The sequence below is a fragment of the Mytilus galloprovincialis genome, chromosome 12 (genome assembly GCF_965363235.1).
Source record: "Mytilus galloprovincialis chromosome 12, xbMytGall1.hap1.1, whole genome shotgun sequence".
Classification (NCBI taxonomy): Eukaryota; Metazoa; Mollusca; class Bivalvia; order Mytilida; family Mytilidae; genus Mytilus; species Mytilus galloprovincialis.
This window is the reverse complement of record NC_134849.1, coordinates 30,059,110-30,131,198: the sequence shown is the minus strand read 5'-3', so window position 1 is coordinate 30,131,198 and position 72,089 is coordinate 30,059,110. Positions and strand designations below refer to the sequence as shown.

Genomic DNA, 72,089 nt, shown 5'->3' with positions numbered 1-72,089 from the left:
TTAATTTATCAGTTGGTAGTAAAAAGTGAATATGCATTGTATATTGTATATAACAAAGATTTAAGTTGATTCTGGACAAAGAAAGATAACTCCAATTAAAAAAAAATCTTGCTATTGCACAATATTTTGCAATTAGATATTTCTTGCTTACTATTCTGGACAAAGAAAGATAACTCTAATTAAAAAAAAAATTGCTATTTCACAATATTGTGCAATTAGATATTTCTTGCCATTGCGCAATACTGTGCAATTGAAAAGACTTGCTATTGCACAATACTTAATATAATAATTTTAGATCCTGATTTGGACCAACTTGAAAACTGGGCCCATAATAAAAAATCTAAGTACATTTTTGGATTCAGCATATCAAAGAACCCCAAGATTTCAATTTTTGTTAAAATCAGACTAAGTTTAATTTTGGACCCTTTGGACTTTAGTGTAGACCAATTTGAAAACAGGACCAAAAATGAAGAATCTACATACACAGTTAGATTTGGTATATCAAAGAACCCCATTTATTCAATTTTTGATGAAATCAAACAAAGTTTAATTTTGGACCCCGATTTGGACCAACTTGAAAACTGGGCCAATAATCAAGAATCTAAGTACATTTTTAGATTCAGCATATCAAAGAACCTAACTGATTCATTTTTTGTCAAAATCAAACTAAGTTTAATTTTGGACTCTTTGGACCTTAATGTAGACCAATTTGAAAACGGGACCAAAAGTTAAGAATCTACATACACAGTCATGACAGTTAGATTCGGCATATCAAAGAACCCCAATTATTCAATTTTGATGAAATCAAACAAAGTTTAATTTTGGACCCTTTGGGCCCCTTATTCTGTTGGGACCAAAACTCCCAAAATCAATACCAACCTTCCTTTTATGGTCATAAACCTTGTGTTTAAATTTCATAGATTTCTATTTACTTATACTAACGTTATTGTGCGAAAATCAAAAAAAATGCTTATTTGGGTCCCTTTTTGGCAACCTTCCTTTTATGGTCATAAACCTTGTGTTTAAATTTCATAGATTTCTATTTACTTATACTAACGTTATGGTGCGAAAACCAAGAAAAATGCTTATTTGGGTCCCTTTTTGGTCCCTAATTCCTAAACTGTTGGGACCTAAACTCCCAAAATCAATACCAACCTTCCTTTTGTAGTCATTAACATTGTGTTTAAATTTCATTGATTTCTATTTACTTAAACTAAAGTTATTGTGCGAAAACCAAGAATAATGCTTATTTGGGCCCTTTTTTGGCCCTTAATTCCTAAACTGTTGAAACCAAAACTCCCAAAATCAATCCCAACCGTTCTTTTGTGGTCATAAACCTTGTGTCAAAATTTCATAGATTTCTATTAACTTAAACTAAAGTTATAGTGCGAAAACCAAGAAAATGCTTATTTGGGCCCTTTTTTGCCCTTTAATTCCTAAAATGTTGGGACCAAAACTCCCAAAATCAATACCAACCTTCCTTTTGTGGTCATAAACCTTGTGTTAAAATTTCATAGATTTCCATTCACTTTTACTAAAGTTAGAGTGCGAAAACTAAAAGTATTCGGACGACGACTAGGACGACAACGCAGACGACGACGCCAACGTGATAGCAATATACGACGAAAATTTTTTCAAATTTTGCGGTCGTATAAAAATGTCTTCGAGTTTATTAAAAGTTCGGGAAGATTTCAAATTGTCTAGTTAGCAAACCATGATCACACACACACATCATCATCTAAGGCCACGGTTTTTTAATTTGTTGGTTTACGGATTTTCCCCATGAAAAAGTCGGGTCGGTCGGTCGGGAAAAAAAAAGAAAAAAAATCATCTTTGAAGACAAAATAATATATGCAAAATCAATATATATTTCACCTTTCTAGCAATATGTTTGTTATGCTATTTTATCATCATTTCTAAAATTTTAGTTCGATGAAATATTATTGCTCAGCTGTTATAAACTACGCATGACATTGTCTAGTAATTTACAGTAAAAAAAAGGGGATGCACGGACAAAGACGAAATTAAATCATCATTTCAGAAACAAGAAAAATAGATTCGCGTAGCTCTTAATCAATTCCAGAAAACTTGGTAAATAATGATCTTCAAGCACGAAAACTGATATAGAAAAAATGCATAAACGTCGTACGAAAATAAGTTTCAACACACGTGTCAAAAACCTAATAGAATCGTCCACTTGAAAAACGATATCGGGTTAATCTGTTGTCTTGCATTCCCGTTTTTTTTATTCAAATGAACGACATTTTTTTTATTACCTATAAAAACAAGAAAATTCCTAATGATTTGTTAATATTCAGTTCTTTAATTTGATGCCTTCACCCTGTCCACATTTGGACAAGTCTATTTCTATGAGATGATGCATCTTACGGACTGATGACAAATAAGGTACACGAACTTATTGTGTAATTGGTTTTAAACACAAGTTTCGTTCTTCAAAATTATTTGCGCAATCGACATTTCAAGGTCAGTTATAATTGATTTGTCTATATTTAGAAACGTAAACTGGAAGGTTTTTTTTTTCACACCAGAAAGTGTTGTCAATTTTGTTAGTGATTAATGCATTTCATTTCAGGAAAAAAAATATTTTAATTATTTTTCAGGGATAATGCATTTGTTAAGGTCGGCGGGAATAAAAAAGCGTGAAAAGTGAATTTTATTTTTATTCTGGAAATCAGCAAAATCGGGTCGGCGGATCCGTAAACCAATAAATTAAAAAATCCTGGCCTAAGTAAAATTATTTTCCCTTTTTTTTGTCCTTTTATTTTTCGTTTTTTAATTTCTTATTTTAATTTTTTTTTTGATGTTTCTGTTTTCTAAATATTCATTTATTTATTTATCTTTTTTTCTGTATTATTATTATTTTCTTTTTTCTTCAATTTTGCGTCTTTTGATCCATTTTTATATATATATATATACTAAATAGATATACCATTCTATACATGCATGCTCATACATATATTTTTGTATTATATTGTTATAAATGTTAAATGGAGAAGACTTCATAAGTCTGTTTGACTTGTGTCTTATCCAATTTGTATTTAAACAAATAAAATATGTTTAAACTAAAACACTGACAATCCAATAATCCTTAAAAAAATATTTGCAAACATGAATAACTATTTGGCATCTACCTCAACAGAGATTCCTCAACCAAAAATAGAATATCAACTGGTGAAGCACTAGTAGAGCATGATTAGTTGTTTGCCTTGTGTCCAGTGGCAAATATTTCATCCATGTTCTGGCCAAAATAGAACATGAAACACCTATCTAGTGCACAATGAAATTGTTGAAAAAATAAAATTGAATATTGTAGAATGATTTGATTTGATGTTTGGTGTTTTGACACCACTTTTAAGCACGGCTTTTGAGCCATTTCTTCGATGCCAGTTTTAATTGTTTGAGAAAGCCTAGTGCCATGAGGAAACCACCGACCTTTAATAGAAAAACTGACAATCCTTGTCAGTGGGGGATCCAGAACTTTTCCTATGGGGGGGGCGCTGACCGACCTAAGGGGGGCCCACTCCAGTCATGCTTCAGTGATTCCCTATATAATCAACCAAATTTTTCCCAGGAAAGGGGGGGGGGGCAGCCCCCCAGGGCCCCCCTGGATTCGCCTATGCTTGTCAATTAAGATTGGAGTCAAGTGCACCCACTCAAGCAGGGTTCGAACTCACAACCTCAGTATTGTAGAATGTATAAGATTTAGTCATTAAAATGACGCTGCAGAAATTTGCCAATAAGCATGTGACCTAGGTATGAATATAGATAGCATATATATAGACATGCATTAGCAAGCATGTGAGATAGTATAATTTCTTATTTGATTTCATATCAATAGATAAAAAGCATCATGTGTATCATTGTCATCATCACCTGTATTTAGTATGGTCAGATCATATGTTTTCATAAGTTATATGAACTTATACTATGCATTTTTTTTTTCAAAACAAATTAGGACATCACAAGGTATTCTCAAATACATGTAGCACAAAGCACCCATGAGACAAGGACACATGTATAAGAATTATTTTTTTGTCAAGAATTTTTGTTGAAAAAGCGAGACAAAGCAATCTTATATTCCTCCGTCGGCGTCCATAAATATTCATTCAAGGCGAAACAAAAATCTTCTGCCAAATATTTACAGAGCACAAACTACTAAGAAAGACAATCTGAATTCTTATAAGATCAAAACATTAAGAAGACAATTTTGAACACAGAGTATTATACAGTTGTCAGTTCTTATAAAAAATGATCCAATGAACCCAACCCAAAATGTGTAAAACACACGAGGACAGATAATCAGGTCCTATTTTTTAAGAGAATAAAATCTTTAAAATCAGCAACTCTTTTTATACAGTATAATTTAAAATATGTGTTTGTACTTGAAACATTCTTTTTTTATACTATCTATAAACTTTGACTAGAGACAATTTTTTGGTTATTTTTTTAAAGTGTCTTTATTGACTTTTATTTGCCACTCCTCAATACTTTTCTCATTTTTATTTTCTCGTTTGCATTTTTTTCATAGCTTGAAATAAATAACTTGAAGCGACAGTAATGAAAACCAACTTGACACTTTTTAATCTCATTGTCTGGAGAGCAGAATCAAGTTAGACAACTCTCTAAGGAACAGTTGGTCATTTTGCAATGCTAACTAATAAGCAGAAGTCAAAATAACAGGTTACAAAACTATATTAGATATGTGTTTGGAGGAAATGATTAGATTAGGATACAGTCAGGTCATATTTTTGTGAAAAACTAATTCCCCATTGAGAAAGATATCTCCACATCATTCAAAACAATAGTCTAATAATGAAATAAAGTGGACAATTATCAAGGCAATGAAGCACTTTGTACAATGTAACAAAATATGATAAAGTTAAAAAGAGGCGGAAGAACCAACGGAACATTTTCACTCATAAGTCGAAGGCAAACTGAAATACAACATAGAAACCCACCAAAAACCAATCTTGAAAATTGGAATAATGTATAGTTGGGTAGCTGCAGTCTGAGGTGTACCTCCCGTTACTAATAACAATTAACAAAAAATATATGATGTCTTGTTATGTGCTCAACCTTCTGTCTTCATTGAACAACTTCAATTTAGAAAATTTTGAGACAAAATTCATATAATTCACACATCATTGGTATATGCATAATAAAACTATTACAATTTCAAAATTAAAACAAAGTATAAGATGGATATATCAGTATGTAAGGCTTCTTCACTGGAACCAATGAATGGACAACAAAGAGGGAAAAAAATGACTATCAACTTATTGCATTGTGTGTAAACAAATTTAATTCTTTTGACAAAAAAATTGTGTAATATTTAAAAGATGTGGTAGGATTGCCAAGGAGATAACTCTCTACAAGAAACCAAATGACACTGAATTTTTTTCACAATTATAGGTCACTGTTTAGCCTTCAACAATGAGCAAGCCCATATTGCATAGTCAGCTTTGAAAGGCCTAGGCCACAAATGTAAAACAATTCTAATAGGAATAAAATTGAGAATGGAAATGGGGAATATGCCAAAGAGACAACAACCCGACCATAGAAAAAAACACAACAGCAGAAGGTCACCAACAGGTCTTCAATGTAGCGAAAAATTCCCGCACCCGGAGGCGTCCTTCAGCTGGCCCCTAAACAAATATATGCTAGTTCAGTGATAATGAAAACTATTATCATAATTAAGCCTGTTTAAGGATTTCTGGCAGCTCTCCAAACATAACTATCTTTTTATATATCATAGTTCTGTTCCAAATTGTAGATCTCCTATACAACTAGATGTACTACATCCTATAAACATGCTTAACATGTATCTATCAGGCCTCTGAAGTAATTGTTACTTAACAATTTTCAAGGCTGCTTTGACTAAAAATAGCTGATGACCAGTGTCCAGTTTTGAGTGGACAACACCAATAATGAAATTTAATGTGTTATCTACATCTGCCAATACACCTTTTATAAACTATATCATAATTGTCTTTTTCATAATCATTCCCAAATGCGTACATATCATCGCCATATTTTTCTCCCTGGTGTCTACACAAACGGTCAATTAAAACTTGATATGCTGAATGTCGTAATGAGGCAAATGTAGGTTATTTCTTTCCATTCAATAAAAGTACAACTTTTGTAATTTCATATGTTTATTTCCATTTGATAAAAAAAAATTGGGGTAATTTTTTTTATTTTCTTTCAGTTTGATAAAATTATGAGTTTCATAATGTGATAAATGTAGGTTATACCCTTGTGATAAATAAAACTATGATTTTTGTAATTTTTCTTTTAATTATAGAGATAAATAGAAAATTGACTACCATATTCGATTATCTACATACAAAGACCTCTCTTTTGTTTTGTTTTGGACACTTGACCTCTAAATTTTAATTCCAATTGGTATTACATGCCAAACATAATCATGAAATTTTCCAAAGATTTTTCCTGTGACTTACTCAAAATTAGAATTTATTTCCTGTCTGATTTGCAACTTTTCTGTGACAACTTTTCTTACATATAGACCAGATATGGAACTTTTTTCCTGCAATTTTTTTTCTATTTACCATAACCAATACTGATGTATAAAGAGTTTGTTTTAAAGGCCATGTTTTTGCTGTACAATACAATTTGCAAAAATAAAGTAGTTTTATAATCACCAAAAAAAAACTTATACAGCGAAATAAAATAAAATAGAATAAAATCATCAGTTTTTACAAAACAAACTGAATAGCTATTTTACATTGATAATTTACAGACTTTTAAAATTGCCTAAAGCATAGACTTGCTACATGTCCCTTCATAAGCACTAACATATGTTTCAAAATTAATTCTATTCAAACAATAAATGGAAAAAGTCTTATAAAAAACTTTTCTTAATCTAAAAATAATAAAAAGAGACATCCTGTACCAAGAATTGAAATTTAATATGAAAATCCCATGAACCATATAAATAATTTTAAAAAAAATTAAAATTTTCTACAAAGACTGTTTTTACTTCTTCAATATACTTTTAAAGCTATCTATTTTCCTTTTTTGAGCCCCCTTTTCCACATAATATTTATAACAAACTATTGGAAGAAAACTTTACATATGATACCATTAATATAAATTTTTTATCAAACGAATTATCTATACTTGGGAATAAAGGACAATTACGATTATTAAAATGTATAATCAACTATATATCTAGTGGTCATCTCATTCCCACTGGACGCTGGTCAGTGGAAAAACAACCAGAGGTAATGTCCACTTTCAAAAGCAATCATAATTTATTTATTTCTGTAATGAGAATTACCAAAAGGAGAAAGAATGGATTTTTAATAATCAGCCATCATTGAAATGTGCTTTTCAATTTCAAAGCAAAAATATGCCTCGAAGTGTGGTCAGAAACTTATTGTCAACAAGTTCAATCTATTATTGAATAATATATTCATTATGCTGGCTACAAACTCATTTTTTATATATTATTTATGATTTGAACTGCCTACGATAGAAATTATCTTTATGCGAATAAACATACGTTTACTTATTTTGGGTTGAAAAATTCCTTTGCAATGTGTAATAAGATTAACGGTACCAATTTTCTTGCACCAGATGCGCATTTCGACAATAGATTTATCTTCAGTGATGCTCGTGGCCAAAAAATTTGAAATCCAAAGCTTATATAAAAGATGAAGAGCTATAATCCAAAAGGTCCAAAAAGTATAGCCAAATCCGTGAAAGGAATCAGAGCTTTGCATGAGGGAGATACATTCCTTAATTTATAATAATTTCTAATATTTTGTAACAGCAAATTTTAATAACACAAAAAAATCTGTATTTTCATGCCACTACCGAAGTACTGGCTACTGGGCTGGTGATACCCTTGGGGACTTATAGTAACTGTTTGAAATTGATTTGATAAAAGAACCACACAAAACAGACCAAAATTTATCTTTTATTTCTAATTTGAATGTTCCAAAATCAATTACTAATTGTTAACACATATTCATATATACGTAAACTTGTATAAGGTCAATTTCTATCCGAAAGCTCATTTTTTCCAAATATATTTTAAATAACCGGTTTGTTGCCTCCCACCTCCTAACGGGGGTGGAAGACATTACAAAAATAGTAATGCCCCTACTCCTTTGTATTTGTAGAAATGACAGTTCAATGCATCGGACAAAACGAAAAAAAAATTTCTTTTTAAAAATAAAAAAAAAGGATGGAGACACTGGTAACCAATTCTAAATTACTGTAGATCAGAAATTATTGCGAAAAATGCAACAGGATATATTAAATTGCTAAAATTCAAACTGGCATTTGATTTTTTTTCTATGAATTTTAAAAACAGCATTTTTTTCAATATCGCTAAAAAAAATAAAAATTTTCATTTTAGTTTAAAATGACAAAATCGCTATAATAAATGCATGCAATAATTTCTGAATTTACAGTATTATGTTAACATCTCGTTTCTAAGTTTTCATTTCAAAATCCTCAAACATCAATGTACTTTTTAGACAGCCTTTACCTTTTACGAAATATAAAATTTGTATTCATCCGGAAATACATTTTTAGACAAGGTCTTGTTAGACACGACATCTATTTTGTCTTTGGAGTGTCGTCCATTCCAATGAAACAAACATCAGACCATTTCTACACTAATTAGTCTTTTATACTAAATAATGAAATTGAACTGATGACAATTCTTTGACAATACTTTCATTTTTGATTAAAACAAATGAATACTAAATACGGTATACACGCGTGGTATGAATTCCGGATGATCTTAATTATGTTTGCAAAATATTGATACTATTAATCATAGTTTGAAAGGTTGTCTTATGGTGTTTCCGGTTAAACTCTTTTCATTACGAAATAATACAGTTTCAAGACAAAGTCTTTTGATAACTTATAACTTGTAACTTAGAGACATTTTCTGATAAAGTCACAATGTCAGTCGCAGATGTTATCTTGAGTAACAAATAAATTTGACCACTGTCCAAAACAGACAATCAGTTAATTAGATATTTCACCCATTCTAAAAACAAACTAAATTATGCAAAATGTTCGTCAACAGCTATTTTCTGTCGTATAAATGTTCCTTCAGAATTTATATAATTTTGAACTATAATACTAAAGGCAGAAAAGTTATTTCTAAAATCATGTAATTAAATATGTGATAATTGTTTTTATTAACATCAATTTATTATTGTGTGGATTTCAGTTTATTCTTGCGTGGAGTTGTTTTTGTTATTCATAGTTATTTATTTCAAACACAAATATCAATTATGAAATATAACTAAATATAAAACAAATACTGTAGATTCAATACGTAACTATTGGTTGACTACCAATTTTAAGTGGGTTGCATGAAAAAAAGTTACCCTCGAATTCAAATGTTCAATGAATTACAAATTTTGTACAGGCTTTGTAAAAAACAGGTTGGCAAAACCACAAAATCAAATATACGACAAAAATGCAAGTTTTTTTCAAACCACGAAAATTGATACCAACAAAAATAACTGAATCCACAGTTTGTTAAATCCACTGTAAACATAACAGGCAAAATAAAAAAAAATAGGACTGGAAAAGGAAAATCTGACCTTACAACAGCACCTGTACCTTTCGGTCATGAAACTTTTTTCAGTTTTTTCTATTAAAAATAATTGTGATTGAAACATCAAATCCAGTATTTTGATTGGTTAATTTTAACGTTTGAGTACAGTTATTGTACTAAAAATTATAAGTTTGCAAGAGATTGGTAAACCTATTTTTTTGTGGCAAAATTTGTGTTTCTTAATCACTGGTTTACAGCAAATTGTTTTGTCGACTGTCTTCTGTTTACTCACCTTTTATATTAATTGGCTGGAACTTAGTGATTCTTTGGATCAGTACTTGATACCCAATCTTCTCAAAATGCATAATTCTGGCTGTTTGTATGATACATCTATCAACTGATGAAACAATACATAAATAATTAGAATCATGCATTACAGAGAAGGAACAATACAACCCATGGGAAGAGGTTGGTTTAAAGTGCTAAAATAAAGTCAAGTGTTTTATAGTTCTTAATAAAATAATGGCAATACATAGATAAAACCAGAGATTTCCGAAAATATCTGACAATAATTCAAAAGGGGAGCGAACATCCTTAATACCATTCTCTTGCACAGAAGCCAAAGTAAACTTAAAAAAAAATTCTACTCAAGGTCATACAGAGTATTTTTTAGAGGAGCGTTTGGAGTACAGAATAACAGACAACGTCCAAAATAAAAATTTAATTTAATGAAACAGGTGTCTTAACGTTTTATATATTTGGTGTAAAATATGACAATAACAACATTTCACACTTATGTTTTGATAAACGCCCTTATTAATAAGCTGAAAATAATCAGCTGCCTCAGCAATTTTTGAAATCCTAAAGTAATTTTTATATATTAAACATTTTTTTTCATTGGCTAAATTTTACAGTCAAATCCACAACTCCAGTGAATCCTATACTTGTGGATTCATTTATATTCAAGGGATACCAATCTTTGTGGATTTCCTGGTTAAGGTGAACTGTGCATTTAAACGTACAACTAAGTACAAATTTTCTAAAGGTTTTAATGCAGAACTTGGCTAAACCACGACATCAAATATCAACAAAATTGCAAATTTTACTGAATCCATGAAGATTGGTACCCACAAAAATATATCAATCCACAAAACCAAAAAATCAAATGTCAACAAAATTGCATATTTTACTGAATCCACGAAGATTGGTACCCACGAAAGTAGATCAATCCACAAAACTACAAAATCAAATGTCAACAAGACTGCAAATTTTACTGAATCCACAAAAGTTGGTACATGTACCCGCAAAAATGAATCAATCCACAGTAACTATTTATCTCTAACTCTTACCTAATTGATACTTTCTGGGAATGGTTGAATTTTCTGTTTTATAATCAATCTGTGGTGGCTTGATCTCAGTTCTTTATTGGTTGAAGTTTCATAATGAAATTACACAAATCTGTTCTTTTTTTTACTGTTTACAGTTTCTATCTATTCTAGAAAATAGACCAAAAAGCAAAAGTTAGCAAAACATTCTCATGTATGGGCAATTGCTCCTTCACATGTATGGGCAATTGTTCCTTCACATGTATGGGTAATTGCTCCTTCACATGTATGGGTAATTGCTCCTTCACATGTATGGGCAATTGCTCCTTCACATGTATGCACAATTGCTCCTTCACATGTATGGACAATTGCTCCTTCACATGTATGGACAATTGCTCCTTCACATGTATGGACAATTGCTCCTTCACATGTATGGACAATAACTCATACACAGATCATCTGATAATTCTGTAGAAATGAAAAACTTGGAATTCAGAGAGTTTTTGATGGAGTTGGATTTTGAAGAGTCATTTGATGATTCTGTAGAAATGGGAGTCGGTATAACTTTTAAATTCTGAGCATTATACTGACGTAGAATGTTCTCTTTCCATTATTGTTTTTGAAATATTGAACAATTTGTGCAAATTTTATTCTATTTTTAGGTATTAATAGGCAGGAACAATAAATACAAAATTCATAACAGATATCCTAAGGATCATTCTCCTTATGTTTGGTTGAGATTTGTCAAGTTGTTTTAGAGGACAAGATTTCTGAAAAGTTTACAACCAAGGATGAAGACAGAGGCCAAAAGATAGCAATACCTTACATGACACAAAGGGCTAGATTAATTAAAGTAAATTAGCAACTGGTGGAAAACTTGGCAACAATAAAATCTTTTACTTTATTTGGAAGAAATTCAAAATTGTGCTAAATAATTAAAATTTCAACAATCCTACACACAATTCTTAAAATGACGAAATTTAATGAAGATATCACACATTTAGACGCCATTTAACTGTACACATGTACTGGTACGTACATGTTACCGGTATATAATAATTTCACAGTAAACAGTGATTTGTTTGTCAATATGTAATATAGAAAATGTCAATGGTCAGACAAAATGCAATTAAGGAGTTTAAAAGAATTAAACAAGTGTTTTTGTTTTCCATTGAAGATTTCCACAGTTTTTGTTAGCAATCTCAGTGCAAAGTCCTCATTGTTCTGGATTACCTTTATCATTTCTGCATAAGACAAAAGTGTAGGAAGTTAATAAGCATAAAAGTGTGCACATGCTGATATGTCTTGCTTGCATTTTTAAATACCTTTTTGTCTAAGACTTTCAATGCAAATTCAATCGTTTTATTAATAAGGCCTAAAAAAAATAATGTTGTGTTTTCGATCACCCCCTTGAAATTTTGAAGGGACAGTAGGTAGGGATTTTTTTTTTTATATAAAAATACCCCGGAAAAAAAAACTTAAGTCCAAACCTAAAAATAATTTGGGCAGCACTTCCCCTAGGAAATTAGCTTTTTAAACCCAATTCCCCTATTTCAGGACCAAAAGTTTTGGGATTGTCAGAGAAAGAAATTGAGAAGATGTGGGGCAGATTCATTTATAGGAACATGAACCAAACATCATCCCAAACCTACAGATAGACAAATATATTATATACACTGCACCTGGCAGGACACCTTCTTTTGTCAAAGCATCTGTGGCTTTTCATCAGAATGTCTAAAGCGTTGATTGGCTGACCAGTTTCAGATGGATTAATATCAGGTTCATTTTGAAGAAGGGTCTGGCATGAAAATTTAATAAATTTAATTCCAAAAGATTGCATTGTTCCAACAGTTGTGTTATGTCATCAATCTCGGTCCAGTCATTTTTGCCGGTGGCCGAGCACAAAATTTGTGTTGTGTATTTTTTTTCATCGATGTTAGACATTGGATGAATTTCATTGCTAATGTCAAAAAAGGTGTTACTTTCTGTAAAATTTAGAAAATATTTTTTTCTCCGCGAAATGGTCACACTTTCCGCGTTGAACATTGAATAGGACGCGTTGTGTTGCCATGTTCAAACACTGACAAACGAAAATAACTACTGCGCATGCTCCCGCATATATAATTAGCCAAGAAGATTCCACTTTCCAGTACATTCTAAAAATAAGCCTCAAGTTTAAAATTAGCTTTGTTTTCTTTTGGGGCGATAAAAAGATCGAGGGACTTAGAATTTTTTATTTTCTTTCAGAAAAAACGGTCGGTAGGTATACAAATTATTTTTTTTCCCACATCAGCTTTAAAAACTTTTGAGTCGGGGGGTCTGAAGGATGGTCGGTCGGGTGACCGGAAACACAACATTTTTTTTTTAGGCCTAATTGAATTTGTGTTGAAAGTCTAAGAGAACAAGAATGTGTCCATAGTACACAGACGCCCCAATCGCACTTTCATTTTCTATGTTCAGTGGACACTGAAATTAGGGTCAAAAGTCTAATTTGGCATTAGAATTAGAAAGATCATATCATAAGGGACATGTGTACTAAGTTTCAAGTTGATAAGACTTCAACTTCATCAAAAGCTACCTGACCAAAAAATTTAACCTGAAGTGGGACAGACGGATGGACGAACGAATGGATTGACGAACGGACGTACAGACCAGAAAACATACTGTCCATAAATGGAGCATAGAAAAGTTATACACATGTATTATACACAATCAACATTATCAATGATCAATGTACATGGGCTAAAGGAACTTATATTCTGTCACAAGATGAACCTGGTACACAACCATGTACGCCATTAAACAATAATTTCAATTTAGTTAGCCTATTGCTTATAGTATCTCAGAAACAAGACCATGAAAACATAGCATAGATAAAATATTGCTTATAGTATCTGAGAAACAGATTTAACCATGAAAACGTAGCATTAACCAATGAACCATGAAAAAGAGGTCAAGGTCAAATGAACACTGCCAGATGCTCTTGTACACCTCAACATCATTCTATACACCAATATAAATATATAATGTTCACCTTTTCCTTATAGTATGAGAAACAAATTAAAACACAAATACTTAACATTGACCAATGAACCAGGAAAGTGAGGTCATCCTGAAATAAACATACCGACAGATATTTGCATCATATTAAATTTCATACACCAAATACAGTTGACCTTTGACTTAATAGTATCTGAGATTGGCTTGATTCTCCTCTTTGAACTCTGTTTAATTCATCCGGGATTAATACAAAAGGTCAAAAAGATATCTATTATATCAAAATGTCTCTTAGGAAGTTATAAACATATGAGAAGATACTATGAAGAAGGGGGGATAAAACATTAGCAAATTTTATTTACAAATGTTGTTCATGTCTTTATTTTATTTGCAATTCAATCTTTTCTTTCTCTCTTATTTTTTGCTATAATAGTCTTAAAAGATACACACCTAAAAAAGAATTCAAAAAAACAAAGAAAATAATTTTAGGATGAAAAAATTTACATAACAGTTCATCAATTCTGATGCAACTCAACCTTTTTGTGATTTGATCAACAAATCCTTCCAATCCAGATTCAAAGTGATAAAAATCTACCCAATTACCGCAAAGAACACTATAAAACCCCAATTACGTTATCGTCCAATGTCAAAAGTTCTCCAGGACATCGTTTTTAGAAAACAATCTCCAACCTTCCTAGTTCATTTATTCCCATTACGACGGAACAATAAAACGATGATTATTTTCATTAATGACTAACAGATAAGCCAAGGACGGGACAAAAAAATTACATAACCCCCGTACTAAATTGGGATTTATATGTAGTAATATTGATTAACTATTCCTTGTCATTTTTCGTTTAGCTTTTGATTCAATAACAGATTGTCTTCTGCTAATATCGAAAATACTCCATTAAAAACTCCTCATTAATTATTGATGTTGAAAGCTCAGTACTACTTTTGGACAAGCGAAGTGATTATAATATATATTAATTTTAATTAGAGAAAGATTGGTAAATTGCATCCATTTATCTTCTATAGAAAGAGGTAACAAAAGTTAACAAAGGTTAACTGGTGTATTGTCTATAATAAAATAACTATTGTTACCTTTCATCTTCAGGAGAGATCTTTTGTATACCATTTTCTCTTCACGAGAGATCTATTGTATACCGTTTTCTCTTCACGACAGATCTTTTGTATGTATATATGCATGTTTCTGTCATACCTTTATTTAAACAATACTGATGTAATCTAAGAATTATTTAAAAAGAATCTCATCACAATGGGTATCTTGCATGTACATAGACAATGTTTTTGTCATACCTGAAATTAAAGAATGCTGATGTAATTAATGAATTATTTAAAAGAATATTGTTACCCTTTCTCATCATCTTCAAGAGAGATCTTTTGTTTACCGTTTTCTCTTCACGACAGGTCTTTTGTTTGTATATAAGTATGATTCTGTCACACCTGAAATTAAAAACATGTGGATGTAATCTAAAAAAATATTTAAAAAGAATATTGCTTAGAAATTCTTCACGACCAGTCTTTGTATGCATATATGTTTATCGTTTTTCTTTTGTATGTATACATGTATGTTTCTGTCACACCTGTAATTAAAGAATTATTTAAAAAAAAATCTTGTTACCTTTTCTCAACACGACAGGTCTTTTGTATGTATATATGTATATGGTTTTTGTTTTGTATGTATATAGGCATATGTTTCTGTCAGACCTGAAATTGATTAATGCTTATGCAATCTAAGAATTATTTAAAAAGAATTATTGCTTCGATTTTCTTCATGATGTGTCTTTTGTATCAATATATGTATATATGGTTTTTCTTTCGTATGTATATATGTATGTTTCTGTCATACCTGACATTAAAGAATGATGATGTAATTCAAGAATTATTTAAAAAGAATATTGCTTAGAAACTTAAAATATTTTTAAAAAAGTTATACCTTTCCTCATCACATTGGGTCTAAAGTTTGTATGTTTCTGACATACCTGGAATTAAAGAACGCTTATGTAATCTACAAAGTATTGAAAAAGAATATTGTTACCTTTTTCTCATCACAACAGATCTTTTGTATCTATTATGTATATGGTTTTTCTTTTGTATGTATATATGTATGTTTCTGTCATACCTGAAATTAAAGAATGCTGATGTAATTTAAGAATTATTTAAAAAGAATATTGCTTAGATTTTTTTCATGATAGGTCTTTTGTATGTAAATTATATGTGTTTGTTTCTGTCATACCTGAAATTAAAGAATGCTGATGTAATCATGGTAATCTAGGAAATTATTTAAAAAGAATATTGCTTAGATTTTCTTCATGATCGATAGGTCTTTCGTATTGTAAATTATATGTGTTTGTTTCTGTCGTATCTGAAAGTAAATAATACTGATGAATTATTTCAAAAGAATATTGCTTAGAAAGTTAAACATGAAATATAACATTTATGTGTTTATTTGATTTTTGTGGTGTAGCCAATCTTTTCTAACAAATCCTATAGAAAATTTGTAATTTGTTGATGATTTAAATTTTTAGTTCACCTGTACCTTCAAAACCCACGAAAAGTGGTATACAACTATAATAATGAATCCACAGACGATGGAAGATGATGGATGCCAAGTGGTTGCAATTAAAAAGAGTCTGAGAATGGTACCAGTTGACATTCTGTGGGCCACTTATTATTTCGCAGGGGAACTAACTCAATATTTTTTTCTCAAAAAACAGTATGAAGCCCTTTTGACTGGAACAAGGTAATAATGCACCATGTAAATAATAAGTATTCTATAAAAATATAGTTATTCAACAACATGACCATCACTTTAATGATAAAATAATCTGTCAAGTTTTATCATTTAACCAAAAGCTAGGTCTTTGTTTGGTCAAGTTTTGTAATTGATAAAAACTAGATTAAAAATTCACAATTTCTGATAACATGCAAATACCTGTTATATCTTGTTTATCTATATGAAACAGATTTATGATTATAATTTATTTACAAATCAAATCCACATGCCTTTTAATAAAACAGGTTCCATGTGAAATAAAACATGTCACCTATAAAATAGCTTTGGGACTCGGCAACATTATTATTATTTTCCATATCTACTAGAATAGCCCTGTATCTTATTCCAAAATAAATAAACAAAATCTTTATTTTTGCTTTTTTTTTTCCATCAATACTTAATTACCCTTTTTGTTCATCTATTTCAATCCATTGTCTTTTCTTTGCTTTTGTTCAGTTTGGGCATTAATATTTTTTTAATTTTCCAGCTAGAAAGACGGAGTACAAGTTCTGATGGAAGACTACCTGAACCCCCCTTTTTAGAAAAAAAATCCTCTTAATTAAAGATATCACAACTTTTGTTTTTGGCACCAGAAAAAATATTTTGTTAAATCTTTTTAATTTCATCTAATTCAAACAAAAAGTCAGGAATCTGATGTTCAGTAGTTGTCATATGTTATTTTGGTTCATAAGTGTTTCTCATTTCTAGTTTTTTATTTAGATTAGACCGTTGGTTTTCCCATTTGAATAGTTTTACACTAGTGATTTTAGGTGCCCATTATAGCTTACTATTCAGTGAGAGCCAAGGCTCCGTGTTAAAGACCGTACTATGACCTATAATGGTTTACTTTTATAAATTGTGACTTTGATTGGGAGTCGTCTCATTGGCACTCATACCACATACCTCATCTTCTTATATCTAAATCTATATGTGTTGACTGAAATGGTTTTCAATTTCTCAATTGGTACATGTACTATATGATATCAAAATTGAAAACTTTTTTCAAAGAAATAAGTAACATTGAATGATTAAATCCATTAAATTGTAAATCTCTCTGTCCTATTATCATGTTTTTATAATTTACTATAAAAACACGGTCAATTTGTTGGTAATTTGACCTTGTCACAAATTAACCCTTAAATTCCAATTTCATTTCATTTAATGTCATAAAAACATGCCTTAAATAGCAGAAAATATCATTTTGACCTGCTGGTCATTAAAAAGTGACCCTTTAACAATAGCCTTGCTGGACATGCACATGTTGGTCTGACATGCGTTTTGATCGTAGGTGAGCAATTCTATACCTTAGGGTCAAAGGCGAATAATCAATACCTGATTTAACATCTCAGGTGAAAAATAGCAGTGGGAGTTGAAAAAAACGAGATGACAAAAACATGTTTAAAATACACTATAATTACTTAAATTATACTGAGGGACTCTTTTTTATGGATCATTAACTTTTCTATAGGTGTCAATCTGTCTTTTTTATGACAGTTAAATGGTGTTGGGTCCTTATTGGATTAAAAAACTAATGAATAGATCAAAGTGACCATTTCCTGTATTTGATTATAGGTTTCAATTTTCTAATGATGATCTACTGACCAGTTATATAATAGTACTCTGGCCAGAGAATATTGATAGAACAAACAACTGACGGTATTGAGTGCTCTTTTGTTAATTTTATTTCTTCAAATTGATTTGATTAGTAATATTCAAATTACTTTGTTGTATGATTTTTTTTAATCACAGTTCTACCACTTCTAATAGTATTTTTTTCACTCTTCTCTACATGGCATGCTTTTGAGATTTCACTTGCATGGTACTTGATATTTTGCCCATAATATACTTCTCTCTATTCATTATTGTCTGCCATAAATGGTTATCACATATGTTTCTGTTAAATTTTGACCTCACAAGAGAAACATTCTAATGCTAAAAAGCAGAAATGGAAAAAAAAAATGAAAAAAAAAATGAAAAATGGAAAAAAAAAAAAAAAAGAAGCAGAAATGACTGTAAATTGTATATCATTATTAGTTCAAGTGTTGAAAATTTGGGGTTAAATGTCATATTTCCCAATACAGAAGTAAGGTCATAAAGATGTGTTTGATTTTTATTATCACTGAAATTTATATAAAATTGTGCGGTCTTGGACTTTTAAAAAATAAAGACTAAATGTTTAACCCAGCCACATCTGATGTGTCTGTCCCAAGTCAGGAGCCTAGGTTCTATTTCATAAAACTTTAAATTAGTACTTGGAGAACAAAATTTATGCTCGAAACTCTAAATCCAGTATTTGGATTGGTTGATTCCTGAGTCTGAGTACAAAATCACGCTCAACAGGTTTATGACTGCTAGTAGTTTAGTGGTAGGTTTATTCCTGTCTGTTCTATATTTTTTTGTAAATTGATTTGTTATAAAAAAAAAATTCACGTTTTCATGTCTGGGCCTTTACAGTATGGGGTTTTCTCATTGTTGAAGGCAGTATAACTGCATTCAATTGCTTACATCCATTTCATTTGAACTCTGGTGGATAGTTGTCTCATTGACAATCATACCAAATATCCTTATTTTTATATTACCTATTTCATGTGATTTCAGTCTCTTGTTCATCCAAAATCTATAACAATCATGTTCCAATTAATATATAACCTTGACCTTGCCTGGATTCTTTCACATTGGAAGCACATAGTTTCTTGTTTTCTTCTTTTGAGTTAATCCTGTAAAATATTTCAATTCCATCGATTAAAGTTGCACTATTTTGACAGTACATGAACTAATCTTTAACCTGACTGATGAGAGTGCTGTATTTTCACTGTATTTTCACTGAAAAAAACATGATGCCCTTAACTAGGGCATAAAAAGGATCAATGAGCATCCAATCCTCCCCTAAATCTGGGACAAAGGTATTTAGAACTTTCTTTTACTGCACTCAACATGCACACTTGTTAGGTGGTTGACTTTTCTTTCACAAAACATACTGATTGCGAGATTTGGGACTTTTCTGTCAACAAATTAAATTGACACTAAGCTTGTTACCTTCTTCTCTTATTCTATGACTTGTATTACCTTATTCCTTTATTTTCCAAAGGTAGTGCTTTTCTGTTTATCCACATATACTGTCATGAAGTGTTATTTTCTTTTACTGAAATGAGACCATCAAAAGGTTTTGGATTTTTAATTTTCACAGAGGACCAAAAACCCCCCTAGTTTTTTTGGGGGGTTTGTGTTGCTTAGTCTTTAGTTTATGTTGTATCTTGTGTACTATTATTTTTCTTTTTTCTTTTTTAGCCATGGCATGGTCAATTTATTTGGCAGCAGTCCTTTTGCGCCAATTACTGTTTTTCAGCAAAAAAAGTTGTGGCGCAAAAGGACACATTTTTGGCGCAAGCGGATCTCTCCCGTCTATTTTTGATCTGTGAGTTTGATTATCCCTCCAGTGTCTATTTCCTCTCTTTTATTAACAAAAGTAAGGTCTTTTGTATCTTTTCAATTAACAACTCCAGTTTATCAAAATCTTCAAAGCGTTGAAAATTAATCTGCCTCTTAAGGAATAAAAATCTGTGAGGGTGATAATAATCTATTTTATCTAACATTAAAATGTGAGTTCAATAATAAAAACAAGAGAAATGTCAAAACATTCCATTATAATACCTGATAACAGCACTTAATATTCATGCTAATCAAAAAGGGCATCAAGTATTTTTCCAAAAACATATTTGCTTTACCGTAATCAAAGTTTTATTCTTATACAAAGGTGGAACTCTTTCTAAAAGTTTCATGTAAACTTAACATTACCAAATAAAGGTTTGAATAGTCAGCTGTATCAATCTGCAAAATTGAACCTGTCAGACAGACATTTTAGAATATTTGACATTAGCATGTTAAATTCATGTTTGAATTGAAATCCGTTTGGTTTTGCTTTCTCATTTTCTAGATTGTACTCAATATTTGACATAAATGTATGTTAATCTCATTTTTGGAATAAAATAAGTTTGTTTTTGTTCTTCACATCTTTTTAAATTTTTTAAATTCATGTTTATGTTTTTGTTTTCACACATTTTCTTTCTTCAGATCATACTATGACAATTATGATTTTGACAGCTGTACGTTATGTTTATGCCAGTTATATTTATCAGACATAACTTCACTAAATCTGATTTTTTTTTCGCCAAACATTTGACATATTCATCAGTTTTGTATCTTCTTTAACTTTGAATCATTCTTTTATTCACATAAAAATATTTTTTACAAATTAGGACAATGCTAAAATGTCTAAATTTATTAATATAGTAGAAAATGGCCATTAATAAATTTGGACATCCATAAATTTCAATTAGGGTAAATAAATTAAAATATAACAGTACACTTGACAGATATGAATGTTTTAATTGAAATATGTGTCCTGTTTTCATGTTTGTTTTGCCAAAAAAATAATGATCTTTTATTCATTGTGTCAATCACAGTGAACTTGTATATTTTTCTTACATTTATCAATATTTGTCATTTCTTATATATATATATGTATACAACAACCTTTGTCCATTGTCCTTAAACAATATATTTTCAATATGTTTAAAAAAAAAAAAAAATTTAGTAAATAAAGACTGAAACACTCAGAGGCTTAATGATTTCTTAATGTTAGTTTACTAAATTTCGTTATATACAATCAGTTGTATAGAAATTGACTTAAAAGTGAGAGACAGGAAGAGGAGGGGGGGGGGGGGGGGGAGGTGTCAAACTCTTGAAAGTAAAAAGCCAAGCAAAAAAATCTTTTATATTCAAAGTCTAGTCAGTGTCTTCCTTCAATTTTATTTTATATTTTCATTTATTTTTTCATTCCTCCCCCTGGCTCCTAGGTAATTGACTGCGAAAAAGACATATCATTTATTTTTTCACTATAGTATTTCAAATGAAAACCAAATGCATACCACTTTGTGTATTAAAACCAATTAAGAACATTTAGAGACTTAAAGGTTAGGAAAAACAATAAAATCTCATTACCAAAATATAATTCTGTGTTTGTCTGATCCGGGCTTTAAATGTTATCTTTAGATGCAAGTTTGTAGGAAAACCTTAAGGCTAAATAGAAACAACAAATTCAAAATTAAAAATGCTTAAATGCATCTTCTGGGATTTAATTCCATTTATTATCATTTTTGTAATGCATTATGCCTAATCAAAGATGTTAAAACGATTCTTTGCAATCAGATATATAAACCCTTAAACAATACGATTAAAACATAAACAATATAGCTGAATCCCTATAGACCCAAACAAAACTGCCAGGTACAGAAAACGGAAAAGGTAATTATTTATTGGGAAGATTAATATCATTTATTTTATTTCTTCCAATGTTTAATTGTAATCATTTCATTTATACTGCATTTATAGTGCATTACTTTTTGATAATAAAATTTAACAGTACATGCTTTGTCTTCGTTTATGATTTTGTTAATATTACCAAGGTTAAATAAAATCAAAGGTTACACCGACCACATCAAGTCAACAACAAACAGTTGAAAAAACAAGAATGTGTCCAAAGTACGTACACGGATGCCCCACTCGCACTATCATTTTCCATGTTCCATGGACTTTGAAATTGGGTAAATATCTAATTTGGCATTAAAATTAGAAAGATTATACTATAGGGAACATGTGTACTAAGTTTCAAGTTGATTGGACTTCAATTTCATCAAAAACTACCTTGACCAAAAACTTTAACCTGAAGCGGGACGAACAAACGGATAGACGAACGATCAAACGAACAAACAAACGGACAGAGCCACAGATCAGAAAACATAATGCCCCTCTACTATCGTAGGTGGGGCATAAAAAATATCTTAAAGTTAAATTCACAAGACATACAGGCACAGTAATACACATACAAAATTAAATATAATGAAACAGTAAGAGATACAGTGTACTGTAAATTGGTTTTACAGCAGATTTCATTGAGTATGTAGCCAAAGGTAGTATCTTTGGTTAGCTTGCTTGTTAGCTGAACCGTGAATTCATTATCAGGTCAGGTATACTACCCTTCTTTCGAAGTAGCCTAGTCCAACAGACAGATAGATTGGTTATCTGCCGGACTAGTCTACTCTTAAAGGAGGGTAGTTTACCTGACCTAACAATGACTTCACGGTTCAGCTAACAAGCAAGCTAACCAACGATATTACCTTTGGATACACACTCAATAAAATCTGCTGTAAAATAAACAAAATAATAGGTGGGATTATTTTGAGAAAGCTTTTGAAATATGAGTTTGGTGCAAATTTCTTAGTCTACCTCAGAATCATTCATTTTCGTGGCGACTAATTTTCATAAATTAAGGAAAGTTACAATTTCATGTATATTTGAATGCTAAGTTTTACCATTGTCTGTATTTAAGCCTATAAAACATTTGGAATTCCTTGGGCACTTAAATCGTGGGTGACCAGTATTCAAGAAACCAACGGAAATTGATATCCCACAAATTGTAATGAATCAACAGACTTACAGTATTTAAAAATTGATGCTGTAATTGCAGGTTAATTTGTAAGAGTTGTTCCCCTTAGGAAAAGATAGATAATTGGGAACTACCCTACCATTTTGAATACTTTTTCCTTTATTTAGGAAAATGTTAGACTCAGCTTAAGGATGTCTGATTGTCATGTTTTGGAATTTTTGTCAGATTTTCGGAATCCTCTTGTTTTATCCATTTGAATACCTTAAAAAAATTTCCCCATGAACCCCCATTTTTCTTTTTATAAATCTTTTACATGTATAATTATAAGTCATTTGTAAAAGTCTAATAAAATTTTAATTGTTTTCCAATAGTATTTGAGAACTTCAACTGGTCAATGATAAAGCTATGAAAAACCAAGAGAGAACATTTTCCCGCCAAAATTCCAATGGTTAATAACTCGACAACAAGCACATTGACCCCTATGTTTTTTTGGCGTTTTTGACTTCTCAATTTTTTCCCTATCAATAAATACTAGTTTTATGAAAAGTTATTTATTTTGAAACTGAGCAGTGAACATCCTTAAGGTCAAATAATACAACAAAAAGTGTGCAGGCAATTCTAATGAGAACCTAAAATGTTACACTTTATATTTAGGTTTAAAAAAGGATACAAATCTTGAATTTTTTCACATTTCATTCCCAAATTCTTTTCAAAGTTGGTAACTAAAATTTGGTAGGATTTGCTTACAGGATTTAAATAAAACAAATCTGTGTTCTTCCAAAAAAAATAATAGAAAGATTACAAAAGAAGTAAAATGATATTTAAAAAAACAAATCATATTGTTTAGTAGAACAAAATGTAGTAATATTAACCCTAAGATAAAATTCCAGAATTTAGACATTTCCAGTAGTTGTCATTTGTTGATGTGGTTCATAAGTGGTTCTTAAGTTTCTCGTTATTTATATATATTAGACCGTCAGTTTTCCTGTTTGTATGGTTTTACACTAGTTATTTTTGGGACCCTTTATACTTGCTGTTCCATGCATGTGAGCCAAGGATCTGTGTTGAAGACCGTACTTTGATCTATAATGGTTAACTTTTACAATTTGTGATTTGGATGAAGACTTGTCTTATTGGCACTCATACCACATCTATATATCTATTATTTGATTGCCAACTTAGAAATATAATTTTTATTTGTTTAATGTAATTATTAAATCAATCATATGACTTAAAATGCAGTACACTTACAGTTGTTGCATTTTTCTTATATTTCTATTTTTTTACCAGTATGCCGGCAGGATCAATCTGAAAAGAACCCAACTATAAATTTAATTTCAGGTAATTCAAATAAACACATACTATGGGAGATAACTTCAGACTTTTTTTAAAAATTATTGTGAAATTATTGGGATGCATTATTTTGAGGGAACTTGTGTGTGAATACAAATGTTAATATATCTATTCAGACTGGTTTTATTTAATAAAAATAACAGTCATCCTCATTAAGTTTTAACTAAATCAAAAATAAAACAAACGGTCTCTTCAATACAAATTAACACACAACATATGTTAAACAAGAATGTGTCCATAGTACACGGATGCCCCACTCGCACTATCATTTTACATGTTCACTGGACCGTGAAATTGGGGTCAATACTTTAATTTGGCATTAAAATTAGAAAGATCATATCATATAGGGAACATGTGTACTAAGTTTCAAATTGATTGGACTTCAACTTCATCAAAAACTACCTCGACCAAAAACTTTAACCTGAAGCGGGACAAACGAACAGACGAACGGAGGCACAGACCAGAAAACATAATGCCCCTCTACTATCGTAGGTGGGGCATAAAAACAACAAGGCGAATTGTTTTATTGAAGTTGATAATTAGTGCATTTGTACTCAACAAACCTCTGTTAAATACAAATAAACAGAATATAAGTATCTTCACAGAATTTTCTAAAACATTCCAAAATAATAAACAAAGAGCAAATTAAACAGCATAATTTGTTCTTTATTAACACTTTTTAACATGATTGTGATACTGAAGGAAAATAACTTGAACTTTTGCAGTTTTACTACAAAAAGAACAAATATCTTATTATTTATGTAACATACAAACTCCACCATGAATCAGTAACTAGTTTTCTAGCTATCAACAGAATTTAAGTGGAGTTACATCCCTTGGGTATAACATTGGAAAGCATGCAAACTGGTTGATTTATATAATTGACCTAACAAATCTAAAAGTGTGGTGCATGTATGAAAAGTCTAATTACATGATGGTAATGAAAAATTATACAAGCCTTAATTAAATAAAAAATTATCCAAACTTTTTGTTAAAGTTGAGCACAATATTACGAATTGCATTCGGTTTATTAAACTAGAGGCTCTCAAAAGCCTGTAGCGCTCACCTGATTCTACTTTGGTTTTTGAAATTATGTAAAAAAATAAAATTTGGCTACAAAGTAACAACACTTGACCAGCACCTCATTAAGAAAGAAACATTTATACTATGTTTGCTTTCTTCAATTCAGTAGTTCTCTAAAAGAAGACATTTGTATGTATTTCCCATAGGGTCCTATGTTAAACCAAGTCCCCTTCTGGAAGCCACCTTAGTTGATGGATTAACTACAAAGTAACAACACTTGGTCAGCATGTCATAAGGAACATTCATGCTATGTTTGACTTCATTCCATTCAGTGGTTCTCTAAAAGAAGACATTTGTATGTATTTCCCATTGGGTCCTATGTTAAACTAAGTCCCCCGCTGGCAGCCATCTTGGATGATTGATCGGCTACAAAGTAACAACACTTGGTCAGCACCTCCTAGGGAAAATTCATGCCATGTTTGGTTTCATTCCATTCAGTGGTTCTCTAAAAGAATACATTTGTATGGATTTCCTATAGGGTTCTATGTTAAACTAAGTCCCCTGCTGGCGGCCATCTTTAATGATGGATCAGCTACAAAGTAACAACACTGGGTCAGCACCTTATAAGGAACATTCATGCCATGTTTGGTTTCATTCCATACAGTGGTTCACTGAAAGAAGTCATTTGTATGCATTTCCCATAGGGTTCTATGTTAAACTAAGTCCCCCCCTGGCGGCCATCTTTAATGATGGATCGGCTACAAAGTAACAACACTTGGTCAGCACCTTATAAGGAACATTCATGCCATGTTTGGTTTCATTCCATACAGTGGTTCACTGAAAGAAGTCATTTGTATGCATTTCCTATAGGGTCCTATGTTTAACTAAGTCCCCCGCTGGTGGCCATCTTGGATGATGGATCGGCTACAAAGTAACAACACTGGGTCAGCACCTTGTAAGGAACATTCATGCCATATTTGGTTTCATTCCATTCAGTGGTTCTTTAAATGAAGTCATTTGTATGCATTTTCCATAGGGTCCAATGTTAAACTAAGCCCCCCGCTGGCGGCCATCTTGGATGATGGATCGACTACAAAGGAACAACACTTGGTCAGCACCTTATAAGGAGCATTCATGCCATGTTTGGTTTCATTCCATTCAGTGGTTCTCTAAAAGAAGTCATTTGTATGCATTTCCAACAGGGTCCAATGTTAAACTAAGTCCCCCGCTGGCGGCCATCTTGGATGATGGATTGGCAACAAAGTAACAACACTTGGTCAGCACCTTATAAGGAAGATTCATACCATGTTTGGTTTTATTCCATTCAATGGTTCTCTAAACACTGAATGTTATATTGCAAATAGGATAAATCTTGTTTTATTTAAGTTGTAACATACAATAACTACCATGAATAAGTTTTGCATGGACGAATTTGTGTCGAGAGTTATTTCCCTTGGCTGCAAAGTTCAAGAGCAAACTGGTTGATTTTTTGTATTTGACTAACCCAAATTTAAAACTCTGGTATATCTAGACTTTACAGCACAGGTTTTGATCAATGTTAAAGGATGTAGTGTAGTGCCCTATAATTGCTTATATCTTCATAATTTGAAATCTGGTGGACAGTTGTCTTATTTGCAATTATACCACATCCCCTTATTTTCATATAGGTAAATAACAGTGTACCCTGATCATAATATCCAGTGAAGATAAAATTGAGAATGGAAATCGGGAATGCGTCAAAGAGACAACAACCCGACCATAGAAAAAAAAAAAGAAGAAAAAAAAGAGATGTTTATTATTATTTCACTAACCTTTATGATGAAGAGAAACAATGATAGCACTGATTCATTGATGTATACAGTTGTTCCTCTGTAATTAATTCTACTATTAACTTACACAATTTATCTTCTTTTTCACTAATGCCAATGTAATGCCTTTTAATGCAGATAACTAAATGCAATAACATTTTACCATCCAAAACCTGAAATTTAAAAAAAATAACATTTTATTTTCTAAACTCCAATTGGTAACCTCAAGGTACCCAACTTGCACAGAGTACCCAAATTGCACCTACTCAACATAAACAACTATGAAATTCTTGATAAAAGTTTTCTTTGCAACTAAACAATTTGTATTTAGATTATTTGAAATAATACACATCTTACAAAATAGGTGAATATATTCAAATATATTCTAAACGTTCACAATTTATATCAACAGATGAAGCTTTCACTGGAAAAGAAAAATGTATGTAAATGGCGGGGCCATGTGATGTTTACAAAAAGTCATCTTTTAAAATGAACATTTGTTTGTGGATGTTTAATTTCGTCATTTATCTGAAGTCTGCATACAATTTTAAGTACATAGAACATTTGTCGTTTGTTGGACATTATATTTCATAGTTAACCCGTACCTACGAAATCTAAAACAATTGGTATCAAATGAATAATAATGAATCCACAGTATTACATGTAGTACAATATAGAACCTTAATAGTCTGAATAAAAGTCAAATTTCGTATGACAGGAAACTTATAAAACCCAATATGATGCAATATCTTGAGTCAAAATTTTCTTTTTTTTCTTTATTTTCAAATTCAATAATGATTTTCTTCAAAAATTCTATAACAACTTTGTCTTTACACAAACAATTTGTAATATTATCTTAACCCCAAAATTTTATCAAGTTCTGATTTTTTTGCTCCTGAATTTTTTACTGACTTACAGGTAAAAAATTCTGTAATAAATTTACCCCAAAATTATATTGATTTGACACTTAAATCTGTGTCATTTTACCCAAAAGAACTACTAATCAAACCTGAAATTATCTAGCAACTTTTTCTAAATATAATTAAAAGTATTAAAAAATCTTAATAAATCTAGCTATTTCTAATTAAACTACAGGTATGTCAATTTGAACACTTTATGTTTCTCCAGCGCTAGCACTATTTGCTTTACAAAGTCAAGAATTTAATTGGTGTGTACCGAAAAGTTACTCTATAACTGTTTCCCCAAATATAATTAAAACAACAAGTTATTCAAGAGTTTCATTCTGTATCCATGGTATCTAAGAATATATATTTAAAAAGTATGGCTATCAAATTATAGAAGATACCAAAATTTCCACCAAATTGATATAGAAATTGAGATTTGAGTAAAATCTTTAAAAACTCCATATTAATTCATATTTGTGATTATTACATTTTGGCAGATGTGATTTTTATCTCACAGATGCAGAATAAAGATTAAAGATAACATCCAATTGTTTAAATAGGTCAAAACATAATCAGCATTTTAACCTTAAAATGCAATTCTCTCCCATCACCAATCCGAGATCAGAAATCGAACATACAATTAAAAAGACGAGATTCACACTAAAAAGATGTAAGGTGAAAAGTCAAGAAGACTTGTGGCCAATTGGATTTAAAATGTCTCATCCTTTTAAAAACGAACAAAAGCAATGAATTAAAAAATTTCAATGATTTGTAAATTAGCATTTAATTTTTATCAAGTCTGACATTATTTCACCTTCCGTGGCGATTCATCCCTTAAATGTTTTGTGACGATAACCTAAAACAGCTGCTTCAATTAAAGGTGTTTTGCATAAAGAAGACACCGAAAGTCTTTTTCGGAAAATCATCCTTTTCATTGATCTGTCAAAGTAAGATTTCTACTTCCAATACCAAAAAGCATCCACGATAATAAATTCGGCTATTGAACACAGCTTTTTGACCCCTACAGGCGTGATGTTATTGATATTTCTGACCTGTCCACGAGGATGACCAATGGAGCAGGTCATCCTCTTGTTGGAGTGGTCATTATACAAACAGATGGCTGAAGATGGACAATGGTCAACACTGACCAGTGGTCATCATCAGAGAAGAGATAAAAACCATTGTTTTCTAAAGTGTAACCGTGTTATTTACAGAGCAAAATTAGAATTTTTGAACTGCTATCATAAGGGCTCTTGTCTGGCCATAAATAATGAAAACCTATTAAATTTTTCATATTTTTGACAAAGGATGCACAGACCATTATGAAAATTACAACTTAGACAAAGACTTTTAGAATGCTATCTTTTAATATCGATAAAAAAAAAAAAAAAAAAAAAATTTTAAGTTTGGGTTTTCCATTTTTTATCTTATGAAATTCTAAAAATAAAATGGTATATTTACGATTTTTATAATCTAATATGTCTTTATTTTTAATTCAAAAAGTTGTTCTACTGAAAGCAAAATGGGCTCATTACTTTATGTTTTTTTTTTTTTTTAAATTAGAGTATTTTATTTGTGCCACAAGGTTATAAATTTAAATTGTGTCAACAAATAAATATTTATTTTGCTCCATTTATCAGTTTAAAAAAAAAGACAATTTAGGTTTCACAGCAAGTTTTTATATCAAATATGAAAGTTTGAGTAGTATCCCCTTGTATCTAATGAGTTCATACTCATTTCTCATGCAAAACTTAAAGGGGAAAAAAAACACCTGTATAATGTTCACATGTTTCAGGTGATAAGATGGAGATAACTTGATCTAAAACAAACAGACAAAAAAAGCAACACAGTTATATAATGCAATGTATTGAAACATGGAGACATTATTTTAGCTTCATTATGCTTATATATAGCATTGAACAACACAACAATGCCTCTGTAAACGGGTAATGTTCACTAAAACCAAAGTTTTTGACGGAATTGCAAAAAACTCAAAAGCTGTCTATTGGGTCAAATGTATAGGACAACCTTGGTCAAATATTGTATAGAAATACTGTCAGGTGAATAAATCTGGTATCTTTTTTCAGAATATTATATATATTAATTTTAAATGTTTATAACTTTTTTAACTTTTTATCACATACATGTACCTTGAACAGATTTATCTTTATAACACATTGAGATATACAAACAAAAACTGAATATATGCTAAATAAGTGCAAATATTTGTTTTTGTTTGTATTGTATAATTCAATTATAAAAAAAAAAGAAAAAAAAGTCTGGTTTTATAATTTTTGCCCTTTTTTATCTCATTTTTATACCATATTTTAGTTGGGCTAATTGGCTAATTGATATGATTATTTTTATAATGCGTATAGCAGTTAAAGTAAATTGTAATTAGAAAGTGCACTACCACAGTATATTATAAAATATTTTTTAAATATAAATTTCTTAGAGAAGATTGATTTGTGTGTAACTTGTAAATAATGTTTTTAAAATATTAGCAATCATAAAATAAAGAATTTCCTTTTTAATTAAATTTTAATGAGACATGAATTATTTGAATATAAATATATAAAAGATAATTAAACAATAGGAAATAAATTCACATTATTGGCAAATACCAGGCAAAATTATTGATAAAAGTTTGTGCATGGATGGTGTAGTGTTAGGCATCTAAAGTTAAAGTTTTCAGTTTTTAGCACCAAGACATCCTCTTGTTTGATAAAAATTATAATTAAGGTATTTCAAATTTAAATATTGTTCTTCAATATTTTAATTTCAATGATGCCTGCGCTGTCTCTCTTGTGAGTAACAAAATTGCCTACGGTAATTATATAAACATTTTGAGCCACAAATAATATAAAATCTTAACCCTTTCAACGCTACACAAAAAAATAGAAAAATGGCTGCTGCTGCTGCATTTTTTTTTAGTACATTCATTAGAACAGTATTTTCCTTTTCAGACTGCTGTATCTTTTTTATTATATGAGATACAGAGAAAGTTATTGCATGAAAAATGCTCAGGAGAGCATGAACTGTAATGTTAGGCAATTATTTTACTGAAATTTTTATCAGGTTACCTGCGTTTTCAGGTAATTAACAGGTAAAAGGTGTAATTTATTACATTTGTGTTGAATTTTGAATAAAAACTACTTTTAGTCTTCATTTATTTTGTTGTTTTATCTGCCATATTGTAAAGAAGACACCAGTTGCCCGATTCCGTAGCGTATTGTACCATACATAACGTTTTATGTAATCGTGGCACAAATAAATAGCTCTGTCCTAAAAAATTTCAGTCAACCTCCGTTTTCCCCCCTTTTTCTACGTCTCGTAATGATCGATCAAATCATGTTTGCCACACGAATTTTATGTAATAAACACATTGAGATAACAAGAAACCTTTTAACTAATCCTCGTTGTAAGTTTCGCCAAGGAAATGCTGAAATTTTTCCATATTTACAGCTTCGTTTCCGATTTCCGCCATTTGCATTTGTCAAAATATTTGTTTTTATTTTCCTTCTATTTTCCTTCTACTGCATGATTTTACTATAAAAATTGTCGGGATTTCAAGCGCAAATGAGACCTTGCATATCCTAGATTCAAACGAGGAAAAATTAGAGAGAACCCGAATGAAAACCGAATGGTTTAAGAGTCCTTATGAAAAATCCTTTTTCATCGCGGCATATGCCGCGAATAGCAGTGGCGAACGGCGTACGTCATCGCGGCATATGCCGTGTATAGCGTTGAAAGGGTTAAAATATTTTTGTTTGTCAGAAATTTTTTTTTACAGCCAAAGGGAGATAATTCAAAACATTCCAGTAAGATACAATGATGTTACTTGAGATTTTAGTAAATAGAAAAATACTTGATGCATTGGTAAATTGAAAATTACAGTTATATCATACATGTAAGTATTAAATTTTGTTCCTTGTAAATAATTGTTTTCAAAATTCCAATAGGTAACATACTTTATATAATTGTATTAATAAACATTGGCCTTCTTCAGTTCTTTATTTTCCCTCACAACTACATGGCTGACATTACATTTATTTATTGATACAATTGTATCCTTGTAAATAGTCAACAATTAGACTAAACTTTCATATAACTTTTTATTATTGTTAAATACTGAATAAAATCTTTGTATTAATTTATGAACATGAGAAAATACAAAATAATAAAAATATAAGGGAGTCATAAACAATTGATTCTTGAATTAATAAACCTTTTAATACTGTGAAAAAAATTGCATGCCCAAAGTAACCTTGCTGTTATTTTATTACTGTATCAGAAAATAGTTTGTTTTTTTTTAAACTTAGGGCGTCATAAAGTGATAACATCATGTCTGCAAATGCATATATCTTAGATCAAACAAAACCAAGTTTTTGAAAATTAAACAAGAGTTATTTTCTGAAGATTATAATAGTATGCCTTATTCAATAAGGAATACTATAATTATGGCAATATAAATTATCATATTAATCTTTAGGTTTACAAAACATGCAAATAGAAATTCAAATTACAAATTCCATAAAATGTGGCATTCATCTCACGGCAAGACTATTGTCCTCTGTTCCAGGACCTGCACTGGACTAATTGTGTGTGTGGGTGTAAGGCTCTATACTTTTATAGTACCTCTATATTAACTGTGTAATTCATTACTATAAATTAAGTGCAAATGAAAATATGTTCTTTATCTAAAAGGGGGGGAGGGGTAATGCTTCATTTATTTCCTGATGCAGAGATTAATCTGCTTTTAAGTAAATATTCAGCTTAAAATGCAGTCCTTTTAATAAATAGGCATCCTTAGACATCCTCAAACTGAAATCTGTAAAAAGAAGGGCCATAAAACTGGTAAAAATATATATATCATGAAGACAGGCTATGTTTTTTGGGTACCAACCTTTGAATATCGTAGGGATATCAATGATATATGATGCAAGTCTACCAAGCGTTTCATGGTATACCGGTAGATGGCATCAACTGGACGAGCCTACTTACTTTAGCACCATCTAATAATACTAGAGGTCACGCATTTAAACTTGTTAAAAAATACTGCAAGATGACACACAGACTAAATACTTTTTCAATTTAGATTAGTGGTTCAGGGTCAGATTTAACTGTGACGGCAAAGATTTTGAATAATAGTCTGCATTAAATGGTGAAAATTGGAACCCATATAAATTCATATTTTCGTGTTGTGTTCAGCTGCACACATTTAAGTAAGCTTTTTTTTGTTAACAATGTCTTTTTTAAGTAAGCTTTTTTTTGTTAACAATGTCCAATTATATATGAATATATTATTATGAGACGACATTTCACATTACGACAATCTAAAGATTGAGGATTGAGGATCTAAGATGAGGGGTTATAAGAAGCTGGTGTCTTATGTAAGAACCCGAGGATAAAGATATAAAGGTATATAGGTATTAGTATGGGTCCACATGAACTTTCCCAGCAAACTGACATGAATTTTGTGTTGGTTTTTTTTCTGATGATTTATTTCTTCTGGGATTTTGTCAGTAAATTTTCTGTATACATATATTTCAACAGCTCACCACCTCCATAGAATGAAATAATTACAGCTTACTGAAAGATTAGTTGGGACTTATATGGCCTTATATTATTATGATAGCTATTCTGCAACGAGTCCACATTTCGCGCGAAAAGGGCGACAACTCTATTTCGCTAAATCAACTCTTAGTCTTTCAAACGTTTCATAGTGGGAAAGGTTAATTATATTTTCAGAGCTTCCGTTGCCACCTGTTTGTTTACAAGTTTCCAACAGTGGGAAAGCCACGGATCGATTCTGCGCCTCCTTCCATATGATGTAAAGGCCAGAAAATCAAGGGCGACAATCGCGATTTTTCATAGAGGGCGACAGTATCGCGCCATCGCGGCAATTTGTTTACATCGTGTACGTGTGATTTTTCGAGAAATTTATCATTAAAGACAATTAAACTTGTGTCATTTCATCATCAATAAGTTATATAGGTAAGTTTTACAGGTGACCATGCTATTTTTTCTTCTTAGAAGATTTTATTTTACAAGAAACGAACTTCTGAAAGTGGCAAGTGACGTTGTTAATTTGGGAGATAAAAATATGGCGGGTGTTTTCCCCTTCTGAAAATAACTGACACATTTGCATCCTATTGGCTATTTAAATATAAAATGACCAAAAATAGTATCTATGATGATAGGAGTCCCTAAATATTTGCATAAATACCCATCACTCCGTGTCAAATTGTAACTGAGGCTGCGAAAAGGAAGCACACAAATCGACGCCATTTTTCAACAGATTAAGGTTTCTGAGCTCACGAAATCCTAGTATTATTACTTTTAATGGTTAGTAGAAAGATATTAATACTATCCATAACATAATTTATTGATCTGATCGGGTTATGGCTACATGTTTGCCTCTTTTCGATTCTTAAATCCAGTAAATTTCCGTAGACCACATGTAAATAAACGCCCCTTTTCCAGCGTGAGACTTCAATTTGAATAAAACTTCAATTTTGGCAGGTCAATGTTAGCATTTAAATTTTAATTAAAGTTTTGCAGTTGTGTAATGTAATGTGCTGATTTGTTTGGTTGTCTCGAATAGTAAAAAGGTGAATATTTTTATTTTTGAACCCAAAAAGTGTGACAAAAAACACAAAACACAAACAAAATAAAAATATATGAAAAAAATAACTACCCCAGGACAAAGGGGGGTTCCAACTATATGTCCCCATTCAAATGCATTGATCATCCCCAAAAACGGAGATTCCAATCCCTGGAACCCTATCCCTGGATCTGTTACTGGGAACTATGATTATTAAAACGTATAAAGAATTAGAGAATTATTACTATAGGAACAAGAATAGAGAAAATTTACCATAAAATAAGTAAAAAATAGAGCAAATGACATGCTAGTCCAAATTATTATGAAGTCTGACAAGACTACTTTTTTTCTGGGACGACTTCCTATGCATCCCAGAAAAAAATCTTAATATTCTTAGCAGCAAGCCTTAGGTCTGGTCATAATCATTTTGAACTACTGTAAATTCAGAAATTATTGCGTGCACTTATTATTGCGATTTTGTCATTTTAAACTTGAATGCAATTTTAATTTTTACGATTTTGAGAAAAGTCATGCTTAATTCAGTTAAAATATTACAAAATGCAAGTTTTAATTATTGCGTTTACAACTCTGTCGCATTTTTCGCAATAATAAAAACCTCGCAATAATTTCTGAATTTACAGTATTGATGTGCTAATTTATATATTGAGGAAAGAGAAATTATGGACAAAAAGTATAAAAAAAAATAGAGACCAGTGACCTAAAAGATTAAATGATAAAGAAATGCAGAACACCCCATCCAGACCCTTGTCTATGTGAACAACAGTTCTATTATTTTTGCTGAATAGTGCATATGGGCATGTAAAATATCTTTTAAAAGGTTTCAGGTATATGAAATATTCACCAGTAGGAAAGTATAAATTCTGTCCCTCCTTCCATGCTAAAAAAAAATTATGTGATTTATTGTTGAATTTTATTGCCACCTTCAGTATTGGCTTGGTGTTGTGGCCAGGTTTTATTGGCGTTGGATACATTTATTATCAATTACTGGTATGAAGAATTAAAGATATGAATGATTGAATGAAAAGTTATCTTTTAAATAACAGATACCTGTAAGATAATTTAATGTTGCATATTACGTTATACTTTATTAAAACATTATTTATATCTTTTAAAAAGGTTGATATGTTATTATGGTGATGAATTTTAAATACTAAGTAAATGAATTTATAAGTAGAAATTTTTTCCAAACATCTGTTGGTGTGTATAAGTATTACCTTTTCTAGAGAACCTTTTTCGGGACGTCTGGATTTGGTAATTTTATAGCTCAGGATTTCGAGATTGATCCTTCGGATTCCAGTATTTCCTTTCAACATTTTTTTTTTAATTGGGACCTCAGAAGATCATGTTTCTGTCAGTAGACAATTAAAATATATTATAATTTACCGATCATATAGAAAATCTAGAGAAGTTTGCAATTATATTCATTTGATAATATCATCTGCATAAATTATATATTTTCAGATAACAATAGGAATAAGAAGAGCAGGATTTCTATATTGAGGATTTACATGTATGGGACAGAGGACTATTTGACTTGATTTTACTTTAAAAAACTTTTTAATTTTAACAATAGACGAATAGTTCTCCTTAAATGTTTAAAATACTTTTTACATATTTTTCATTTTAACATTATTTTTATGACTTTGTATTTATTCATCATTTAATAAACTTTTATTTCTAAACATTTTTATATTTTCAAATACACATACAATGTGAAACACTCCACCATTTTATATTGATAACGTGGGGTAAATGTACATGAGACACTATACTGTTGCAATACAATATTACTTACTTTGATTAAATAGGGAATCACTGGAGCGGGTCCCTCCTAAGTTAGTCAGCAGCAGCAACCCCTTACCCCCCCCCCCCAAAAAAAAAATAGAAAAAGTTCTGGATCGGTCACTGGTATCAGAAATATACATGTATGTACTGTAGTATTTGAGACATAAGAAAAAAAAAGATATAAAAAGTCAAAATGATGGTCTTTTATTCTTTATAAGGTTTGAATGACTTAAATGGAAAGTTTCTAGAATTGTTCACTTCTCCTAGACATAGTGAGGTCTCTCAAGTAGCCTATCATGAACATGACTTTTCACTGTTTTGCTTCCATGTAGATTTCAAAGTGTGGCAACCCCTGCACCTAAATAAATCATTTTCAGTAGATACATATCTCTTTTTTCAGACTTTTTGATGAAAAGATTAAACTAATATACAAATTAGAAAAAAGAAAACTGATCAACTTGAACCCACAACATATAATTGATCTCATGTGCTCTGGAAGAATAAGCAGATCCTGCTCCTTGTGTAGTACTATGAATGAGATGTCTATGTACCCTTTTCCTAGATATGTAAACACATGATTTTGCAAATTATTGCAATTGTGTGCTTTTAGAATGGAGTAAAATGTGTGAAAAGGTATTCTATTGCAGAAAAATCAGCACACAGATATAGGAATGGTATGATTCTTAATAAAGAATAGATCCTGTGTCCAAGATTTGTTTTCTTGTAAACTGGTGTAAAATAAAAATATGGGTCAAGCAGTTATATCAATGCAACAAAACAGGATCACCAAAATCAGAGTGAGACATTCATATACCAGACCTTGGAAGTGATATAGCATTTTGTTAATGCTTTAAATGGTCATATACATGTAGCTCTAACATGTATTAAGAATTTGATGTACTAGGCATTGGGCATTCCTATTGAATGTTAATCTCAAGTTCTCAAGAGTTAAATATGCCCCAGGGCCCAGAAACACTCAAACATGAATAGTTAGTCACAGTGTACATCAGGTTGCTTGATACGCATAATAAGGACAGACATTTATAAACATGTGTGAGTGTTTAGGCAGGCAATTCTTGTTGATTGGTACATGTACTTTTTAAAATTGACAAGTTGAAACATTTCAGATTTATAATAATTTACAGAATCAAATTGCAAAGAATGACTGTAACCATTACCCTAAAAATTGGCTTAAAACAAAGACTAGCTGAGTGCTTACACTTTGCACTTTTGCATGCTTATTCAGACAACAACTTTTGACTAACTGAAAAAAAATTTGTTGAAAAAAGGGGGGTAGGTCTACTTCCAGACAATGGAAGTTATTTATATGGACAAATTCGTTCATAGATTAAATCAGTTTCAATGTTATACATAAATCTCGCCCATAAATCTGTTATACGTCACCAGCATAATTAAATAACTACAGAAAATGTGATACGAGGAGTTTGAGCAAATTGTAAACATCAACAAATGACGTTGTAAAGCCTTCAACCACTCAACGTTTTAAGAAAAATATATTTAAAATCCTGAAAACATCATCACCCTTCGTTGTCTCAATCAATTTTGTGCTTAAAATCTGTAAAATATGACATAATTTGCTTGATTTTGCACCGAAATAACTCCCAAAACGTCTGAAAAATGTTGAATTTTGACCTCCGGTTGAAGTATTTATTATGTAAACAAGACTCAGAGTGACGGGGAATCCTGTACATAGTCATGTGCCCATATGTTTCTAGGTCACATTTATTTATATCTCGACCAATGAAAAGCTTTAGGATGCATTTGTGTCAGTTGTTTGTAGTCGTGGGGATTACCCGCGGTTTTTTGGAAATCAACGGAGGTAGTCTTTTGGATTATCATATTTCAATAACGGAGCACTTATTTGAATACCGAATTTGGCAGTCGTGTGACAAAATCTATTCTAATGAAAAATTAAACTCAAATACTGATGGATGATAAGTTGTTTTAATAGATTTATTGTCTGAAGCACAGGCTACGTTTTTGTTTACACGCTGGTTACAGCGCCACCTCAAAATTTTTAGATTATGTCCCCTTTCCCGCGGGACTACCGGAAGTAGCTCTTCAATGTCACTGGCTTTCCCACTGCAAGTTGTTTATTAATTAACATTCTTAACTAACAAGATTAAATCTGCATTCAGTAAAGGACATGTATTGTGCATGTAATGTAAGCAAATAATGTTTTTGTTAGATTAGCTGACATCAGAAAGGGAACACTGTGATCACACAAAATATAATGATTGAGCCGGTCAATGAGAAAGTGAAAGCACCACAGGCTTAGGCACAGGCACTGGAAGGTCGACTTTCCATATATAATAGAGATTGTCTTGACCTTAGAATAAGGAAAATATTTGATATATTTAAAAGATGTTTTGTTCCTTTCAGCAAATACAATTGTAATAATAAAAGATGATAATAATAATAATAAAAACAATAAACATGATAAAAATAATGATAATATTAAAAATAATAATAATAACTAATATGAAGCAGGCATTTACTAGGTATTGACAATAAACTTTGATTGATTTGATTTGGCATTATCTGTGAAGGTCTGGATGTATATATTTCTTTTAAATCCAAATATATTTTAAGTTCTAAATCTGTTAAATAAAAGGACATATACTGTAACATTTCCGATCTTGGTTCTGTTGTTAGGGATTTTAGCTGTGACATTATTTTAGTTATGACCTCATATTCAATGTAAACAAAGAAACCATCATCAGGTAATGTTTTTTTCATATCAAAGAATAATTAGAAATGAAATTGTACGTTATTGTGTTCCTTCCTATATTTTACTGGACTGATAAATATATATTTCACTCAAAAGTCTCGTGACAAACTAGACCAGAAGAAGGAAGTAGATTTCTGTGCAAAAAAAAAATGACAAAAAACGTTAACGATTTTAAGTAGGAATTTTTATTTTTTTTATTTTTTTCTACTGTATACTGGATGAATCCTTTATTATTTTAAGATGGTTACATATAAGAACTAATCTTTCCTGGCTGAGGCACTCATGGAACAAGGTATCAGGTCCTCTCACGCCTAAATTTTACCCTTTCGTACCCTTCATGTAATGATGTTCGCATCTCACACCTCTCCCCTACAAGTATAGGTCTGTTCGGACCCTACATGTATGCACCCGATATTAATTCAAATTTTCACTTTATTTTTAAACATTGAAAAAAAATAGGAATTTATAGCTAACAACAACACTAACAATGACTAACCAAAATTTGATTTAAGATTTACATATATCCAAAAAAAAAACGTTGTCAGAATCTCACTTAATTTTTAAACAATGAAACAAATATTTATAGCAATACACATACCAAAACTCAATTACATGCTTACAAAATCAGTGATTTTTTTTTTAATAAAAATGGTGCCAACATGTACATGTATGTAGGGTGAGAAAGTGAAAAGGGACAAACGTGAATGAGCATAAACATTTTTTTGGGCGATCGGCTTCTTGAAATACATTGAAATATAACTAACAGTGTTTTACAAAATAATAAAACAAACACTCTAATTTATGAAAATTCTAATGAACTATACAATTTTAAAACTAACAGGCTATTATTTGAATTTGGAATTATTTTTAATTGTGGAATTTGCATAATTGCTTGTGCTTGAAATTTTTAATAAATTCCATGTTTATTTGGTATTAACTTGTTTTAGGCGGTTCATAACACTTTCCATACAATGTATTTTTTATAGATAGTGTTGTGCGCAGCACAGTTCATTCTATTGAAATTGTACTATCTTCTTTGAAATAAAAATTGTTGTGCGCAGCACAGAACATTAAAGTACAGAATAAACATGGAATTTATTAAAAATTTCAAGAACAAGAAATTATGCAAATTCCATAATTAAAAATAATTCCAAGTTCAAATAATAGCCTGTTAACTTGTAAAAATAGTGAAATTCATAGTATTGGAATCATTTCAATAACATCAACAATATTATAACAAAAACCTGACCAAAGGTCATCAAACTGCTAAAGACTACCAATGGATCTTCAACACAAGCTGGAAAATCCTGACCAAGGATGTATTAGATAGAGTTATCTCCCTTTTGCTTGTTTTCTCCTACTGGTTATTGTTCAATCAGTCTGAATGTTTGCTTGCTTGTGATTCATGAGGCTGTGAATGGGGTTTACAGAATAGAGAATAATGGGCGAGAAACAAAGAATAAAGAATAATGGACTGCTAAAATATAAAGAATAACTGCAAAAATTGATTACAGAAAAGAACAATTGTCCAGAATATTATATAATACTCTTGATAAAGTAATAACAGAATAACCATTATTTTTAAAGATAAAAATAGTGAGGCGAAAATTTAAGAATACAGAAATGAAGGACCTCACATCTACATGTATACCCTCAGGCATGTTTGCAAATTTGGTTGAAATTTTTTAATGAGCAAGTAAACATCGACTGTAGAATTGTATAATTTGTATGAAATATATCTTTTCCTTTACTAAAATCTTCTTTACTTTTCCTTAATTGATAATGCCAATACAATTTTTTCAATGCCATAGCTTCAAATTAATGTAGACATACATTACAGAAAAACTCTGGAGGGATAAATTTGCACCATTTATGTGTTGTAAAAATTGTATGTTTTCTGGCTCATGATGTAAGGGTTGCAGAGGGTTATGCACATGTAAAAAAGGAAAGAAGTGGAAGATAACAAAGGGAGAATTAAATCTCATGTTAGTCAAAAGAGAGACCATCAAAGTCATGGCAAACAATAAAAAACTATTTTTTTGCCGTGCATGTACTGATTTTGTTTCATAGATGGATACCTCATTTCTTTGGGTTTTTTTTTCATTTTTTATAGGCAATCTTCAGTTTACAATACATTACACAAAACAAAACAAAAACAAGGACGGAGCAGCACACCCCCCCCCCCCCCATAAAAAAAACAAAAAAAAAACAACACCAAAACAACCAAAGTTTGATATGAGGTGCTGTGGAAGAGTATGCATATATCCTCTTCATAAGGCACCTGTTTCATGGCACATTGCACGTCTCAAGTACTAATCAAAACTTAGTCTGTAAAATATTAAAGTGATATTATTAAGCACTCAAAATTTTTTTTAGCCTGGATTATTTGCATAACAACAGCAAATATTTGATATTTTCAAGAAAGAAAAAAGTGCAGTAAAAATTGGCAAACACATGCATGGACATTATACTAGACATAGCAATAAATTATAATATGATTTTTTTTTTCTTTCAGGAAATGATTGAATGGGTTCCCAACCATCTAGTTTGCCATCAAATAGGCATCTCAAAGGATTTGTAGTAACAAAACAACTCAGCGCTCGTCGTAAAATAAATTCCTCAACTCTTTCAAAGAAACTTTCATATTCAGAAATTTTAACTCTTGTTGAATATGATGCTCATGATTTCTTAGATAAAAGTGCTTATGCAAAAGACAAACTAAAAACACCTCATTCTGAGAAAATTATAAGTTTAAGTGAAATCACCGATTTGACAGAATCTGAAGACAACCATCCAAAAAAATTGAGAACATTTCCAACAGCAGTTTCAAAACCAAATGCAACTAAGAAAGCAAGTATCTTAAAAGAAAATGGAACGAGCCAAATCTGTCCATTGCCCAAAATAGTAACTGTCCAGGGAAAAGATAAACATACAAAAGATGCTCCAAATAAGTCATCTTATATAAGTAGGAACAACGGAAAAAATATGGAGCAAACCACAGAATTTAACCATTTGGATCATTGGGTCCATAAAAATGACCCTTACATAGAGAAATCTGATATACATCATCATACAACATCAAATCAACATGAATCTGCTACAAAAAGTGGGGAAAACAAAATGGATGCCAAACTAAACAAAATGGATACCAAACAGGAGGTAAAAGAAGAGGATGGAAATATCAATGAAGAAATTGTTGTTATTGATAGTGTACCAGAAGACGTATTTGAAGAGCAAAAAAGGGAAAAAAGGGAAAAAATTATAAAAACTGTAAAAGATATTTCAACATGCCAACATGAAAGAACAACAGACGGATATTATACAGAGTCTCTAAGGACAGATATTTATGAGATGTACCAATTTTATTTTTCGTTCAAAAATCATTCTTTGGAAAGACGTGTCCGATTCCGTCATGAAGTTTTGGAAGACATCATGAAGGCAGAGGACAATATACTCATTATATTTTGTAGGTTAAGTCGGGAAATAATGAAAAATGGTTACCGAAACTCAGAAGGAAAATCAGTTGCAGGATTATTCAAACCATTAAGGAATATGTTAGGATTTTTAATGAATTTATCTGACTTATCTAACCCAATAGTCTGCAAGACGATTCTGGATCAGACAGAGTTTATGAATTCTTTGATACAAAAACTGAATGAGCTGGCAACACCCCATTTGAATAAAGAGTTGAAGGTAATTAATGTAACTACGTTTGTTTTTTGTATTATGTTATTAAACCAGACACTCTTAATTGGGTTGTACAAGTACCGGTAATCGAAATTATTTTTATAAATGTATCCTATACCACAGACTGATCTTTTTAAGGGGAGATACATAAAAAAAATTTTAAAATCCACAAATTCAACAAATATTGTCTGTCAAATATTTTCAGTACTTCAGTTGGCCATCAGCCTCTATATTTTTTGTTTAAATTAACGCATTTATTTATTTTTATTTTATTTAGTTGTCTGTTAATGATTAATTTTATGGACATGGAACAAATATTTTCAAAAATAATTTCATTTTCTAGGTACACAATGTATGAAAATCAAGATTTTAAACTGTATAACCTCTTCAGCCATTTTTATTTTGCAATTTTAATACACTATGTTTTTCAGTTTTAGTGCATTATGTATTCCTGTTCTAATCCTCTATTTTTATTTTGCTTTACTGTTCTGATTGTTTTTTTTCTAGGAAAATGATACCATTTTACTTGGCCTTTACATGGGAATTTGTCACAATATTGCACAAAAGGAGGAATTAACTAGCGAATTAAGAGAAGTTGGTATTGTTGAAGCAGTCAAACCCTATTTGAACTCATACCAAGAAAGAAAACAACTGACGAGCTTGGCAGTTCTAGCAAATGTCATTAACGAAGAAGAGAGTGAAATTTTAAAAAGCAACGAAGGTTTGATAGAATATACCATAAAGAGCCTTAAACAAGCAATGAATAACAAAATGAGGAGAACTGGATTTGGTTGGTCAGTTCGAGAAACTGTTAGGAGTAAGTAGAAAAAAGATGATGTCATGTGACTTTGTACACAGAAAATGCATAAAAAAAGATGATGTCATGTGACTTTGTACACAGAAATAAAAAAAGATGATGCCATGTGACTTTGTACACAGAAAAAAAAAATAATGTAATGTTACAATGTACACAGAAAAAAAAAATGATGATGGCATGTTACTTTGTACACAGGTTAAAAAAAAAAGAAGGTAATGTGATAATGTCATGTTACTTTGTACACAGAAAATGAAAAAAAGATGATGCCATGTCGCCCATGTGACTGTACTCAGAATTGATTTATCATTTAAAAATTGCACTATTAAAATATAAAAATACGAGACAAAAAACCAAAACGTGAATAAATGAAACAGAAATAAACAAGTTTTGGTCACTTTAGCCTTGTACAGGAATTTATTTTTTTGCTACATTTTGAAAATTTAGTCTTATTTCCACATAATAAGTAAAGAATATAAATAGAAGTTTTAATTTTCTAGCAATCAGAATGGTGGCAAAGAATGACAATAACAAAAGAACAGTGTATACATGTGGAGCAGTTCCATTACTAGTTGAGCTAGCTAACCAACCTGGAGATGCAGAGGAGCAAAGAGGTAGGATGCCTTATAAGGTGGTACATAATACTACAGGGAGATAACTCTGTAAACATCAGCTAAATATTTTTGTCAAGTTTTTATATTAAGCTTTTCAATAATCAAAACTAGTGTTTGTCAAAGTGCTATATATTCAATGAAATTTTTACAATAAAGTAGGGTTTAAGTTTTTTTAATTTTTTTTATATTTATGTCAAAGTAAATAGGCAAATTGAACCAGCCAAATTAATTTCAGTCAAGGTGTTTGGTTACTGTAACACCACCTTAGGCCAAATGAAATAGTATGTGTGGTTCCAGTTACATCTGAAAAAAAGTTAGGGTAGGTAGGTAGGAATTTTTTTTTATTTTATGTTTTTTTTTTACATTGAGTCTATGGGAGCATCATTCTGACTTTAACAGTGCTTAATGAAAAATGACAATAAAATCTTTAGGCTAATTTCAAGAAGAAAAAGTAGGGAAGGTAGGGTTACTGGAACCACACATATATTTTTATTTGGCCTTATAATGTGGATTCATTTATTTCCACGGATACTAATTTTGGTGGATAGAGCAAAAAATAGCATCTTCATTGTTTTTCTTTTGTTGTTTTGCCAAATTCTGAAATCAGGCCTTTAGAAAATGTATTCAATATTTCTTTTAACATACAAATTCTGGTTTACTTCAACTAAAGAAAGATTATTGGCACTTACATAAATTAAAACCCATAAAAGATGATTTTCAAATCAATGAAAAATTGATGAAGAAGAGATACATATGGGTAAAAAACAAAATTGAGGAAATAGCATACACTTTGAAATCACCCGCCATGAGAATCATCACTTAGTCCTACATGTACTGTCACAATCTGTAAAATTGCAGACCAGACAACTATATATACTAATATCTAATAAGAAAGTATGATGTAAGTTATTTTGTTCATTTTTCAGAGGCTGTTGAAGCTTTGTGGAGTTTATCTTTTGACCAACAGATTCAGACTGAGATTATAAATGACCAAGAATGTGGAGTCATTGATACGTTTGTCAAACTTTACAAGTCAGCAGAGGATAAGGGGGTTAGGAGAATCTGTGGAAAAGCTCTCTGGACAATGAAAAGTAGCTTGAAAAATTGTCAACATTATAAAAAAATTGGTAAGTCTAGGCTAGGAGAATTTACACTTTATGAATGAAAAGATAGGAGAAAACACTCTGTATGAATATAAAGATAGGATAATTTTACTATGTGAAAATAAAAAGATTGGATAATTTACTACAAAAAATGTATTTGTCAGTGAAACAATAGGATAGTTTACTCTTTGTGAATAAAAAGATATGAGAATTTACTATTTGTTAGTGAAACAATAGGATTATTTACTCTTTGTGAATAAAAAGATATAAGAATTAACTCTTTGTGAGTGAAAAGATAGCAGAATTTACTCTATGTTAGTGAAAAGATAGAATAATTTGTTCTTTGTGAATGAAAAGATAGGATAGTTTACTCATTGTGAGTGAAAAGATAGCAGAATGTATTCTTTGTGAATGAAATGATGGGAGAATTAACTGTTAAATGTTAGTGAATAGATAGTAGAATTTACTCTTTGTGAATAAAAAGATAGAAGAGTTTTTATTTTAGTCCAAAATAAGGGATTTAATTTGCTTGCACGTAAATAACCACATAATAGTGTTATAAAATATATCTGATTTGGTAATGGTTTTATATTCTTGATGTTCTATTATTAAGCATATTATGATAAATAAGCCAATATTTTATATCCGATTGTGATACTGAAGAAACAAATCTTTTAAACTCTTTTTTTTTTGTTAATCAGGAGAGGAATTCAGTTTTTTACCAGTAACACCAAGGGAATCAGAACAACGTGACACCCATGTCATGGTCAGTTATAACTGGGGTCATCAGAGTATAGTGAAGGAGATTTGTGGTCAGTTACGTAATAATGGAATCAAGGTGTGGATGGATATTGATGATATGCATGGTTCAACACTCCAGGCTATGGCTCATGCGGTAGAGAAGGCGGACATTGTATTAGTATGCTACTCACAGAATTATAAAAACAGTGATAACTGCAGGGCAGGTAAGATTAAGAGATTATCTAAAAATAGGTCTTTTTAGGTCTGTTCAATTAAGGTGGTACCCAACACTTTCACTAAAATTAATTTGGCCAGTTTAATTTTCATAAAATTTTGTCAAAGTATTTACTTTTACCCTTTAACAAAAATATATAAAATTTTCAAAAATTTTTAACCAACCGTTTTGTCAGAAAAATTACACTGGTTATATAGCAGTTTGACAAACACCTATTTTGATCATTGAGAAGCTTAATATTCCTTTTACAACACAACGTAATTAAAACGTTTAGCTGACTTTACAGAGTTATCTCCCTGTAGTGTTAGATACCACCTTAAATCATCTGTGGAATCATTTATTTTTTAAGGGTATGAATTTTTGTGGATTGAGGAAAAATTGCATTTTCATAGATATTAAATTTTGTGGTTTGGACAAATTTGAATACAAGCTTGTAGAAAAATTTATATTTCATTGAGCATTGAAATTCTTGGTTCACCTGTTTTCACGAATTTAAAAAAAATTGGTGTCCAACCAATAATAATGAATCCACAGTACTTGGTTCCAAGGTAAGACATGCTTCTAATGGGGTAGCCTATGCAGCTATGAACTTATGAAGCCAATTTTAGAATTTTGTTCACATTTAAATCACTTTTTTAAATTATCTCACCTAAATTTAATAACTATAGGTAACTCACTGTATGGCCTTCATCAATGAGTAAAACCCATACCACAAAGTCAGTTGTAAAAGGTCTCCTAAGTAGTAATTTTTTATGATTCTCTTTATTTTTTTCTAACCTACATTAGAATATTAATAAAAAGAAGATAAGTATTAATCTTACAATGTGTATAATATATGTTAATGATGAAAAAAGAACCGTGCATTCTGTAAGCAGGACATTTATCAATCATCTAGCTTCCATCTATAATATTTAGCATTGCATGTTTACTAACATAAAAGCAATTGTTGCCAATTTAGAAATTGTATATATTCAAAGAAGTTAAGTTTATACAGATTTCACTGTACTTTATTTCTGTTTACAGAGGCAGAGTATGCGTTTCAACTGAAAAAGAAAGTAATCCCATTAAAGATGGAAAAAGCCTACAAACCTGATGGTTGGCTTGGGTTTATTATTGGTGCCAAATTATTTTATGACTTCAGTGGAAAATATCCGTTTGAAAAGAAAATGACAGAACTGATAAATGAAGTTCAAAGTTCATTACAAACCATGAAGGGTGTCAAAATCCAAGTGCCAAATGCAGAGGTTCAAGTTCAAGTTATAGTAAGTCTGTACTTAGGAAAGTCTGGATGGAGGGTTCATCAATTCTTTTTTCTTTGTTTAAAAAATTCCAATAGGGAACATACTTTACATTATTGGCCTTCTTCATTTTCTTTATTTTTCTTCACAACTATTACCAATGTTATTTCAATTGATCTGGGGGGGCTTATACTTAATTTGCATAATGACAGTCTATTTGAAGATGTGTGTGAAAAGGATGATTGCTGTTATAATACTTATTGAATTCTAATCACTAATCGGTGTCACCAAGTGCATATACAAAAGAACTGATTATATGATATAGGACGAATGAGTGGACACTTCTTTGATGAGCTTATCCTAAAACTCCTGTCTATAAATGGACTGGTCTTAAATGAGCTAACGTCTTAAACTCCGCCCAGTCAAGTGAAATAAATCTAGTAATACCTGGCAGACATTTTTTTCTTTTTCAATCCATTGAAAAAGAAAAAATGTCTGCCATGTAATTCTTTTTTCCTTAATTTTTTATACCATTTTTCTCTATTCTTTATATTTAAGGAGTCCAGACTCAATTATTCTCTATTCTTTTTTTTTTCATATTTTTTTATTTCTTATTCACTCTTTATTCTACATATCTTGCCCAATATTATCTATTCTGCATATCTTGCCCAATATTATAGGGTTATTGCATGAATATTGGGGAATATTGTCCCGAGTAGAATTTTATATTGCACGAGCTTGCAAGTGCAATATATGTTCTACGAGGGACAATATTCCCCAATATTCATGCAATAACCCTTTTATTGTATAGCAATAGAATATTTGAAAGTAAAAATTGGTTTAAACTAAGATTTTGTCGTTAATGACGTCATGAATTTTGAAGATTTATTGCACTAGTGCAATATTAGAATTTATTGCACGCTAACTTTATGTTACGTTTTGTGGAAAATATTATATTGCTATACAATAATATCTATTCTGCTTATCTTGCCCAATATTATCTATTCTGCACATCTTACCCAATGTTATCTATTCTGTAAATCCAATCCAAACTCTCTTTGAGGGCTTACTAGATATTCATGTCAGATTGCTGAAAGAAATTCTATCAAAATTCAGATTTTTTTTGGGTATGCAATTCATGGTATTTCTCATTTTTTCATGTATAGGTAGTCTGGTATAATTCCTTGTGTTCAAGGTTTCTTTACTATTGATGATGCCAATGTTTGGTTTAATAGTAATGTTTAATGTTGGAATTCTGGTAGCCAATTGTGTGTAAGTTTTGCACAGAGAATCTCTGGAAATGTCATGTGGACCATAATTAGTCTTCACAGATCTTTGTTTACTGCAAATTCAGAAATTATTGCAAAATTCGAAAGAGTTGTAAACAAAATAATTTAATCTCACATTTTGAAATATTTTACATGAATTTTATAAAAACAGGATTTTTCTCAAAATCGTAAAAATTAAAATCGCATTTAAGTCTAAAATGAAAAAATTACAATAATAAATGCCTGCAATAACTTCTGAATTTACAGTAATTCATTTTTCTTTTATTCAATATCAGTCTCAGTTATATCTACTTCCTTTAAATAATTGTGGTATTGTTTTTACAGCCACAACAATCAGCATCATCAACATCAGCAGCAGCCTTAGTACCTGTTCCTAGAACAAAGTCATCAGATGTAGAGAAAGTAAAGAAATGGTCACCTCAGCATGTTGGAAAATGGCTGGATAAAAATCAGTTACCAAGGTATTTCATAATTTATTAGCTTTTCAAGATGAATAAAGTGTCAATGTCGAGAAGATTTTGAAATAAGTATTGATGTATAAATCTAACTTTAAATTTATGAAATATTAAATTTGAGGATATGTTATATAATGTATAAAATAAAATTGAGAATGGAAATGGGGAATGTGCCAAAGAGACAACAGCCCGACCATAAATAAAAACAACAACAGCAGAAGGTCACCAACAGGTCTTCAATGTAGCGAGAAATTCCCGTAGCCAATACTTGATCAAAGGGGAGGTAACTCTAATTCCATATTTATTCTTTTCCTTTTAAATAAGATAAATCTAAGTTAGTTTACATATGAAAAGACTCAAATTATTAGACCTCAAATCTTATTTACAAATTTGAAAAAAAAGCTTATTTGATGAATGATAAGGAAATATATCACTATATGTTCTACAGAATCATTTAATTATTATACACTTGTAATTTTAGCATTCAAGCACCTAAACACAATTAATGTATCTCTGTTCTTATTATAGATTCTATATAGAAGGGTATATTATGAGACATTTAAAGTCCAAGACATTTTTATCAACCACAAATCTGAAATTGTAAATATATTAGAAAGAGGTCACATCCATAAGTGGTAGAATTGTTATGAATTTGTTTATGAAATTTAAAAAAGAAATGCTTATGGTATATATAAAATTCTCATAACATTTTATTATATTTTGACAGGAATTTACTAGGAAGATTGAGCGGACTAGAAATAGCCTTCTTACATGTTTTAGTTCAAGAAGTAAGTAATATTGTTACCTAGTACAATTTAAAATTTAGAAATCTAATTAAAATACTGTAAAGCATCCAAAGTTTGCGAGCATTTTATTTCTTGCGACTTTCCCAAGTAGAAAAATAATGCGAATATATATCATCACGAATATGTAAAACTTGAATTTTCTTTATGTATCTCCTTTAAAATTAAATCGCTGTGAAATGGGTTAGAAGAGGCTAAACGCGAAATGAAGTATCCCCAAAAAATAAGTTGATTTACAGTATTCTAATGTTTTTTATTATATTTTTCTGCAAAGAATCTGCAGGGATCTCCATGGCCTGTTTAACGATGGTGCCCTGCCATCGTTCAAATGTCTTGCGCCATCGTCAAATGACCCAAGCCATCCATAAATTGTCTTTCGCCATCATTCAAAACTGTTATTGTTTTTATATCTCGACGCCATTTTTTAGCAATTATAATCAAATGCATGTAATTGCATAACCCTAGGCTTTTTTATATTATAATCCAATACAGTTCTATCGCCTGAGGGATATCTGGATTAAGATCGCTAATCACTTGTACCTGAGCTTGTACAGGTAGATCAACAAATCAGACAGGAGAATACTATCTGAAGATAGACGATTCATTTGTCGAATTATTCCGCAAATGCTTATGATAATTAATTTCATCGCAAATAACTTGAGTACTGCTGTAACGATAATACTGAATTACTTTAAAAGTTAAAAAGTTAAAACTTAATATTTCCTGTAAAGAAATATCATATCGTTATTCCATATTCATTTTGTAGTTTACAATCAAATTGATAAATCTGTGTTTCCGGTTTATATTCAGACTCGAAAGATGCAAATTGCTAGATAAAGTCATTAAAAACCTTTTCATTTGTCAACGTTTGCTTTACAAATCTCTTTAACCTTTTACATAACCTGTACGAATCGTTTTGTTGTTGCTGCAAATCAGCCATACCGGTAATTTCTAATGGGTTCATGACTTCTGAATTTGACAGTTTCTGTGAAAAAAAGCTCCACATGATTTTTAACCCCCATAACAATTACAAAATAGCAAGAAAACAACATGGGGACCTTCATAACAGCTTTTGGTCGTTCTCTACTAAGGGGGTGTGGCCATGAAGGCTTGGAATTTGAATAGTTTCAAACAGCAATAATGGAAAATATTTATACTATAATGAAAATTCAAATAAATATAATTTAAATAAGCAATGAATTAGCAGGTTCACCACTTCTTATATGGAGGGATGAAATACTTTTGATCGCGCTACACTGTACGGCGTAGACACGGTTTGTGATGGTGAAAGTTCATCCATCGTTCAATTTTCATCCATGGAGATCCCTGTATCTGTCATGATTTTTTTAAAAATTATTTATAATTAACACTTACTTGTTTTTAAGATTTGGTAATGAGGTGTTAATAAAATGTTCAAAGCATAGAAGAGGCTGATTATGATTTTTATTTCTCATTGATACAGCTCATGATTTATTATAACGAGTTTCTGTTTATGATAAGAGATTTCTGGTTAATTGTAAACAGGAATTGGATTAAGCAACTGGCCTCTTATGTCAGCCCACCCAAAAATATAATAATATTTAGTGTTTTTTGTTTGTTTTTACTTTCAGCACAAATGTATTTTTAATATTGATTGACATCTAGATAACACGCACTACATTCAATTTATCTCTTTCAGTCACCTGATGTGTTTTACAAGACCATTGCAGATCAGTTGAGTGTAAAAGACATTTTAACAATGGCCAAGCTCAGGTTTGCTTTGGAGGCACTAGATGTCAATATATAGGAGACAACACATGAAAGTCTTGAAATACTGATAAAGGATTGAAACACTTTAGAATTGGATGTAAAAGTGAGAAAGATATAAAAATCTGGAGTAGTTGATTTAAAGAAAAATTCTTTGGATTCATTATGTTCGTTGGGACCAATTTTCGTAGATTAAGGAAATATTTTATTTTTCGTCAATATTTTTATTTCTGGATTTACCAAAGTCTGTATAAATGCAAAATGAAATAGGTACTTCTTTGAACATTTGAATTTGTGATTTCCCCTTACCAACTAAATCAACAAAAATTGGTATCCCACGAAAAATAATGAAAATAAATAGTACCTAAGAATATTTTGGTGAAGGGTATTACGAGTTGCTAGTGCCTGTATTAACTCTAATCCATGTGATTTAATTTTATTAGGATTTTTTTGTTTGTCTTTACTCTTAATGCTCGCCCTATACGAGATATTTTTATATTTTATTGTAAAATTAAGTGTTATAATATGCAGGCCAAGTTTTAGATTTCATACAATATCTCTAATCGAATGCAAAGTGATTTAATCTGACTACTTTGTCATCATTTTGTGTATAATTTGTAAAAAGAAAGATTTATCCTCTTTTGTAGATCAACAGTTGATATTTTATGTATACTTCAGACTATAAACATAGATGTGAAGCAATAGACTATTTTCATATGACCGACTTTTGACCCCGGTTTAAATTTTTTTTGACAGGTTACCTACAGCATCCTGGTACTCAATTAAGAGCAGTCATATTAGTAAAATGAAACATTTAATCAGTGTAAATTGGGGGGAAATTTTACTATTTTCCGATGAGTTTGTATGAAGCAGTATATTTTCCCCAAGAATTGTACAGATTAAAAGCTTGATACCACTTCTTTATGATGCTCTAACTTGACTTGGTACCAGGATGTCCTAGGAAACCTGTTGAAAAAATATAAACTTCGGATTCAAGTCGGTAATACAAGAAATAGTAAATTTTATGCTGTGTGTACATGTACACTTCAGAATAAAATCAAAATTTACTAAAAAAACAAACAGATATTAAGATGAATATGTGATGTTTTTTGTCTATTGAAATATTCACATATCAGTATTTTTTTGTGTTGTTCAAATTACGAATTTTCAGATTGATAGATTTTTATATTGATCATCAAAGTTAAACTTGTGATATCTTTACTTTATATTTATTTCTATTGAAAATATATGTATAGCCACATTTTTAACCATGTTAAAAGTTTTTTTGACTCGTATGTCTTTTTATATTTATTTTTAATGAATAAAATTCTATATTCATTATATGTTTTCAATTTCTTTGTGTTGGGTATTTTTGTTATTGAACTTTTTACTGCTATTATTTTTTTTCCCTCTTGTAATGACTTTTACTCGAAAAGCCTTATGTTTGAAAAGAAAGGATGATAAAAAGACTTATTAATGAAAGATTGCAGTTAAACTTTTAATCAACTTTGAATCCAACTTCTTTATAGTTTGAATATTATTAAATCGTGTAGACTTAAAATATCTAATATCAAGATAAATACAAGTTTTCCCCAATTATTTGAACTGTTATTTATTACATCTTTTTTTCCAAAAGTTCAATTTTCTCAGTGTAATTTTCCTTTCTTCTTACCATTTTTAGAAGACGGCCCACATTATGCAATGTTTTATTAATAGTTAATACTTGACATCTTACATTTGTGAACGCCTGTGCCAAGTCAGGAAGATGACAGTTGTTTTCCATTTGTTGGATGTGTTTTATCATTTGATTTTGCCATTTTATTATGGAATTTCAATTTTGAATTTTCCTTAGAGTTTGATTTTTTTTTTAATTTACTTCTTATTTATGCGACGACAATTCTGCATTAATAGAACATTATCTTTCATTCAAAGACATTATGATTTTTATCTAGATTACTTATGCTGTTTGTCATTCTTGTATCTAGATATCTTTGGTGGTTTTCTTATTTTCTTTCCTTTAATTGAAACTTAAAAGGTTGACAGGTATCTATTTTCTAAACTCATAAATTTTACATATCTAACACATGGTATAAATAAAAAGTATAGCTTTTATAGCTGACTATGCGGTATGGAATTGTTGAAGACCGTACAGTGACCTATATTTGTACATTTCTGTGTCATTTTAGTCTCTTGTGGAGAGTTGTCTCATAGGCAATCATACCACATCATGTTTTTTTGATTTTTTTTATATATAACGAAGATATATGTAAAGTGTTTATGGTCTATCTGCAAGGTACAGAGCTCAAAATAAGTTCAATTTCAAATCTTTTACGACAAGTTTACAAAGGAGTAGGTCCGGTAAGAGCCGATTTTGGCCTCAAATTTCAGGTTCATCTAACAAAAGTTTTTGGACACTTTTAAGCACTTAAGTGTCTATTTCAATTGATTCGATTAGTTTATGTGAAAGATTTTAACTGATTTAGTAATTAAAAACGCTCTGATTCAGACATCAGACTCAGACTTCTCATGAACTGAATTTTAATGTGCGTATTGTTATGCGTTTACTTTTCTACATTGGCTAGAGGTATAGGGGGAGGGTTGAGATCTCACAAACATGTTTAACCCCGCCGCATTTTTGCGCCTGTCCCAAGTCAGGAGCCTCTGGCCTTTGTTAGTCTTGTATTATTTTAATTTTAGTTTCTTGTGTACAATTTGGAAATTAGTACGGCGTTCATTATCACTGAACTAGTATATATTTGTTTATGGGCCAGCTGAAGGACGCCTCCGGATGTGGGAATTTCTCGCTACATTGAAGACCTGTTGGTGACCTTCTGCTGTTGTTTTTTTTCTATGGTCGGGTTGTTGTCTCTTTAACATTCCCCATTTTCATTCTCAATTTCATTAGATATGAAAATCTATCAAATATGCAAAAAAACGTCACTTTTCAGATAGTTTTTGTCGAGAATGAAAGTGGCCGCATCCCTGTTCATCCTCAACCTTTATATATGTTTTGTATTATCATCAAATACAACTTACATTTCAATATTATGAATGAACAAGAATGAAGATGAAGATGTCAGTAACTAATTTAGCATGACTTAATGATGCTAGAACGCGATATTCGTGCATTGTATTGTAAAAAACAGCTCATATTTATGTAGCAGAATAATTTTACTTTCCAAAATATAGCTTAAAGATTACATTTTCACAATTTACTAAAACTGCTATATTTTGGGTCTGAATCTACTCCTTTGTGTCATCAGGATAAACGTAATTTGATACCACCTGTACAGACATATGGATCGTAGATTTTGAATATTTAATCGATCCATATAAATGACTAATTTCTTGGCATTTTTTAGTGAGATTTTCTCATCACTTTGCGTCCGTCGTCATCGTCGTCCATCGTTAACTTTTACAAAAATCTTCTCCTCTGAAACTACTGGGCCAGATTAAACCAAACTTGGCCACAATCATCATTGGGGTATCTAGTTTAAAAAATGTGTCCGGTACTTTTTAAAATATTCAGGAATGTGATATTATTAAATGTCCAAATTTCAAGTAAATACTACATTATAGGGATCGGTCGTGTCAAAAAGTTTAAAACGAAATTAGCCCAAAAATAAAAAAGGTCAAAATCGAATTCCTCAGACGTAGTTTTGCAGGGGTTAAGAAATTTTGTTATAGCTCACTAGCCCAGGGCTAATTGGTTGCAAGATTTTACTAGCCCTGTTGGAAGAACTACTAGCCCAACAAAACTGACCTACTAGCCCTAGTATGCCTTACAAATTCAGAGTTTACTGCAATAACAATGAATTCTATAAACTTAACAATTTTTATCCATTCATGGCATTGTACAGTAGATTTTTGCAAATTGGATATTCAAAACTTATATTAGCAAACAATATTCCATTAGCATATATATATTTAATTAATCGATAACTGAATATTCACTGAAAATTCTGATATAATGAGTTGACCAAATCCGGGGATGATACAAGTCTTGATCACTGCTATACGTGGGTATGTAAAAGGATCGGAGGGGGTTTTATCAGATACAATAGCATCATCACGTTTGTGTAAAAGAATTATCAGCACATGTTTCAAATTTATATCTGATACAAGTCAGGTTTCTGCTGTCAAAAGGGATTCACATTTATATTGAAATAAATTAATCAGAAGGAGGTAAAATCAGGTTGCATAAGCAATGTACAATACCACCCCCTGTACTGACACCCCGATATTGAAAGTACAAGATCCACCCAGGGTCATTTGTTCTATTTTAAAACTTGTACAAAATCAGTTCAAATTCTGGGAATCCCGGATGGCGTAGTTGAATCTGATTGGATAAGATAGAAAAGTGATGAGGGGATTTTCCCCTTTCAATTTTAGAAACGTCAAAAATTTTGTGTTACTAGTCCGTCGGGCATTTTTGGTTACAAGTCTTGGTTGCCCGAGGTCTAAATGTTGTAGTCTCTGGCGTCGGGCTAGTGGATTTCTTAACCCCTGTTTTGTAAATGAAAATTACAAACATAGCAGAAATAAGTCTTGGTAAGTGTACAAAATGTTCATGCGTCTGTTACTCAGATAGAAATATCACGTGATAAAAATTCCATCATCTGTGACCTCTTTGTCATGAATATCTATAAATAAAGGCAACAGTAGTATACCGCTGTTCAAAACTCATGATTCCAAAGACAAAAAACAAAATCAGGGCAACAAACCAAAACTGAGGGAAACGCATTATATATAAGAGGAGAACAACGACACAACATTAAAATGTAACACACACAGAAACGGACTAAGCATTAGACAAAATCCTATGAAAATAACAAATATAACATCAAAACCAAATACATGAATTTGGGATAGATAAGTACCGTGACACGTCTTATAGTTATGTGAATTCAAACTCTAAAATAAGAGAAAACAAACGACACAACGGAAACACAGCGTTAAAATGTAACACACACAGAAACGAACAGTGCCGTCGAAGTGTATCGTTACGTAAAATCAGCAGTTTTTACAGCATTGAAATGTAATTACGGAAATGTCTAATAAGTTAAAAGATTTGTTAAGTATTTGTGAAAGTATTTAGAAAATATTTCAGTGGTGTATTACTATATGATTAATTTTATTGGAAGTGCAGCAACACAAAATGCAGTAAAAATGTTTATATCAGAAATGGATCCTGGTTTCAAGGACATAATTGAAGTTCAGAAATTTTTTTTTTCTTTTTACATATTTATGGATTTAAAAATAACATCAACAATTTGTAAAGCACGAGCTTTCAATTTGTAACCAAACAATCGTAGATTTCTTGCATTTATAAACCTCATTTAAAAGTGTATAATCCGGAAAAAAAAAATACAAACATTGATTACGACAAAATATTTCACCATCAGTGAACTGCAACCTGTAACAAAAAAAAAACCAAGAGTACCAGAAGAAATAACAAACACATTACATTTTAGTTTAAATGATTTTCAAGCTTAAATGGGTAAGAGCTTTAAATTTATTCTAAATCAGTTAGATGACAACTACTTTAATAGAAGTACATAACAACCTTCAATCTACAACAGTACACCCCAGACGATGTATAGGTAAAAAGCAATACCTACATGTAAGAAACTGTAAGTAGAAAACGGGGATTCAACGGATCACACGTCTAAACAACTATATAATTGATACACACGATGTTTCACTTGTTAGAAATGCGACTTATCGATAAAAAATTGTAGCGTATACTACCCATCGGAGCATGATAATGACGACTGTTACTAAGTTTCCTACTTTTGGAATTCATTTATTTGAAACATATTCTCTGCAAACATATTACTACTCACAAGAAAGCTATTATACTAATGGTTCTAAATGATGGAGTTTTCACAAATGTTACCTACCGAATAACACTTTTTACCGGGTTTATTTTTACATAAACAGCAGGACGGGTATCACAAGTTGTGCAAGATCTTCATAGTCTTAAAAAAACAAACTTGAGATCAATCCTCCCATTTTGTGGAGGGGTTCGTATCTATCAAGGGCAATTTCATCCTCTTAAGTTGAAACAACTATTACAATGCAGACTAGACTTACCTATAGGAACAAGGTAACAGGTGTACATATTTGACACTTTTGTAACTATATTTGATCAGACAAATTATGAGTTATTACTAAAATATAAATGTATCAACCAACCATTTTTTTGTGATGTTTTGCAATGATTGAAAAGGAAATACAAATGTAATGTCAGCCGTGTAAATGAGAGGAAAAGTAAAGAACTGAAGAAGGCCAATGGCCGGAACGTCTCAAAAAATTGGTTTGTTGATAAAATTATATAAAGTATGTTCCCTATTGGAATTTTGAAAACAAGGAGTTATTGGATGATATTTTGGCTCTCAATAATGACGACTTCAGTATGTATATAAAAGAAATTTATCCTGTTGAACTTACTTTAAATAAAGCTAATACTAACAATGACCACTGCCCTTTCCTCGATCTTGATATCTATATCACTAACGGAAAGCTGAATACTAAAATTTATGATAAAAGAGATGATTTTTCATTTCCTATCGTTAATTATCCATTTTAAGATGGTGACGTTCCCTTGTCACCATCTTACGGTGTTTATATATCTCAACTTGTACGATTCGCTCGTGTATGTAACAATGTTTTAGATTTTAACGAGAGAAATGTATGTACTACTGAAAAATTATTACACCAGGGTTTTCGATATCACAAACTAATCAAAACATTTACTAAATTTTATCATCGGTATAAGGACATCATTCGTAAATATAGCTCAACATGTAGACTTCTTATACGTTCAGGTATTTCACATCCAATGTTTTATGGAGATATTCTTTATAAAGCACAAAGGTGTCAGTATTCACCTCAAAAACTAACAAAACCTTTGAATAGACTTATTAAGAAGGGATATAGTTACGATACTGTTGTCAGGTCATTAAAGAATGCATATTTTGGCGTTAATATTGATTCACTTATAGGGTCTTTGCATCGAAACTAAACACGTTTATTCAAAAACCAGTTGTTGGCATGACACGGGTTATGTTCTTCTCATATATGTTATGATGGTATGATACTAAACTCCTAACGGGAAGGATTGTGCCTGATGTTCATATCATGAAATCATAATCTTTCACTCAGTTTAATTGAAGTCTGGAGCTGGCATGTCAGTTAACTGCTAGTAGTCTGTTGTTATTTATGTATTATTGTCATTTTGATTATTTTCTTTGGTTACATATTCTGACATCAGACTCGAACTTCTCTTGAACTGAATTTTAATGTGCGTATTGTTATGCGTTTACTTTTCGACATTGGCTAGAGGTATCAACATGTTTAACCCCTGGCCTTTGTTAGTCTTGTATTATTTTAATTTTAGTTTCTTGTGTACAATTTGGAAATTAGTATGGCGTTCATTATCACTGAAGTAGTATATATTTGTTTATGGGCCAGCTGAAGGACGCCTCCGGATGCGGGAATTTCTCGCTACATTGAAGACCTGTTGGTGACCTTCTGCTGTTGTTTTTTTTCTATGGTCGGGTAGTTGTCTCTTTGGCACATTCCCCATTTCCATTCTCAATTTTATTACTTAAATAAAGGCGCTAGTAGTATACCGCTGTTTAAAAGTCATAAATCGATTTAGCTGGAATAAATTCAAGTGACACAGTAAATATAAGAGGAAAAATAAACCTAAAAAAAAATCACCAGAAACAACAGATCAACGGAACTGGTACAAAAAAAACCCAAGTTTACTTACATAGAAACGGGATATGTGATAAAAAAAAATTGTCATATTCTCACTTGGTACCAGGGATTGGGTGATTAAAAATGTAATAGTTAATAATTGTAATCCATTAAAATTTTCCATGTAATTGAATGTAATGTGTAATTGACCATTTTTTTTATTTACATGTAATGGTAGTTTAATTAATTACAATGAGAAAAACATGTGTAATGTGTAACTAGTTTAATTAATCATTTTTGCAATGTAATGAGTAATTTGATTAATTACATTCCCATGTAATTGACATCAAGTCTGCTTGGTACAGGAAATTATAAGAAAAATGGTGTGTTGAACCTTGTTCTATGGCTAGCCAAACAACTCGCTTATATGACAATGCTAAAAATATCGTTAAATGACAACATCACGTGACAATAATATATTACAAATACATGAAACGACACTCAGGACAGAAAACTTCATAAAAACAATTATTTTCACAAATAAATATTAATGCATTTTAAAAAAGACGGCATCCATGCATAAAAAGTACATGTGAAACAAATAAAACATAATGTAGGGTTCATTACCTACTTTATTTGTTAAAACGTTAAATTATTTGTTGATGTTTACGTCTTGTATGATCGATGACATAAAAAACAATAATAAACAGGATATACATTAGCATATAAAAGAATGTAATTAATAACAGACACATAAATTCTATTGTGGTACTAATGATAACGATGAACATGCATTATGTTAGGTAAGAATACGCTTCTTTGAAAAATGTAGTTTTAATTAAATATAACTTGACTGCAATTCAATACTAATAATAAAACAGTTTAAATTTGATCTGATATCATCAACAGTCAAAACTTTATGTTTTTCAGTTAAAACTACCTTTTTCGATATTTTGGATCAAATGTCAATTGAGTCTAACAAGACGAAACGTGTCGAGACGTCATTCTGTCGTATCTTGTGACTTTTATATTTCATTTAGATAAGGAGGCTCGCGGTATAAATCGATTTTTTTGACAATATATAATTTCGCTTTTTTTCTCTCTCTCAATGAACTTTATCATATCCTAATATAGAAAAATAAATCTAGATAATGGGGTCAGCGATCATTTACGCTCACAATCTACCTGCGAAAGAAGCATGCATTTTTGTTGAGGTATTTCTTTTTTTATTGAATTAATAGACATTATATTGAAGAAAAAACCCCACTTAATTACAAAAATCGCATCAATTTTACAATTTTTAAGTTTGAGTAATATACTAAAAAATATAGGACGACGATGAGTAAAAAAATATATCTCAATTTTAAGGCAAGAAAAATGGAATTTTTACACCAACGGGAGATAATTTGGAGCTTTTTCAATGAAACAAATATTTTCAAAGTCATCTGGGGCCAAAACGAATCGATATTTTTGGTTGATTTTTGTCCCACATTATAAAGTAACAACCAATTGAGTAATGAATAATATTTGTAATGTAAAAAATAAATGCTTAAAATTTTGCTTAAGTTTTTGTACCATCGAGTCTCCTTAATATGTATTTTTCATCTTTAAGTTGTTAGAATCATATATTAATTACAGATTAAGCACAGTGATACTTATCATCATATCATTTCTTCGACCAATAATAACTGCAGAGAGCAAGCGGTGTTTCCAAAGCAATGCAGGATTATCTAGTGGCTGCAGTATCCCATTATTTAAAAAGTTTCCATACAAAAAAAACTTCACACCATCCTGTCAACGTCACGATATTTGCTACAACTGTGTAAGTACAAACATACAAATTGAAATATGTGTAATGTTTGCCAATGAGTAAATCTCCATCTTAGACGAAATTGTACTGATATCTGAAAAAAATAAAATAATTATTTAAAACAAAGAAAATGCCACGTTTCATTGACATTATAAAAAATGTTTTTTCCTGATTTCCTGTTTGAAGAATACCCATTTCATTCAATAATGTTCCATACCATTCCATTTTATACTAAACAAAAGCACAAGGATTATAATTTTTAAAATATGCCACACGCGCGTTTCGTCTACATAAGACTCGTCAGTGACGCTCAAATAACAATAAGATTCAATCATCTGAAGCAAGCGTTTTATATTTTAAGTTGAAAAAGCTTTTATTGCAAAATATTTACATCATAACTTAAGCTTCAGAATCACAGCTATGAAAGGGGACGCATATCCTCATTTTATCTATCACTGCCACTGCAAAAACACCACGAATATGTTGATTGTATTCACATTTGTAACAAAAACAAATCACACGGAGTCTGCGTAAACCTTCTTGTGGGGAAGAGCAACTCACGAAAAGAGCTCTCAAATCTTTGAAATGAATACAATTTACTAGTATAATTGTGTATTACTTGTGTCGCTCGTTCTTTTTTTGGAATCTGAAAAATTAAACAATTAAAAGCTCTTAACTTTGTTTTAAAACAAAGACATAAATGTAAAGTCTCACTCACGTTTGTAAGTGTAATGCATTGGGGCGATGACACTCCAGCAATATCAATTAACATTATTTCAAAACAACGAAATATCACGGCGTATACATATAATTCTGAAATTGTTACCAGTGGATTATCAGATTTATCCTATTGAGATAGTTCAATTATCAATTTAGAGTCCGAGCCTTGGCTCTGGATTGGATATATATGACAATCCACGAGTTACTATGTAATAATCTTTTTCTCTAATGATTGAACATAAAAGTTTCATGTTAAACGAAAATCCCCTTATTAATTGATTTTGCACAAAGTTGTCAATTTCATTAACACCCGTTTTTATAATTGCTATATTAAATGGAGTATGAAAGGGTTAATTTTAGAGAAATATCTATTTTCAGGCTGCAAAATTCTCCAAAAGTAGAAAATATTGTGACAGTCTTTTCTTAACTGACATGAAGAAAGTTTGTAATAGGATGAAACTTCTTAAGAAAATTGCATGCAAAGGATTTGCACGTATATACCACAGTGCTGTGCGTGTCGGAGGTAAAAAGTTCTTTAGAAAGACAGCAAAGTCTCAATGCAGCCAAACATGGGTGCCCAGTTGTTTTCAATGATATATCCGGCGGTCAGCATATCATATTTGTCTTTATCTAAATAAATTATAACAAAGTTGCAGTTTGTTCATATAATTTACAATAATCGAGAGAAGTTAACTTCAAAGCTGTGTATCTACCTAGAAAATATTTACAATTGAATATAATTTTATTACTAAAGTCAATCTTCGTATCATAAATAAAGCATGAAATGTTATGGTGATTTTTTCTAGTTTTACTTTTCAAAAAGATTCAGGAATGTGACCTTCATGACTTTGAAAATTGCATAACTCCTTTAATCATAAATTTCCATCATTTAATATTCACATATACACAATCTTATCATTTCAACCGATGAAGATAACTTATTTCTAGACTATACTTATCTATTTCTGTTACTAATACCTTTAAACAATATTGCCTTTTCTTTAAATATCATGCTTACCTTGATAAAACAAACAACATGACAAAAAGAGTTTGAATAAAGTCAACAGTAGAATAATGTTGTTCAAAAGTCATCAATCGATTAAGCGAAAACAAAGCTGGGTTATACACTAAAACCGAGGAAAACACATCAAATATAAGAGGATAACAACAGAACAACAACAGAGATACTGACCTGCAACAAAACAAATGCCAGCACAAATAGAAAGAGATTAGTTGATAACTGATATATTCCCGATTTGGTACAGGACATTTGCAGAAAAGAAATGTAAGGTTGAACTTTATTTGTCGACAGACAAACCTGCCGCTTATACGGCAATGTTAAAAATACCGTTATAATGACAACATTACGTGACAGGAATACAGTACAAAATAATGCAAAACTACTTAGGACTAAGGAACACACAAATAATTAATATAATAGTACGTTAAAACATGTACAGCACAGAAGGAAAACGGACACCTCCCATCAATTTACGACAGTTCCCGAGTACAAATCAAACAAAATATAAAAGCTTGAACGCAATAAGTATGCAAGTAACAAGAAACGGGGATTCTCTGGAACTCATATCTAAACAGCTGTTGACTACAAATGATACAAACGATGTTTCACTTGTTGGCATGGCAAAATATAAGTTTTTATAGCAAAACAAATTCATTCTAAAGGTGAAGATTGATTTCAAAGTGACGACTAGTTATACATGGTATATGAGCTGGATAATAACAAATGTCATTTGCTTTGCTACTTTTGCTATCTTATTTATATTAGACATTTCATGTGCCATTATTTAACTACTCACATAGACGCTACTAAACCAAGAGTTACTAATGGTGAAGTTGAAATCCTCCCTTTCGTTCAAATATGAGCAACACGACGGTCTACATGTGGAGCAGGAGCCATTGCGTTGTCAGTTTATGTTCGGCTTATGCATTTGAATGTCCCTGTTAGACACTCTGTTTTACTTCGAAGAAACCAACCAAATGTTATTATTCAACTGCATATATATTGATAGTCAAATAAACATTTGATTGGATAAGATGATTTCACGCGACATTGAAATAAAACATCATATTCCTTGCGCACATCATATGTAAATATCACCTTCTGTCTAACTTACGTAGATTTGATCAGCTTTAAGAAAATCATTGTCAATATGTTGTTTGAAGATGTTCGCTACTGTGTTTCAAAATTATAAGCTGTTTAAAACACTGTTATGAATTGAAAGTAGTGTGCATGTTTTCGAGATATAAGTATTTGAAAATCTGTCAGGAAATGCTTTTCTATAGATTGTTTTTCATTCATTCGACATTGGCACCTATTTTCTGTCTTAAAGTGTAAATTTAATAAGATTTTCAAAAATGGCAATTTCAACTATATTTATTCACATTATGTAAAGAAAAGTAGGGGGTAGTGGGTATTTTTTTAAAGGCACTACATTGATAAAACCAGAGGATCCCGAATATATGACAAAAATACAAAATCAAGAGAAGCTAAAATCCTTAAGCTTATTTGAATCGAATAATTTAAAGAAAAACATGTCCCGATATAAATAATTATTGATGAATTAATTAATTTTTCCACTTGACTATAACATGTAGAAGATAGATTGCTTGTACTTTAAAATCACACTTTTGAAAGTATAAAAATTCAGTGAAAAACAAAAAAAATCTTTGTTTTTAGAAGATATGTATACCTTGAATCAATACATAAACGTGACACTCAACTCGTGCAATGACTTCTGAAATATTATTTTTTCTAGATAAACAAATCAGCATAGCGTTTACGTCAATGGAAATTAATTATAAAAGATTTCGGACCGATAATTCGGTAGGCCAGATTTTCTTTTCGTCTAACATTGCTTATGAATTCTATTGAAAAAAACTACATGTTTTGTTTTACTTTCTTCAGTTGAACAGTACCTGAGGACACAAACCTGAGTAAACAATATTTTTGAGTTGTTTTAAGTCCTTGTTTTTTAACATAAAAAAACTGCAAATAGGCATGCGCAAATTCACACTTCATGTATAGTGTGCCCAATGTTAGTAAAAACTTAGTAACCCTTGTAAATACAGTAAGTTCAAAAAAATAAGTGACACGGAAATAGAATTTGGTCATACATAATTTTTGTTTTTAAAAATAAACATAATCGTTAATCATCAAAGATAATAAAGTTTACAAACTCATACAGTATTATTTCGACAAATACAATAACAGAATTCAACATGATTATATACATTTTAATGAGGATCTAGACGAGGAATGTATGTAAATAACTATTTATTCATTGTTGTATTTATTATATGTAAGAAAGTATTATTAACGGCAGTTGAAACTAGAGGCTCTTAAGAGCCTGTGTCGCTCACCTTGGTCTTATGTGCATATTAAACAAAGGTCCCAGATGGATTCGTGACAAAATTGTGTTTTGGTGATGGTGATGTATTTGTTGATCTGACTTTACTGAACATTGTTGCTACTTACAATGTTCCCTATCTATAATAAACTTGGCCTTTTAGTTACAGAGAAAAATTTACAAAAATTTACCAAATTTATGAAAATTGTTAAAAATTGACTTTAAAGGGCAAAAACTCCTTAAGGGGTCAATTGACCATTTTGGTCATGTTGACTTATTTGTAGATCTTACTTTGCTGAACATTATTGCTGTTTACAGTTTATCTTTATCTGTAATAGTATTCAAGATAATAACCCAAAACGGCAAAATTTCCTTAAAATTACCAATTCAGGGGCAGCAACCCAACAACCAGTTGTCCGATTCTTCTGAAAAATTCAGGGCAGATAAATCTTGACTTGATAAACTATTTTACTCTGTCAGATTTGCTCTAAAGGCTTTGGTTTCAGAGTTATAAGCCAAAATCTACATTTTACCCCTATGTTCTATTTTTAGCCATGGTGGCCATCTTGGTTCGATGGCCGGGTCCCCGGACACATTTTTAAAACTAAATACCCCAAAGATGATTGTGGCCAAGTTTGGATTAATTTGGCCTAACAGTTTCAGAGGAGAAGATTTTTGTAAAAGATTACTAAGATTTACAAAAAATGGTTAAAATGGACTATAAAGGGCAATAACTCCTAAAGGGATCAATTTACCAATTCGGTCATATTGACTTATTTGTAAATCTTACTTTGCTGAACATTATTGCTCTTTACAGTTTATCTCTATCTATAATAATATTCATGATAATAACCAAAAACAGTAAAATTTCCTTTCAATTACCAATTTAGGGACAGCAACCCAACAACAAGTTGTCCGATTCTTCTGAAAATTTCAGGGCAGATAGATCTTGACCTGATAAACAATTTTACCCCCATGTCAGATTTGCTCTAAATGCTTTGGTTCTTGAGTTATAAGCCAAAAACTGCATTTTACCCCTATGTTCTAATTTTAGCCATGGTGGCCATCTTGGATGGTTGACCGGGTCATAGGACTTATTTTTTTTAACAAGATACCCCAATAATGATTGTGGCCAAGTTTGGTTAAATTTGGCTTAGTAGTTTCGGAGGAGATGATTTTTGTAAAAGTTAACGACGACGGACGATGGACGCCGGACGCAAAGTGATGGGAAAAGCTCACTTGGCCCTTAGGGCCAGGTTATCTAAAAAGGGACGAAAGATACTAGAAGGACAGTCAAACTCATAGATTGATATAAACTTACAATGCCATGACTAAAACATAAAAGACAAAAAGACAAATAATAGCACACAAGACACAACATAGAAAACTAAAGACTAAGCAACACAAAACCCAACAAAAACCGGGGATGATCACAGGTGCTCCGAAAGGGTACGCAGATCCTGCTCCACATGTGGCACCCGTCTTGGAACTTGTTTTTAGTAAATAGTTAATATTGATATCGTCATTCTCCATTCATATCATTTAAGGATGTACTTAAGTGAGGTTTTGGAATTTGTACCAGTTGTTCGGATTACTTGGTTTTTTATCCTACAATACAGCGTACCCATAACACCCGTTTTCTTTTCATAAAAGTCTTCAATAGCTCATAAATATCATATACCAAAAATATATGCAGATTCTATATTTACCTTTGTTAGTGATTCAATGTTGACATTCGTTTCCTTTAAATTTTACACGGACAATTAATGCTTTGAGCTAAAGTTAAGCTAAGGGTTTAAATTGAAGTTCACATGAATAAGGATACAATGAGGTCGAGTTATACACTTGCAAGTGAATGAACCATCAAGAATGTTTCTTAGCTTATTTCGACAAAACTTTACAAAACTGGCTTCTAAAAGTTAATAATTATTTTACTTTTCACTTTCACTATCGATTGAACAAAAACATAATACTTTAGATTTTTTTTAATGCATATCGTAGCTAGTGCCCCATTAAGCGCAAGTCACAATTCTCTCTAAATTAAATACCATTCAATTAGTTTACACTAAATGAACATTTTCAGTATTTTCGATCAGTTAACAAAACAACAAATAGATAACTAGAGGCTCTAAAGATCCTGTATCGGTAATTAACCTTTGTTTATGAGCATATTTAACAAAGGACGCAGATGGATTCATACCATTTTGATGATGGTGATGCGTTTATAGATCTTACTTTACTGAACATTTTTGCTTCTTGAAATTATCTCTTTCTATAATAAACTTGACCCTGTAGTTACAGTGGAAAACATTTTGTAAAACTTTTAAAAAAAATTATGAAAATTGTTAAAAAATGACTATAAAGGACAATAACTCCTTAAGGGGTCAATTGACCATTTTGGTTAAGTTGACTTATTTTCAGGTCTTATTTTGCTGTACATTATTGCTTTTTACATAATAATAATAATATTTAATACAAAAACCAAAAGCTGCAAAATTTTCTTCAAGTTACCAACTCAGGGGCAGTAACCGAACAACGGGTTGCTTGTATGGTCTAACTAATTCAGGGCAGATAGATCATCACCTAATGAACAATTTTATCCTGGTCAAATTTGCTCTTAATGCTTTGGTTTCAGAGAAATGAGCCCAAAGCTGCATTTTATGTATAACTCCTTATAATTACTATTTTTTTTTTGGTGATATTACGACTATTTGATTCCTTTTGCATGTTTTGATGAAGGTATTATTTTGAGACAAGGGAGCGGAGCAGTTTTTCGATTTGAATTAACATTTTTCGCTTTAGTTAATAATTTAACTGTTAAACAAAAATCAAAACAAATCCTGTATTGTAATTTGTATCATTCATTTTGGTTGGATAATCCTTTTATGTCTCGATTCATGGTTAAAAAGTGTGTACTAAAGTCTTATGTCAATGAGAACAAATTCACCACTCCTATGTATAGTATTTTACTCTATAAGAAGATATTTCTATTTGTTACCGTCTGACTTATGTCTACCAAAATGTTTATAAAGATCGTAATACTATCTACGCAGAACAAAGGGTTTTTACCATAGAATATCCATTTTGACCATTTTCACTGTTTTAGGCACAATGTATAAATGTAAGTAAAGCCAATATGCGAAATAGAATCTAAGATTAATCTCACTCAAGAAAAATTGCCATAGAAAACCCCGTAATCTCTATACCAGTTTGAGGTTTGTGAAGATTTTGCTGATGAGAAGAAAACTAATGATTAAGCATTTTCGTAACAACAGACCACCACTTGCATTTATAGGTTTATTTTTTTTGAAGTGTCAAGTATCTGGGTTAAAAAATGGAAGAGTCTATAGAATTAAATATGTACTTCTTTCCCCGACATCTGTTGTTTTGATTAATTGCAGTAATGGACATCACTACTCCTGAAAGTATTCATTTAATTAAAATAAAGATAAACTTTGCACACATGTTTCACCAACATTTATTTCACCCCAGACATTTGTTATTTTAATTACTTTGCAATAAAAAAAAAAACCAACTGCAGTTACCGTCCTTTGATATGGCTATTTGTAATTTTCTGAATTATACATTAATAAAATATCTTTAGCCAATTATGTTCAAAAAGTAACTAGAATGACAAACAATCTTCATGCAAATGATTCCAAACTAACTTGAAGTTTCTTCAGGAAGATACAATTGAAAGAAATCAATTGTTAAAATACCACAGTAAATAAAATATCTGTTGAAATAAAATGTTTAACTTCTTTATACTTGTTTTGCTCCTCTCCTAATGAAGTTAAACTGAAGGTGAGGGTGCCGACCTTTCCACCAAACTGGAAGACAGTGGTGTTCTCCTGGAAATACTTTGTTTATTCATAGCGGAGTAGAACATTCACTGTCTGAGCCAGACATTACACCAGTAATGGTAGTCCTATTGGGTTGAACATTACCCAAGAGGATATAAACGGACAGGGTAATATTTGTGTTCTGTAAGTAAGGTAAGTAAAAGGGAGATAAGAATGAACGTGAGATTGTGTATGTGAGAACGAGAGTCTTTGTGTGCGTATGTATGAGGAAGCAGTTGCACGTGTGTGTGTGTGAGAGAGAAAAAGATGAGCGAGAGAGAGAGATGGATGAGTGAGATAGAGATGGATGGATGAGTGAAATAGAGATGGATGGATGAATGAGAGAGAGAGAATGGATGAATGAGAGAGAGGATGGATGTGAGAGAGAGGATGGATGTGAGAGAGAGAGGATGGACGAGTGAGAGAGAAGATGGACGAGTGAGAAATAGGATTAATGAGTGAGTGAGTGAGAGAGAGAGAGAGGATGGATGGATGTATGAGAGAGAGAGAGGAAGGATAAGTAAGTGAGAGGAAGTATGAGTAAGTGAGAGACAGGATGGGTGAGAGAGGTAGAGAGAGGGAGAGGAAGGATGTGAGAGACATGATGGATGATTGAGGAATGGAAGAGTGAGAGCAACGATAAATAAGGAATAGATGAAAGATGAATGAATGGAAGACAGAATGGACGAGTAAGAGATAGAGAGAGGATGGATATAGAGAGAGAAAGGATGGATGAATGAGAGAGAGAATGGATGACTGAGGGAGAGAGGATGGATGACTGAGGTAGATGGAAGATGAATGAATGGAAGACAGAATAAATAAGTGTGTGGAAAAGAGAATGAATGAGTAAGTCAGAGAGAGGGAGGATGGATGAGTGAGAGAAAAATAAAAGATACGGAGAGACAGGATGAATGAGTGAGAGACAGGATGGATGAGTGAGAGTGAGGATGTATGAGTGAGATACAGGATGGATGAGTGAGAGTGATAGAGGGTTTGATGAGTAAATGGTTAAATGATTGAAAAAGTGATTGGCAGAATATCAGTGAGTGAATGGACAAATGAAAGAATGGATGAATAAATGAGAAAGAATGAAAATTTGAATGCTTGAGCTAGTGACTGGAAGATCCGCATGAATTATTAGTAGTGATATAGGTTTATTTTTTGTGTATAAGTTACTGTTAGCACATCTATTGTTTTCAATCAATTGTTTAAATAACATTTAGGTTTAATGTAACCATATCATATCTACATTATGTGTCGTAGACTTTTTTTTATTATGGTATGGTCTGTTTTTCCTTGTTTTATGATTTTCTCATTTGAACAGATATTGTTGCCTGCACGGTTATATACCTGTATGATGTTATAAAAGAATATAGCTCAAATATTTCAAAGGAAATATGAACAGACAGCCTAAATGGTCCATGACCAACTATGCACGCGGCATTCTTAACACGTATAAGCCCAACTTGTTCAACTATAGAAGTATAATGCTTTTTGGAGATGTATTCGTACGTATAATTGTTTTCTTTAATTATACATACCATTTATTTGTAATAAGATGCTTTATTTTTGCCGTTATTTTAAAATCGAATACATGATCTGTTCAACGCACTTAAAACTAAGACGTTTCGAAACAACAAACAACAAATATTGAAGATATTTCAATATTTCATATACTTTTTCAGGGTTCGAAATTCGGTAAAACCAGATTATACTGTGACCATATTTTCTTACATGACATGCTGGAAGTATGTAAAAGGATGCCATTTATAAAGATAGCAATATACATAGCCTATGCAAGTACCATATGATATACAGATGTTAGTGTTGGAGGTTTATTCTTCTTTAGAAAGACTCCAAAGTACGAATGCAGCCAACGTTAGGTGCGCAGTTGTTTTGGATGATTTAAAAGTCATCCTGCTATAACAATAAATCATAAAAATGAATGAAAAATAACATCATCGTGTTATCAAAATACTAAGATTTGCGGTGTTAGCAAACATTTGTTCCTATGAAATGAAATTTCACGGCAGTTTTTGAGTGTATAATGTGAAATGCTATTACATCTTTCTTTTTTGAACAAACATCTATGATTTTCATTTTGTTAGAAACACATATTTTTACACTTGAATTGTCGAATATCTAACGACTAGGTGAGGTCACTGTATTCGGAAAAAGGTGTACTGGAAGACAATAATTCAATAGCGTTACACTTCTGATGATACTAATAAAATGAATTATTGACTTTGAAAAGAAAGTTAATTGACATGTGTTTAGTATCCAAAACAATTCTGCATTGATTTTAATTTGAAGTTTTATATGAATAGGTCTTTAACTGATTGTACAAATTTCATGCATTTAGGAAAATTGAAAGATTATTTAAGAAATTAAAAACAGCAATATCAAAGAGCTGTTTCAAAGCAAGCTCTATTTAAACTTTGAAGTGATGGAAGTAATTTAAAAAAAAAGATTGAAGAATTGATTAAAAAAAAATAATAACAATTCCCGAACATTCCTTTTTAAATCCA

General features: G+C 31.0%; 1 protein-coding gene across 2 annotated transcripts; it reads left to right on the top strand.

Annotated features, from left to right (window-relative positions):
- The first annotated feature begins 33,985 nt into the window (after nt 1-33,985).
- LOC143055403 (uncharacterized) lies at nt 33,986-53,328 on the top strand. Of its 2 annotated transcripts, XM_076228538.1 has the most exons (11): nt 33,986-34,012; nt 38,747-38,822; nt 41,905-43,082; nt 43,584-43,893; nt 44,391-44,504; nt 45,431-45,631; nt 46,309-46,572; nt 47,607-47,845; nt 49,435-49,571; nt 50,293-50,353; nt 52,047-53,326. In XM_076228538.1, exons 3-11 carry the CDS (start codon nt 41,916-41,918, stop codon nt 52,152-52,154), a joined length of 2,601 nt encoding a protein of 866 aa, XP_076084653.1. In that variant the 5' UTR covers nt 33,986-34,012; nt 38,747-38,822; nt 41,905-41,915; the 3' UTR covers nt 52,155-53,326. The 2 variants fall into 2 exon arrangements, with proteins under 2 accessions (XP_076084653.1, XP_076084654.1); XM_076228539.1 differs by lacking the exons at nt 33,986-34,012; nt 38,747-38,822 and adding an exon at nt 38,849-38,952 and having other exon boundaries at nt 52,047-53,328.
- The last annotated feature ends 18,761 nt before the right edge of the window (nt 53,329-72,089 follow it).

Coding starts and splice junctions, on each gene's coding strand:
- LOC143055403 (XM_076228539.1), top strand. CDS start 41,916: ATGGGTTCCCAACCATCTAGTTTGCCATCAAATAGGCATCTCAAAGGA. Junction 44,505..45,430: donor AGATGCAGAGGAGCAAAGAG/GTAGGATGCCTT, acceptor TTCATTTTTCAG/AGGCTGTTGAAGCTTTGTGG. Junction 47,846..49,434: donor AGGTTCAAGTTCAAGTTATA/GTAAGTCTGTAC, acceptor TTGTTTTTACAG/CCACAACAATCAGCATCATC.